Source organism: Gastrolobium bilobum, unplaced genomic scaffold (genome assembly GCF_033153095.1).
Source record: "Gastrolobium bilobum isolate Gb01-03AN ecotype WA unplaced genomic scaffold, APGP_CSIRO_Gbil_v1 utg24366, whole genome shotgun sequence".
Classification (NCBI taxonomy): Eukaryota; Viridiplantae; Streptophyta; class Magnoliopsida; order Fabales; family Fabaceae; genus Gastrolobium; species Gastrolobium bilobum.
The window spans coordinates 45245-117333 of record NW_026897488.1 but is presented as its reverse complement, the minus strand read 5'-3'; the positions used below and the strand labels follow the sequence as shown (position 1 = coordinate 117333).

Below are 72089 nucleotides of genomic sequence, written 5' to 3'. Positions count from 1 at the left end.
ATAAGCTGTTCTGGCGCAAAATGCACTATATTACTAAAGAAAATGAAAGTCGGCGCAAAAAACGTATATATATATATATATATTCAATAGTTGTTCTGGCGCAGAATGCGCCATATTACGAAAAAAAAGAAAGTTGGCAGCGCTATATTACTAAAAAAATGAAAGTTGGCGCAAAAAGCACATATAATTGCCATATTACTAAAACAAATGAAGGTTGACGCTTAAAGCGCGCGCAAAATGCGCCATATTACGAAAAAAATGAAAGTTGGCGGCGCTATATTACTAAGAAAATGAAAGTTGGCGCAAAAAGCACATATAATTGCCATATTACTACAAAAAATGAAGGTTGGCGCTTAAAGAGCATATATGTGTGTGTGTGGGGGGGGGGTAGGATCCTTTGACACTAGTGTCAAATTTAAAGTTTGACATCTCATTTGAGAGCCGTTAGATCAAAAAAGATCATTGGCGTCACATGCTCACAAATCATAGTCGTTGATTTTTTTTTATCTAATGGCTCTCAGAAGAGGTGTCAAACTTTAAATTTGATACTGGTGTCAAAGGATCCTTCCCCTATATATATATATATATATATATATATATATATATATATATATATATATATATATTTGGTGCTTAAAGCACCATATCTTATAAAAGTTGACGCTGCGCCATAATTTAAAATAAAAATGATAAAAATATATAAAAATAAAATAAAAAATAAATATTAAATATGAAAATAACATAATAATAATTAAAATTAAAATTAAAATAAAAAAATATATAAGTATAGCAAGAGAAGACCAAGTGGAGCCTCCATGCCAAAGACAGGGACTTTGATTCTATTAGATTCATTTGGATAAGTTTAGCTAGATATTTTATGTAATCAGCATATGGCATATATATATACCTAGTAAATCAAATGGTGGTAGTTCAGTTGGTAGCAAGGGAGCTGAGTAAGTAGAAATGAAAGAGCCTCGGTTTGATCCCAAAAACTTTTGGGAGGGGTTTAAATATCTTCATCCCGACCCACCTTGCACTCCACTCCAGATTAGTCTCATAGCTAGCTAAAAGAGTCAAAACTTGTGCGATATCAAAAGGAGCCAATCGCCTCAAAGAAGTAATTAGAGTTTGATTAATTGCAATATATATATATATATATACACACACACCCTGTTGGTTGGCTACGTAACACGAAAAAAAGGAAAACATAAAAAAAGAGAAAACGCATAAGCAGAGAAAAGAAATGAAAGGAAGGAAACAGAGAGGAAGGAAAGGAAAGCAGTAAGAGAGAAAAGAAAAGAAAGATAGAAAGAAATAGAGAGAGAAAACGTGTAACAGTGAGAAAATCGAGAGAAAAGAAAAGAAAAGAGAAAGAGAAAGAGAAAGAGAAAGAGAAAAATAAAGTGGGGTAAATAAAATAGAAAGGTAATATTGGCAGAAAACTTTATTCTCCTATTTTTATTCTTCTTTATCTATTTTGTATTTAAAGTTGGTATTTTGAAGTTATTTCTTTAAAAGTTGAGAGGTGTCATTACTTTGACAAACTGTTTTCTTTTGAATTTATTCTACTCTTTTGATTTATCTTTTATCTTGAGTTTGTGGATTTGATGAATTTATTAGTCATGAGAATGATGTTAAATCAAGACTATAGAACTAAGGGATTCTTTTGGTACCAAATGGATATTAACATAATATGTAATTTTTAACTGAATGATTCTGATGTGAACTGACCTACAAATGTTTGAGATAAAATGTTTATAGGGTAAAAGGACACTTTATCTGCCTTGAGCTTTGCCAATCAAAACATTTCACATACAGAACCCACAAAGGTTTGGGCACTCACAAAGGTTTGAGCTTTAGTCATTTCAGTTAAAGTTTACACGTTCTTTTCTATGTTTGTATATAGAACCCACAAAGGTCTAGGCTTGAGAACTTTCAGTTAAATGTTACATATTATTTTTTGATGTTTATTATTTTAGTTATTATTTTCTTATTATAAACATATTTTGAGAGAATGATATTTTGCGCTAAAGCGACTGGATTGGTTATAGTTCAAAATTCTCAATATTAGTGAGATTTTTCTCACGTGTGTTTATGTTTATGCTAACCTTTTCAGAAAGTAAGCATGCCAATATGAGTAGTATTAGAGTAGGATAAAGCACTATGGTTAAAGACTTTGAAGACAATATAGAGTTCACTGGAGCAATTGATAGAATAAAAAATATTTTTTTTTCAGTTTAGATTATGATGTATTTCAGATGTAATAGTGAACTTGACTTCTGTATAATTGAATTTTAAGAATATTTTATCATATGCCTTATTTTATATCCATTGCGTTAGAATCTCATTATAATTTTAGTTCTCTTATTTAAAATAATATTTAAAAATTAATGTGATATCCTCTATACTAGCCAGTTATAGAGGATGTGATAACTAAAGCGCTATTCATCTAGCGAAGAACTCAACGTATCATTCTCTCACTAAACATATTGATGTGAGGTATCACTAGATTCGAGATGTGGTGGAGAATGGACATCTTGAACTCGTTAAAGTGCACACCAACCTTAATTGGTCCGACATGATGACCAAGCCGATATTAGCAAGAAAATTCTAAGACTGTTGTGAGGGCGACACATTAAAAGTGAAAGAGGGATATTTGTTGGGGTGGTTCCTCCATTAATGTTGACATGCACCACATTTATTAATACATGGCTCAATGTCTGTCCAACCACCATATTGATTAAAGAAGATTCTGGAAGAAGTTGGAGGGCTCTCCTCACCTTATAAATACACATGAAGACCATTGTAATTTAGGTTAGAGATTTTGAAGCTTGGAGTTTAGAAATTGAGAGTACTTCTAGAAAGAGGTTTGAGTTGACCTACTTAGAGACGTTTGAGATTACCACCGTTCTTGGTGAAGCTTGATTGTAACTTTAGTATAACTAGGGAAGCATGACTCTTGTAATTATATGATTGTAGCATTGATGAGTGTTATGATTATAGAATTGACGATGGTTATGATTGTAACACTCATTAATGCTACGATTGTAACCATCATCAATAATACACTTTGTATACACTCTCAATGTTTCGCATCCAATTGTATTTTTCTGTGATGGTGTTCACCCTGGCACTTTTTTTTCACCATCCTCTCCTATATATATATATAAGGAGAAAATAAATACAATATTATTAAAAATAAATTTTTTTATCCTCTTTTCATTTTTTTCTTCAAAAGTTTTTGTTCCAAATATATCCTAAGACAAAATATGTCTTTGAAAACATCTAACATATATGATGTTCTTCAAATGCTTTTTCAATCATTAAAATTTGACATTTTTGAGCAAGTAATTTACACTATCATAAAGACTAATTTAAGTAGGAGTGTTTGCGATTTAGATTGGATCTGTTTTGAAACAAAAATCATTCGATTTGGATTTTTTTTTTAAATTTGATCCAATGCAATTCAAGTCTTCAAATTAAAACAAGTCTTAAAACTCATGAACAATTAAAATAAATTAATAGACAATAAAAAATTAAAACAAGATAGTTTGCTATCAATAATATTCAAGATTTCAAGTCTACAAAATAATAAGATTACAAGTCACCATCTTTCGAAAATACTAAATACATTATAAATTGGATCGATTTGGATTGGATCAATTTTCATCAATCAAACCGAAAATCAATCCAATACAATTAAATTATGCGGTTTTTTTTTTCATTTTCGGTTAATTAGGTTATCAATATTTCGATTTGGTTATCGCGGTTTGAATCAGTTGACGAACACGACTTTGAAGATATTATAAACTAATTTATTTATCCAAAAAAATTTAAAATCTAATTTAGTATAATTAAAAAAGTGTTTGTCATTTTAAATGACACAACTTTGTATTATTTTAAATGAAATGACATTGTTTTAGTACATAATTAGTACTTTTTATATTCTCTCTCTTTCACTTTCTCTCTTCCTTATTTTACGGAACAGGGAGAATATAAAAAGTCATCACACATATACCAAAATAAAATTATTTTATCTAAAATAACACAAAGTTATATAATTTAAAATAACAAATATTTTTTTCTTAATAATTTCACCAATATGTAAAACACACTGCCAAAGATCTCAGCCACACGTTTTCTTCCTTCACGCGAAAATCATGTCCGTTCAAATCTGCCTCGTTATTTTCAAACCTCCATAAAGCTTTTATTATGTCGTGTCGTCAGATTCAGTTTCGAAAAACAGGCCAATGCTGCATATGGTGACTAAATTACCATATTATCCTCTTATCCCCTCGCTTTACTCGAGGGAACCGGGAAAGCGGGTGAGGGTACAGTGGGAAATAAAGTAATTATGAAAAACCAGTGAGCCCAGTTCATCTTTTCTCCGTCTCGAAGGTCTCTGTCAAAAGAAAAATAACATAAAAAAGGAAAATAGCTCTCAAAGCTATAGCGTAAGTAACTCGCGTTGGGAGAGCGTGGGAGCACTTCTGTTCAAGGGTAAAACTGTAAAAGTCTAATTTTTGGGTTGTGATTTTTTTTTTGGTAAAAGAACGGGTTGTGATTTAATTCTACGAGTTTTATAAGAGTTATGTTGTAGGAAAAGTGATTGTGTAATGTTATAAAGATTCATTTTGCATGCCGTAGCCCGTAATTTTCTTTTTTTCTTTTTTCTTCAAAAAGTGTGGGTTCCACAAAATGTTGTGTATGTAAGAAAATTTGTTGTGTCATGTTAAATGACAAATGCAAATCCCTAATTCTATACATTGTTAATTGAGAAGGGTTATATTTACAAATTTTTTGTTTACAAATTATACTATGTACTTTCAGAAGTACATTAATTATATTATATATTTTCAGAAGTACATAATATAATTTATAAAAATTTATAAAAAAAATTTGTAAACGGATCCTTCCCTTTATTAGTTTGTTACAAAATTTAACTTTATTAAAATTAGTGAGAATTGTTATCAAAAAAAAAAAAATTAGTGAGAATTGGTTCAATTAATAAGATTAAAAATTAAGTTACTTAAAATCAAAAAATTTAATTCTTTATTAACACATTCACTTCCTTATTTATCATATAAAAAACTGGTTACACTAATCAAAATTTGCTAACGAGGATTGAATTAATTGGTCTAATAGTTTTAGATAAAATAACACTTATCCAGTAAACGAACTTGAAAATGCTCTTCGTCAATAGTAGTCTTCCCTACCAGTTATATTAGAGTAAGTTATACCAACTATTATCACTAAAAAATAATTATTTGGTTAACAAAATAAATGGAAACATTTAATATTTTCTGGGGTGTTTGTCAGTTGGGTTGGGTGGGTTTTACATTTTTTAAATTTCGACCCAATCTACTCATTAAAGTAGTGAGTAGTTATATCCATGTTAAAATATGTCTTGATACTCAGGAAGCTATTCTTGAGAACTCATTTTATTAGAGAAAAATGAATGTTATACACTTATACTTACACTATATCAGCGTGAAGTAGTTCAAAAGTAATCTTATTAAAATCGGCCCGGTCATTGACTCGGTCGAGGTACTGGGTTATTGGGTCACTGATTTAACCAGTGGGTCACTGATTCAACCACATGACCCGGTAATTATATGTAATTTTATAATTTATATTAAAAAATTATAAACATACTCAAATATCGAAAAAAATGATAAAAAATTCAAATATTTTAATATAAAAAATAATAAATCACATATTATTATCCAATAAAGGATTAAACAAAAATATAATGATCGTGATACGGGGCTTTAGGTTCAGAAAACGATATCTCTAACTATAAATCAAATCAAAATTTTCTGAATAGTGCATAATTGAGATAATATTAGTGTTTTAGGTACATAACTTATGTAAATCAATAAGCAAAAAAATATTCAAATATGTCCATTATGATTTTTTTTGAAAAAATAAATAATTTGAATTTTTTTTTGGGACCGGACTAGGTCACCGATTAATCGACCGGGTTACCGGTTTTAATGAAAACCGGTCGGGTCGGACCGGGTCATACTAGTTCTGATGCATGGCCGATCTGTTGCTTCAACCGGACCAATTATATGACCGATTTACTATTCCCAAATCGATCCGGCCGGGTCGGTCCGATTTTAATAAAAGGCTCTTGTGCTTTGGTGTTGCTAGAGGGAAACAAAAGTTTTCGCTGCTTTTCCATGTGTGACACACGTACCGACATGTACAAAAGGTATGAATGGGAACTGCACAAACATATACTGTAAACAATCTTCGGTACCATGACAAACATACATCATAAGATACAATATTTATTCTTGAAAATATTACAAATGAAAGAGGAAGCATTATGTATTAAGTGTCAGGCGGGTCCAGGGGAAGCCCGGCGGGGGACCACCACCAATGAGCTAAGGCTACACCAACCGTAGCAAGTGGATCCGACACCATGTCTCAAATTTGAGGGTGTTTCCACCTCCTCTATATATACTTATTAGTTGAGGGTGGAGGCTAGGTCAGATTTTGAGAGAACAAATTTGAGAGAAAAATTATTTGATTGTTTGAGTAAAGCTTTATGCTTTGCATTTGAGAGATCTCTAGAGAGAGTTTGAGTGAAACATCTCTAGGGTAGTTTGATTATCACCATTGTTGGAGAAGTTGAGTTAACCACCACATTGGTGTATTTGATTCTTTGTAACCATTATTTTCATAGTGGATTTTTGATCTGGACTAGGTCCCGTGGGTTTTTACTTCTTTATTAAAGAAGGTTTTCCCACGTTAAATCTGGTTGTGTTCTTCTTCTCTCTCTCCTGTTTTTGTTTTGATTTTCCGCTGCGCTGCCAGACTTGGTGAAATTCAGGCCGAGGTATTGCCGAGATCCGAGATCAGGATCTTGCTGACTGACTTCCGCAAAAGGCTGCTTAGCCGATCTGAGGGAACCGAGTTCCCAACAGTGGTATCAGAGCCGGGTTGGGCTCGAGCTAGCCTGGTGATTGGCTAGGAGGTGGGTCGAGTACTTTGAGCTTGGGGTACTCGGTTGAGGGGGAGCATACTAATGGTGGGTTTCACACTTGAAGGGGAGATTGTTGGGATATTCAAGTGTGATGAGTCCCACATTGGTTGGTAATGGGCTAAGTGAAGAGTATATAAGTGGAAGGGACCCATGAACCCAATGCCTTAAGGTTTTGGGTTGAGACATGGTGTCAGATCCACTTGTTACGGTTGGTGTAGCCTTAGCTCATTGGTGGTGGTGCCCCGCCACGGGCTTCCCTTGGACCCGCCTGACATTGGTATCAGAGCTAATGGTGAATTGGCATGTGGTGATCCGAGTATATCTTGATATGGGAAGCCAAGGTCTTGATGGATAGCCAAGCCTTGATGAGGAACCCCATGAATACTCGAAGAAAGAATGTGGGCCTTGGATTCACACTTGAGGGGAGATGTTGAGGAATCCAAGTGTGAATGATGAGTGGAAAAAGTCCCACATTGGTTAAGAATGGACTAAGTGAGCACCATATAAGTGGAAGGACCCATGCACCTAATGCCTTAAGGTTTTGGGTTTGATTGTGGTGTTCCGAGCCCACTTAATGTTGCTGCTCACTTGGTCCATGGTTGGCGGTCTTTCCCCGCCATGAGCTCCTCGTGCACGGCCTGACATTAAGGTAGTGGTAGGCTTCGCTGGTTCATCTTCGAAAGTCAAAACTTCTTTAAAAAAAGAGTAAATATCATTTTTTATCCTCAGCAAATTTCACGATGCCCGCTTTAGTCCCTAGTAAATTAAAAGGTTATTTGTGGTCCTTAAGAAATTCAAAATGAACCCATTTAATTAAAATTGTAGTCCTTCACAAATTCAAAAAAGACCCATATTATTCCTTCAAAAGGACTAAAATAAATTCACTTTGAATTTCTTAGGGACCACGAATAGCCTTTTTATTTGCTAGGGACTAAAGCGGGAATCGTAAAATTTGCTGAGGACCGAAAAATGTATTTACTCTTAAAAAAATATGCATTGATTAGTTTTAATTTTGAAATTATTTTAGTGAAAATTAATTCAATTAAATTTAAATTTTTTGGATCATCACACTATCACAACTAAAATGACCAAGATAAAACAACATGATTAACAAGTTGTGGGACAATGATTGTACTACCATGTTTTTTACAAAAAAATTTGCCTGAATGCCACACAACATAAATTTTTTTCCTGAAAATGTCATATTTACTGCTCTAAGCATTAACGGGTTATGTATGCCACATGCTAGCACGCTAGGAGTGCGAAGGAGTTATCACTGACAAAAAGGGGACCATGTCACATTATTGGTCCAAGCGGGTCTTGGACTTGCTACACCTGCTAGTAGGGGTGCTAAACGAACCAGGATTGTTATGTCCTAAAGACAAAGATGTCTAGCCCAATAGGCTAGTAAGTTTCTTTTGCATTTAGGCGCTCTTTCTAAGGTATCTATGAATTATATACCCTTGAGTTTAGCAGATCACTGTGCAAAAAGAAATAAAAGACAGCTTTCGTCAAAGGGGTGGTGTGTGTGTATGCACAGTGACAACATAACAGTAATCGAGAGAGAACAATCGTACATGTAGGCTTTACCTCTTGTTCATAGAGTTTACATATGGGTATTGGATTATGGACCTTTTGTGCCTCTTCTAGCGTCTCAAGCCTATGCTTAATGTTGTCGTATTATGATTGATATTTTTTATGGATATCCTCCTTTAATTATATCATATTTATATTTAGATTACCCGTTGTTGGGCCTGGTAGTAAATGAGCCTCATATATGAGTCTATAACAGTTGCTCCTCAGCCAGGCAGTCTAGGTGTCCGGGCTGCCGGGGTGTATATAAGTTTGAAAAATTACTCGTGTTTTTATAGATCTCTATACATATCCGGGTTGGATTTCCCATCAAGAAGCATCCGAGTTTACATTGGTAATTACCCGAATTTCCATTTGGGGATATATAGCATTTTCATATTAGTTCTAAGGGGTAATGTATCTATCCCCTATCTCGACAAATTGAATCTTCGACTTGTCGAGATATAGTTTATATTGTTTTAATCCAAGTTGTAATCAACCTTGGATTGCCTTCACTTCTTGATGATGAGTTTCCCCCAGGTATATCCTTTATCTACCGGTTTAACTGCTCAATATAAAGCTTCTCATCACTTTTTTACGTAAGAAGTATTTCTTTTGAAACCCGACTCTTAGTCTCTGTATAATTTCTTATATCACGACTCTATATGAACCGGGATGATCTCTATCTGTCTGCAAAAAGTATGCGTTCGAGATAAGGGCATCATTCTACGAAAGCAATGATGAAACCCTTACACATGGTAAACATCGATATTATTAGCGTGTTGTAAGCAGCATACACTGTCTTCGTATTTCATGCACATTAAAAGCATTAATTGATTCACCCATCTAATAATTACTTTTTGGGTGAATTGAAGCTTACATCCCTAACCTTTGCTATTCGAACCGTTGCAGTTACGCTTCGTACTTCATATTCCCCGCTTTTCTATCCTTCATTTCACATTTGCAATTTGTGAGAAATTTACTCTGTGTTCTTCCCCTCTGATCTTCTTCCAAACAAAAGTTCATCTCCAAGCAAAACTCTTCTCATTTCGACTCAGGTACCATCATTTATCCTTTGAATTCCACTTCTTTTTTCGGTCATTTTGAATATCTGAAACGATTCATATTTTTGAATCTCCATTTCTCAGTTACTCAGGCACCATCATATTTCTCTGACTTTTTGAGTCTCTTAAAGCTCTTGCTTGCATCTTTGAATCCTTGGCATTTTACTTCGTATGGTACTGTGTCATGTGAAGTTATTGGTGATCATTGCCCTAACGCTTTTGGTATTTCTAAGTAAGTATATATTTCTTACTTGAAGATTCTGAGTAAGTTACCCATATTTCTTTTGTCCCCCTTTGACTTGGAGTAGTAAGGTTATTATCATTTTCCTCCCCTTTTTCAATGAGAGGGAAGAAAAATCCCATACTTATTGTCCGTGATGAGGATAAGGAAGAAGATGAGGCAGAGTTTCTCAAGAAGATTCCTCTTGGACTCCGGTATTGGTTATGGGGAATGCCCAGGACCGAAGAGGAGAAACATGAAGCAATGCTTTGTGAATATCATGGTGGAAGTAGCAAAAAGAGATCCGGGTTATCAAATCCCCGTATTCGTGGGAATTCTGCAGAGAGGGAACGAGGCATTACAGGTCGGGGTAGAGGCCATCCTTGTTCAAACACTCGTATCCCATAATATTTTCCCTGAACCCGGTTAAACCCTTCTCAGATAGTTTCCCATCCAAATTCGGATATATCAACTTCTTATCACGTTCCTCCAAGATCTTTAAATTCTAAACCAGTTGATCCCTGTTATTCTTATGTCTTCTTAAGTTATAAACTTGTAGATAGAGGTTGTGACTCTTTAGCCGAGTCCACTTTGTCGAGTTGTCGCCATGGAAATATTTCGAGATCTAACTCGGCTTCTGGTGATGCAAGTGATCCCATCTCAATTTTGGATAAATCTATAAGTTTATCAACTAGTGATTCTTCAACTAGTAGCTATTTTGATTTAGGTATGCCCATCCATTTCTTCAGATTATATTTCTTCTTGTTTTAGGTATTTATGGCATCTCCGTTAGAGATTGTAGGGTAATCTCGCTCTGTTGTGTCCGATTTCGAGTATCCTCCTGTTGCCTTGATATCCCAGTATCCCTAGGTAACTTATGAAGTGTTAAGTACTGTATCCGAGATGAGTATGGAGGATGTAACCAGGCTCAATGTCGGCAACTTAGAGAATTATGACATCGTTCCTCCCCACGAAAATGAGTCGGTTTGCTCAGGGAGGAACCCAGATGAACCTTTTTTTTTTTTCTTTTACCAAGATCTTGTCACAAAGCTTGGTATTAGGTTTCCTTTAACCAAATTTTAAATTTGTGTTTTAAACCATCTCCATATTGCTCTCACTCAACTCCACCTCAATGGTTGGGGTTTCATCAAAGTGTTCGAACATTTCTGTGCGTATTTGACTTTGCCCTGCACAGTTTCCCTTTTCTTTTTCTTTTTCCAAGCCATTACCTCCCGCATTGGTTGTGAGCCTTCGAAAAGAAAGGGTTATGTTAATATCTGGGGTCACCCCTTAAGGAAATTTTTTTATGTTTATTTCGAGTCTTTCAAGACTTTAAAGATAAGTTCTTTAAAGTTACTGCTCAAGTTAGGAAAGAACCCTGGTTCATTTTCTCTTCAGAGGCAGAGGATGCAAAGGGGAGATTTCCCTTATATTGGTCTCCTGACCATCATAATTTTGCTGCTTCCAGTTATTGTTTCAAGGAGACTGAGTTGTCCGACATTGAGATTAATGTGGTTGTCTCCATGCTTGCATATGTGAAGCAGCATGGCTATGTTAGCGTGACTTCATTCATTTTCAAATCTCAAGACGAGTTAGATTTGGAAATGAGTATGATTCCTCTACTATCTATTTGTTTGTTATTTATAATGCCGAGATCCCATTTTAACATCGTTCTATTGCTTTTATTTGCAGTTCCAGATATAGACGGACATCAAAATGAGCAATCGAGTTTCTTAGTTGCACTGGGCCGTGGTAAGAAGATCGTGGTTGTTGATCTTACATCCTGAAAACGGAAGACCCCTGATTCAAGGGCTAAGAAGAATACAGTTGGGATAAGTCCAAAGGGACCTCGGCGGATAAATCGAATGACATCCCTACTTTTTCTCATGCCCTGATAACTACCACTTAGACCCCTCCTCCTCCAACTTCATTCGGTTTCTCCCAAAGTGCCATTTGGGATACTGGAGTTAATAACGATCTCCGCAATGTCCTTCGTCCTCCTACTCATTTCTTTAATGCCAACCCTTTTTCTGATGCCGAGATTAAAGACTTAAAAGTGATTGAGTCGAATGCTATGAAGATGGCTTCTCTATTGAGGCCTTTGGTCTCATTGAAAAATAAACATGCCAAGGCTCACGCCAAGATGAATGCTTCCAGGGAGGAGAAGGCCAAGACTTATGAAGAGCTCCTCAAGGGAAGGAGGATTTAAAAACTGCTAAGTCTGAATATCTTTCTCTTGAGCTTTTGCACGCCAATAACGTGCAATCAATGAAAGACTTTAAGATAATACTAGAGCGCACTGAAAATAAGTTGAAAGAGGCTGAAATCGGTGTTCTATATTACCGTGGCGAGCTTGAGAAGTCGGTATTGGGATCTTTCAACAATGCTTTAAAGCAGATTAAGATCCTCAACCTTGGCATCGAAGACTTGCATCACATGGCTTACGTCAGTAACGGACAATCAATCTCTCCCCCTCAATCTCCTGCAGGTGACTCTGTAATTCAGCTAGAGGGAGACCGAAGCGAAGGAGAAGAGGAGATTGCTACTGGGGAAGTTGATGATTAAGGTACTGAACAGCCAGGTCAAGTGAAGAAGCCCGCAGAATGAAGAGGTGGGATGCCGATCTTATATTGTACTTTCTTTTTTGGGGCCTTTGAGCACTTTTTAAATTTGTAATGAATATTGTCGGGTTCTTACCCGGTCTTTTTCTTTTAATATTTTATGGCACTTATATGCATTTATTGATTTCGTGCCTTTGTCAGAGCTTTATCCTAATAACAAGGTTTTATACGCCTAGACCTTTAGGCCTATCCAATAACTCAAATATACTTTCAAACATTTTAAACCATAACAGGGTTATTCCATAACAGGACTATTGATATGCTTCTAGCATATATATGATTTTTAGCCAAAATGAGAAAGAAATCTTGATTAATCTTGGAGAAAAAGGGCTAGAATTACTATTAATTTGATAAATCTCAATCAAAGATTGTGCAACTGATTTCCTTCTGATTTTGTAGGAAAAGCAGACAAAATTGGAGCCAATTGGAGATTTGCCAAAATGAAGATCCACGCTCATAGCGTGGATGTCACGCTGATGGCGTGAATAATCATAGACCTTCACGCTCATAGCGTGGCACTCACGCTGATGGCGTGAAACCATTCTTTCTCCCACGCTGATAGCGTGGAATCCACGCTAGTGGCGTCAGCATTTAGAGGCAGCCACACTCTTAGCGTGAAATTGACGCTAAGAGCGCCATATTGCGAAATCACGGCTCGTGCTTCATAAAGGGAAATTTTGGAAGATGAAAAGAAAGGTTATAAAAAGGAGACTCAGCACAGAATTAGGTATTCTGGACCTAAGGAGACCGTCGTGCGTCAGAAGAAGAGCTCCGGAGAGAAATTCTTGATCTTCTTTATTCTTTCATCTACATTCTCAAGTAACATTGAATATTGAATTTATCAGCCATGATAATGGTTGGCTAAGTTTTCTTTATTGTAGTTAGGGTCACAAACCTTATGTGAACCCTTGTTACGACGGATTGGTTTATTTCTACTCGTTTATATAAATTTCTTTATCTTTACCTTGTGCGAAATTTCTATTTTCTTTGTTAGACTTGATTAATCTAATAGTTGATGATAGTTTGAGGGTTAGAACCCTAGATAGGAATATTGGGGTTTTGATCTTGAAAGGGGGTAAGATAACAATTATTATGCATGCTAGGAATAGATGTATATTTAATTGCAGATGCTTTAATTATCGTGTTCATTGCTTAATTTTCATGAGGGGTTACTAAGGGATTAGGATTCCAATTGAGGTTAAAGGGTTAAATTACCAAGGGATTGGAATTTAACTAATTAATTCTAGATGATAATTATCTGAGTATTTATATAAATAAGTATTCTTAAATCAATCCAAAGTAAGAAGTGGGGATCATATGGTGAGTGCACTCTAACTACAATGCTTTTCTCATATTTTCACAAATCAATTCTCATTTTTATTGTTCTATTTCTTATAACAAAAAGCCAAAAACAAGTCTTTATTTTCAGTTCTCACTTTTACACAAATCGACAATATTTGTCACAAACTATTTGAACTCCTCCATTCTTGAAAGGACGATTATTTGATATACGATCACAATCCCTGTGGAGACGAACTTTTCTTATCATTATATTACTTGTGCGATCGGTATACTTGCCGGGAAGCATCAGCTATCTCATTATATCTATTAACTCGGATATGATTCTCGAGTGCTATTGTTGTCCTGGCCATGGTCAAACTATATTATACGGATTTCGCACTTTTCTTTGTCAGGTATTAATTTCCATGACGTTTTTATTTTAACTTAGTATTTTGTGAAGTTTCTATTTGCGAAGGTAAATATTGGTTCGTTCTATCTGCAATCCGGGTTTTACTACCAAGATTTTATCCAAAGTAAAGGCAATATTGTCACATATCCGAGTTTGGTTTACTAACCATAATTTGGAACATTTTGACTTGATCAAAGTCATTATGACAAATTGCATCTTTATCTCACATCTGTATATTGATGCATCATAATTATAAGGATAAATTTCAATGAAAAAGTTCTCATTTATTCATATTAAAAATATCAATTACATGAATTTGTCGATATAGTCGACTTTAAACAATCCCTATAAAAGCAGAAATAATTCGCCTAGAAATTGAAAAAATATTCAAATCAGCCTTTCCATGGAACCCGAATGTTAACTATAATACATCTTCAGTTAATCAGCATTCCATGTTCTCTTGATAGGCTTTTCCTCTAATGTTTTCAGGATGTAAGATCTTTTACCAAGTTTCTCTTTAACATGGTAAGGGTCTTCCTAGTTTACAACTAGCTTCCCATCTTTAGCATTCTTGCTGCCAATATTTGCTCTTCTAAGTACCAAGTCATCTTCTTCAAATGATATTGGTCTTACTTTTCTGTTGTATCTGGCTGCTACCAATTGCTTGGTTGCCACATCTCGGCAATATGTCGTGACTCTGATTTCATCTATTAGGTCTAACTCTACTGTGAGAGCTTTATTATTCTCTTCTTCTTTTTCTTTAAGAGTCTTCATTCTCCTCCAAGATGGCTCTATTATCTTAACCGGGATCATAACCTCACATCCATAAGTAAGTCTGAATGGTGTTTCTCCGATTGTTGTTTGGATACTTGTTATGTATCCCCATAAAACAAAATATGATTGTTCAACCCAGCTGTCCTTAGCATTCTCCATCCATTTTCGAAGTCCATCCACAATCACCTTATTAGCAGCTTCAGCTTGCCCATTTGATTAGGGATGTTCCATAGATGCAAAATGGTGCTGAATCTTGAAATCTGCCATTAATTCTTGGAACCTCTTGTTAGGAAACTAAGTTCCATTATATGTCACTATCTCGGCTCGTATTCCAAACCTGGAAATAATATTTCTTTCAAAGACTCTTTAAACTTCAGTCGAGGTAATGGTAGTGATGGGTTCAACTTTTATCCATTTTGTGAAATAATCGACAGCTACAATCAGCCATCATAACTGTCCTTCAGCAACTTTGAAAGGCCTCAACAAATCCGTTCCCCATTTATAGAAGGGCCATGGAGCTGAGATGTATGTTAACTCTTATGGAAGAGAAAGTATCATCCTAGCATGTTTATGACAACTACTACATTTCTTCACATGTTCTTTCGCATCAATTTCCATGGTGGGCCAATAATACCCTTCCCAAAGAGCTTTCAATTTGCATCCCGGGTAAATTTTTTTGACTCCAATGAATCCTCTAGCAATATTCCTTTTCCCAAGTAGGCAACAATTGACTGCCTCCAATCTTCTAATGATGCAATTATCATTACGCAACTCGGCTCCACTATGCTTTGCTGAACCACGGTTCTATGATTACCCGGATTCTTTGTGCTTGCCAATTTGGATAGGATATCGGCTCTACTGTTTTCTCCTTGAGGAATATGAGTGATCACAACTTCATCAAACTCAGATATGATTTCTTTCACTCTATTTAAATATTTCATCAGTAGATGACCCTTGGCTTGATATTTCTCATCAACTTGTGAAGTAACAAGTAGGAATCACTAAAAACTTTTAACTATTTTAGGCCTATGTTCTTTTACCTGCACCAGACCAACTATCAGGGCTTCATATTATGCTTGATTATTTGAAGTTGGAAAGTTCCAATGTAGGGAGTGCTCTATTGAAACTCCTTCTGGGCTTTCAACTATAACTCCAACTCCACTCCCTTTACCATTTGATGAACCATCGACATAAACCTTCCATATGTCATCCTTCTCAGCGCTTCCTCCATCAGATGGAGTGAGTTCCATTATGAAGTCGGCCAGTACTTGAGACTTAATAGCATAACGAGTTTCATAAGTTATATCATACTCAGAGAGCTCTATTGCCCAGTTAGTCATCCTTCCAGCCAAGTCCGACTTGTGCTACACCTGCCATATTAGTTGGTTAGTTCTGACTACTATTTGATGTCCCTGGAAGTATGGTTGTAGTCTTTTTGCTGTGGTGAGTAAGGAAAATGCTACTTTTTCTAACTTTTGGTATCTCAGTTCAGGGACTTGAAGAGCCCTGCTAACAAAGTATATTGGCTCTTGACCTTTATCTGTTTCTCTCACCAACACAGCACTTATTGCTTCTTCCCCAACAATCAAATATAAGATTAGTATTTCTCCTGGTTCCAGTCTTGACAGAACAGGTGGTGCTGCTAGACATTTCTTGATTTTTTCAAACGCGGTCTCACAATCCAGGTTCCAATCGTGTTCAGCTTCTTTCTTTAGAAATTTGAAGAATGAGAGGGCGTTCTCAACCGACTTTGGCAAGAATCTAGTCAAGTTGGCCAATCTATCGATCAATTGCTGAACTTTCTTTTTGCTTCTAAGGGCCTTCATGTCTAGCACAACTTTGCACTTATCTGGGTTCGCTTCAATCCCCTTGTGGGTTAACATAAAACCCAGGAACTTTCCAGCCAGGACTCCAAATGCGCATTTAACCGGTTTAGCCGGATGCGATGAGCTCTGAACTTCTGAAATATTTGATCCAAATCTCGAACATGAATAGCAAGTTATGTTGATTTAACAATCATGTCATCTATATAGACTTCCATATTTTTGCCGAGTTGATCTTCAAATACTTTGTTTATCATTTTCTGATACGTAGCTCCTTAATTTTTCAACCCAAAAGGCATTACATTATAACAGTAATTGGCCTTTTCAGCAATAAAGGTCGTCTTCTCTTGGTCTTCTGGATACATAGGTATTTGGTTATGGCCGGAATAAGTATCCATGAAGGATAACAACTGGAACCTGGCTGAATTATCCACCAATTGTTCTATGTTGGGCATTGAATATGAGTCTTTAGAACACACTTTGTTAAGATCAATGTAATCTGTGCAGACCCTTCATTTCCCACTAGGTTTCTTAACCATTAGCACATTAGCAAGCCATGTAGTATATTAAATCTCCTTTATGAACCCAACATCAAGGAGTTCTTTCACATGTTCCTCCAAAACATGTCTTCTTTCAGGTCCCAGTTTCCTTTTCTTTTGTGCAACTGGGGTTGATCCGGGATATATTGCCAGCTTGTGACAACTGAATTTGGGATCAATCCCAGGGATTTCGGATGACTTTCACGCGAAAACATACTTGTTCTTCTTCAAAAATTCTATCACCGTGCCATTCTTCTCATCTTTCTATAGAGTTCGGCAATCCGATTTCTTGTGATCGAGCTTCCTGCAATAGAAGCATTTCAACTTGTATTTCGGCCTAGATCGGCCTCTAGACTTATCACGTCCATCACGACCCGACTCCTGCTACGACCCCGAGCGTTGGACTTTACTCAATTCTCGTTCACGTTTTCCTTAGATATGCTAGTTACACCTCACTCCCTTTTCCTGGATTCCTCATTCAGGATGTTGTCAGTCACGACATCCATATTTAATTTTTTATATGGAGTTGAGTTACTCAATGTCACTACCAGAGTATCTCAATTTTCTGGTAGCGAGCTTAACAACAACAATGCTTGCATCTCTTCATCTATCTTCGTGAACTCGATCACGTGCTCAAAGAGGCTTTTATCGATATACTTCTTGTCGTGGCTACCGCCTTTCGACTCAGGATCTCCCATTCTTTCTCAGTTTTTCCTTCAGGCCTCTATTCAAGGATGATAGGCTCATACAAGTCTTTGCAGTAAAGATGGTCTTTCATCATAGGTCTCCAATATGTGAAGTTGTCCGCAGTCAGCTTGAACATGTCACCGTCATGTGAAATTCCATTGGTCTCCTTCAGAATTCGTCGAACTCGGGCTGTGATATCATTGTTGGGAAAAACTCGATCCCTTAATCTCGGCTAAGAAGCTTTTGCGAAAGTCAAACGTCGAGCTCGAAGCTCAGCACATTCAAAGAGGTCGGCTTAATCTCACCAGGTCGGCCTACGCGCAGCAAAAACAGAAAATTGCAAAGGCGTGAGAGAGAGAAAAAGATAAACATGTTAAATCTCCAAAAAAAAAAGTTAATTTTGTGCTTTTTAATGCTAAACTGCTACAATATTTGGCATAAAATTATCTTAAAGCATGATTAATTGAGCTTAATATGCATAAATATGATGTTAATTGTTTTGAGATGATTATATGTTAAATTGAAGGTTTTTGGTATGATTTTGATGCTGGAACAAACAACTGGCTTTGTGTTTTATTTTGCAGGATGATACCGCAACAATGCTATAACAATGGATCGATTAATGAAACACTGAGTTTTGGATTCTAACAAACTAGATAAGCTAATAATTGAAAGATTTGAATTTCTTTACTTTAGTAATCATTCACAACTTGAATTTCTATTTATAAAACCATCAACAAAAATTATTCCTTTTTTGATTTCTTTACTTGAGTAATCATTGCTTTATAAATCATCTCCGTGAGAACGATGCTTGGACTCGCACATTCCTTTATTACGTGTGACACTTACACTTGCGTATTTGTGTGATTATTAATTGATATCAAATTGCACAACAGAACACAACAAATTTCAACGTGGAAAAACTTTCCTCAATGTGAAGAAGTAAAAATCCACGGAACACTAGTCCATAATCAAACTTCCACTATGAAGAACAATGAGTTACAAAAGATCAAACTTCACCAACAAATGGTGGTACTCTCAAGCCTCACCTACAATGGTGGTATTCTCTCAAAGTTCCCTAAGAAGGTCTAACACTCAAGCTTATCCCTAGAGATGCTCTCATAAAATCAAAGTTTTAAGCTTTTCTCACAAAATCCTAAATAATGTCACTCAAGCCAACCATACCTCCATCCCACAACTAATACTTATATATGGGAGAAAGAAGGTTTAGGGTTTCAAGTTTTTCAAACCCCTCAATGGATCTTGGGCATTGAAAGAGGAATAGGCCCAACAGATACATGAGGCGCGAACAACCTGGATCGATTTTCTCATGGACATGAAGTGTTGAAACCAATTCTTGGGATGGTGAAGACATGATGAAGAATGGTGTTAAAAAATGAAAGCACTGATGTTACGATCTTACATAAGATGTGTAATTGGAAGAGAAAAAAGAAACTAAAAGAAGAAAGGTTACGAAATTTGAAGGTTCTATTATTTTCTCAATGCCAAATTTGGTACACTTCACTTATTTATAGTACAATAATCTTACCCAACGTAGTGTATAACTCATCTATTATCTAAAAGGATGACCTAACAAACCATCTCCTTAGCCACATAACAGAAAAGAAGCGAAAAAAACATAAACAAATGAAGCACAAGAGCCCGACCTTTTGACCAATACAATGCAAAAACATAAATATTTCACTGATTTAATTCTTTTGACAAATTATTTACTCATTTAATGCGAGTGAAACACGCATACGAAATGTGCGTGTTTAAGTTAAGCATTACCTCCATGTGCGATTTGTGCAAAAGTTAACGCAATGCAAGACGCGTATTCGGACAATACGCGTTTATGTCTGAACGCCCCTCATGCACTTCTTGCAAAGCGTAACATATGACAAACACATTTTGACTTTGAACAAATCGTATATGCGATGATGTGTGACTTAAATATACACATTCTTTATATGTGGTTCATTCACATTAAATTGATAAATAATTTACCAAAAAATTAAACGGACAATATGTTTGTAATTCTACATTACATAGGTGAAAAAGTCTCATTATTGTTTTCACATAGCCAAACTCAATGGCCTCATGGACAGACCTGCCGTTGTTGCCTTTGTAGTTTGTAGTCCCCTCACTCATTGAAAGCAGATTCTCAGGGAGGGAGGGAGGGAGGGAGAGAGAGAGCCGTCCAAGCATCTTAAGATATATGGAAGGCCACGTAATATAAGTCTCATGTTTTATTTTTTGTTTTGCAAGTTCTGCAAATTTGCCCTACCTTGAAAAGTATAATGATAAACACCTTTCTATTAAGGAATTCAAGTAAGCACCTTTTGTCTGGAAGAAGCCACCTCCTAGGAGTGTGGGATTCAGTTATTATTAAGAGCAAAGATATGCCATAAAGACTCAGACATTTGGCAGCTTTTCCTCGTCTTCAAAGTTGTAGCATTTTGTCAGCCAAAGATTTTTAAAATTGATTTTTTTTTTTAAATAAAAAACGGAGAAAGCTCCGTTTGCCAGCTATTTTCAGCCCATTAATAACCACACTCACACTACCTTCCAGATTAGTGTGTGACAAAAAGCAAAGAAAAAGCATATGCCTCCAAACAAGAGTGTGTTTGAATCCTCTTATTTTTAAGTTAGAAGATACTTATAAACTAAAGTTAAAAAAAAGAAGTTAAAAACTATTTTGAAATTACATAAAAATTGTAGCTTAAAAATTACTTAAAAACATATATTTCAAGAAAATTATCTCTCTCTATCTTTATCACTCTTCATTTTAAAAAAAAAAACACACAATTCAAAAAAAACAGATAAGAGCTTAAAAAAAAAGATCCTCATGAGAGTTTTTAGTTTTAGCTTTTTTCTTTATTATAAAAAAAAGTTTTTTATTATAAGAGATTTTTCCAAAACCTATTTGGCCTAACTTATGCTTATAAATAACTTTTATCTTAAAAAAGAGAGGATTCAAACAGCAACAAAATTGCATACTTCAAGACTTTATTAATTGTGAGTCTCATATATGTCCTTTTCGGCTGAGTTATTATGGGTTAAGTTGCTTTCAAATTCTTCACCAAAAAAAAATTGCTTTCAAATTATGGAAAAAATAAATACAATTACCCAATTTTTCAGGCATCACAATTAATATATATATGACAGGTCATAGGGATGGCAAAAACGAGTCAACCCGTCGGGTTGGCTCGCAACCCGTTCTAAATGAGTCGGGTTGGGTTGCATAAATGAGCTGCCAACCCGACTCAACCCGACCCGATACAACTCATACCCAAACGAGCCAGCACACAGGTCAAACGAGACAGTTCGTGGGTTGGGTATTTTTTTTATTATTAAAAAAAATGATTGTATTAATATATATATATATATATATATATATATATAATATGAAAACTCCAAAACTCGCTCACATCGTCGTCCTTGGATAGCAAAAGCAGAAACGTCTTTCTTTGCTTGATACAGATGGTAAAAGTTTTCATTTTTCTTGCAATATATTCGATTTCGATGTAGAACTTGTAACTTTGTGGTAATAGTTCGTTTTATATTTATCTGAACTCATTTTTTTATGGGAATTTTTCAATTGCTGGGTACGCTGTGACTTTTGGACCCACGGATCTGGTTTGCTATAGAACATTGCAGGGTCATACAGGAAAGTGACAAACGCAACCCGCGAGCTTTTTTCCAAGTCAACCCGCGAGCTGATTGTCGAGCCAACCCACGAGCCAACTCTAACCCGGCTCGGGTCGGGCTGGGTTGGATTTTCTGGCTCGTTTAATTTTTCGAGTCAACCCTAACCCGACCCATTTTTTACTGGTTGAATGCGGGTTGAGCCGGGTTAGTCCGTTTTGCCAACCCTAACAGATCATTTATACTAGTGTAAATTATATTTTTAATTTCAATGGTTGATTTTATTTATATTTAATTATTTTAATTTATTAGATATTGGAGATGTTATATGCAAACAAATTAATAGCTAGAATTAAGCATAAAATATTTTATTCTTATATTGGTATAATTGTCAAGCATGTGGATCAACTCACAGAGTTATTTTAGATTAGTCAATGATATCAAGTTTGAGTCTTATAGTTACATAGTTGTATTAAAATTTTGGTAAGAAGAACTTTTTTAGATTCAGAGTGCATAAATTAAAAAAAAAATCATGTTCCTTTGATATAATAAGAATTATCAACACAACCTAAAATCTGTATTTTCATGTTTAATTTAAAGGATTTTATGTTTTCGAAAAATGAATTAAAGAAAGTAACGTAATTTGTTCAGCTTTAAGTACTAGAAACACTACCTTGAAGTGAATCTACTACTGAAGATGGCATACCATCAGTTACCATGAGTATAGAATCAAAAGCTTGAAGTCTAATTGTATAAGCTTGAAGAGATTATGTGCTATGTTGAGAAGGGTCTGTATATGCCTTTGATTAGTTATACGAATGTGTGTGTCTATCTCTAGAGACAGAGCTGTTAAATATATCGTTAATGGCTGCATGCAAAGGAACAACTAAGCATAGCTGCAGTTATATTTTTCTTCATTTTCTGTAGTGATTAGAACTTTTGAATTATCTAAGAGTTATTAGTCCAACAAAACCCCAGAATTTGACTCGTTCAAAGGGTAATGAATTCAATTTCTGAGAATTGTAATTTTTGAGAAAGACAAATAGGTTGAAACTTGAAACTAGATTAGTTGGGCCATTAGAATTTCAAAGTTTCTAATTTAAATAAAAAAATTGGAATTAAGAAAACATATGCTCCAAACACTATGCAAATACAACTAAAGGCTAAGGGGGCGTTTGGTTGAGGAATTTTTTTTGGAATAATAGGGAAATGTAATAGATAGAGAAATGATTGGAAAGATAGATAAAGTGACATAGGTAGAAAAATGTAAAAAAAAGTTGTTTGGTGGGGAAAAACTTTACTGGGAAAATTAGGTAACTTTATGAAATCAACAGTGCATTAAAAGCCAGATAATCGGTTTGTCGAAAAATCCCACCTTCAAATTAGGTTTCTAAACAGTGCGGATATCTATGTTTCTCATAAATCCATACAAATTAGATAGATGGATTTTTGGTGAAAATACGTTGAAACAAACATAGTGTTTCTAAAAGCCATACTTAAGAAACATAGATATACGCTGAAAAGCTGCCAACCAAACACCACCTAAGAGCGCATGTGAGAATCCAAGGCAAATTGAATAGGATTGCAAAAGTAATGAAAAGAAAACCAAAAGTTTGTGTGAGGTGGAAAATGGTGGGGGAGATATGAGATACATGGGTTTGCGTGTTAAAAAGTTGCGTTTTTGTCATCAGACAATCTTTACCTCTCTATCTTTCTTTCCCAGCTTTTGTAGATGCTTGCCCACCATATCTCCTCCAATTCTTTTTCCAAGTTTTCTTTCAATATTTGTTTCCAGTCTTTCTCTGCCTCTCTTTTTCTTTTTTCTTTTTTTCCGAGTCAGCTTAGAAACAACGCATTCTTTGCATCCCACACATTCTATTTTATCCCAAAACACCAAAAAGTAAGCACTCATATGATTGTCAAAGGTCACATATTGTAGGACCTCCAATAACAAAAACGCTTTGGAATTGGTCTCTACTTCATGTCATGTACAAGTCTCTCTCTAGTCTCTAAGATGCATACATATTGGGTGGAGCTTTGGCTCCACATAGCTAGCCTCCAATTTAAGAATTCGCTTCTTTTTTGTCCAATGATCTTCTTCTATATTATCACATCCTTTTTTTCATTTTTTTTTTCTTGTGTATTGTCGGAAATCAAATCTAGGTCAACCCACCATCTATTTCCATTGTCTCTTTCATTCATCATTTTCTCAATGTATTTCCTCTTCAATATTCATCAAGTGTGGGTTGCTTTTTATTGTTTGAAACCAGTTTACTTCATTGGTCAATGACCTCATAATTAATGAAATATTGTCTGCCTCCAATCTTTTTTGTAGAAGCATGTAAATGTTTTCTAAGAAATGATGGAGTTATGACATGTTTTTTTAAAATAAATTAACAAAAAGACATGAAGGATATAATAGTAATTATCATGAATTTGTTTCAAAAGCTACCGTTAGCAATTTAGCACAGAACCGGGGGTGTCTCGTGTTGTATAATTTTCTTAAATTATCTTCGTGATGAGAAAAAATGTGTGTCATTTCAAAATACATAATTTGTGTTCTTTTAATGTATTTACACTATGTTTTATTGATAAGACATAGAGATAATACAAAAAGTTACTTTTTTTCTCTCTTTACAGTCACATTAGCTGATGTGTAAAGTGAAAAAAATAAATAACTTTTCGTATTAATACACTAAAAGAACATAAATTGTGTCCTTTACAAGTACAATATTATTAAACTCAGAGACTTGGCTAGCCACCGAATCAATGAATTATTGATTCAATGTGTGTCATTTCAAAATACATAATTTGTGTTCTTTTAATGTATTTACACTATGTTTTATTGATAAGACATAGAGATAATACAAAAAGTTACTTTTTTTTTCTCTTTACAGTCACATTAGCTGATGTGTAAAGTGAAAAAAATAAATAACTTTTCGTATTAATACACTAAAAGAACATAAATTGTGTCCTTTACAAGTACAATATTATTAAACTCAGAGACTTGGCTAGCCACCGAATCAATGAATTATTGATTCAACCGGATTAATGTAGAACTATGTAATAAATATAATAATACGTGTCTTTTTATATTAAAGTTGTTGTGGCATAGTGGTAAGTGTTGCTCGCACACTTCAACTGGGCCGGCCGTCTGACTGGTTCAACCAGAAATCAAACCATAGACCGTTCTGGTTCATGTAACCCACCAATTATGCAATTGGCTTGGTATGAAACCGGTGAACTAGTTGTAATATTTTATTGTTATGATATGTTTTAAGCTATAACTTTATTGTAATAGTTATAAATTTTTAACAATTACAAATATCAAATTCGAGTTGTTTATATATATATATATATATATATATATATATAGGGCATATCGTTTCTCAAGCTGTTTGAGATAATTTTATCTCTGGCTACTAAATCATAACCGTACAAAGATGGATCAATGATGATAAAGGAAGAGAGAGAAAAATAGAATCATAACCATTCAAAGGTGAATCAATTAATATAAGAAAATAAATAAATAAAATGACGTAGTTTTGGGGTGGCCGGAGATAAACTTATCTCAAGCTGCTTGAGAAATATTTTTCTCATATATATATATATATATATATATATATATATATATATATATATATATATATGGGGAAGGATCCGTTTACAAATTTTTTGTACAAATTCTTACAAATTACAGTATCTTCTCCTGGGAGAAGATAGTGTAACTAGTGTTCTCCCCGGGAGTAGACAGTGTAGTTTGTAAGAGTTTGTAAACAAAAAAGTTTGTAAATATGACCTGCCCCTATATATATATATATATATATATATATATATATATATATAAGAAAAGATATCTAATGTTACTATAAACAATTTTGTCTGATGTTCTCCTATGTCGTTTTGAGTTGAAAAATTAAAAAATTAGAATGATAAAGACTATTATAATCCTGAACTAAATTAATATTACAAATACACCATGATTTTCGCCCCAAAACGACGTTGTTTCGGTAAATATTAGACAAAATTATCTAAAGTAACTTAAAAAAAATGAACCCATATATATATTGGTAAACAAATTGTTTATATTTTTATTAAAAGATTATGATGTTTTATTACAACATAAAAATTGCAAAATAATTTAAATAGCCAATTCATACGAATCTGTTAAAAAATGGAACTAATAGGTCAAAGAAAGAAATATTTTGCAATTGTTACTGCAATCCCACGTTCAGCCAAAGTATGTGTATGTTTCGAGGCAATTATTGAACACAACTTGTGCGCACTGGTTTCAGTTCTTACGGTTATATCATAGGAGATGACTTTCTTGTTTAGATTATAGTTCACACAGCCCAACTTGACAATTCCCATGAGACTGTCCCAAATATAACTTCTTTTGGGGATATTTTAAGGGCCTTGTCCTAGTGAACCTTTCTGTGTGTCTGAGAAATAGGGTTGACATGCTTGAATCAAAATCATTGTGAGGGTATGATGTGATTAAATAAATAAATTCTAGGTCAAATATGATGTGATTAAATAAACATAGAATTGCAATGAATTTAGGTTAGGACGCGCGGAAAAATAATAGTTCAAACTTTATAAAAAGGTTTAATTATTAGTTGATTTTTAGTATTGTGATGGACCAAAGTGTCGTTGAAATTGAAGAGTCATTATCATAACCACCAAATTATGAAGGGGAAGGTAGGGTCAATTTTAACAATTAGGATTCAGTCAAAGTGTATTGATTGAATCGCTATCCAAAAGATAGCATAGATTTTCCCAGCTGGCGATCGTTAAATATGATACATCTCGCAAAGATAAATACTAATATTAGGGATACGTTGATGCAACAAGGAAAAATAGCATAGGAAAAGTAGTTAAGTCATAGTATAATTTATTGTTATGTCTGTTGTTTGATAATCGATCAACAGCATAAGTAATTCTATAAAAATTATAATAATAAAATTTGTATGAGTAAGTTTCATTTGATAAAAATTCTTATAACTTATATTTTTTAAGATTTTTTTTGTAGTGACGTAATATTTTTTTTTACTTTTACTGTGATGCCAAATTTAATTAGTAAATATGTTATGAATTATAATTTTCTCAAAAAGATTATGGGATCCTTTTGAAAACATCAATATAATATGAATTAAGAGATTCCTTAGGGGCGTTTGGTTGAGGAGAAATTTTTTGAATACTAGAGAAATGTAATTACTAGAGAAATGGTTGGAAAGTGAGTTTAGTAAGAAAATATAAAAAAAGTTGTTTTAGTTGACCGAAATATTACCAGGAAAATTTATTTAAATTTGCAAAATCTATGTTTGGGAGAAACTTCGCACCTGTTTTTTCACTTCCCCAGTCATCTCAAAATACCACACTCAAGTGGTATTATGTAACAGTGAATTTCATCCAAAAAATCAACACAAAAGTCATTTCCCCATCTATCCTACTTGCCTAGTATTTTTTTCAAAAACCTAAACCAAACGTGGTATTTTCCAATATCTACTTACACTTTCCCATCAATCTCAAAATAAATCTTCTACCAAACACTACATTAAGGAGGTAATTTGAGAGATTTTGCATTGCCGAGTTTCTTAAGTCAAGGAATTTGGTTTCTTAAGAGAATTGTTAGAAATATATTGTAATTAGGGTTTCCTTATTTCTTATGTAATTAGGGTTTTCTTATTTCTTTTGTATTAGGTTTGGGCTTAGCCCATTAGAGTGTATATATATTATACATTCTTCATCATATCAATACACACATACAAATTATTTCAAATGTTCCTCTCTTCTCTCTCGTTATTTAACATGGCATCAAGAGCCTAAGGAACTTTGAAAAAAAAAAATTTCTGGTGAACCCATTGTTCATCGTCTTTTAAATTTTTTTCCAGAACTGTCGCGCTGTCAGTTTTCGGTACGTTTTCTTCCGCGTTTAAAGCTTCTGTCTACATCAACCACCACCGTCCGGTGGATTTTTCCGGCGAACCGTATACCGACGTGCTCATCTTGGAAGCACGAACTCAACGGCACTGGCCACACCCTCAACGGACCTCTCACGCGCCCTCATGCGCGCGTGCAAGATCCGGTCTTCTCCTCCACCAAGGCGGCGCGTGAGACCTCTTCTCCGGCCGCGGCTGGTTGCGTTCTCTTCGTCTCCCTGTGACGGTTCTGGATCTGGTCCTAGTTTTGTGTTTGGACTTCGTTTTGTGTTGACGTTAGATCCCTCTTCTACCGGTTAGTTGTGTGATCTGTCCTTTTTTGTTATTATATTTTTTTCTTAATTATGGACCCTCCTGTCTCCAATGACTCTGGTACTCCGGCTGAGAAAAAGTCGGACTCTGCTATTTTTTCAAATTATATCCTTGCTCCGTTGAGTGTGGATAAATTGGATGGTTCCAACTATGATACTTGGTCTTCCGATCTGCGATTTTGGTTGGATGGGCAAAATTATACATCCCATCTCACCACTAAGGCTGAATCTGTGGCGGAAAAGGAGCTCACATGGTGGAAAATGATTGATGCTCAGCTGTGTAGCCTCATTACAGCTACTCTTCATCCGTCTATCAAGCAGATTTTTTGACCTGCTGTTACTTGTGAAGCTATTTAGAGTCAGGCAAAAGCTTTTGTTACTTGGTGGTCTGAGAAGCAAACATCAGGTCCTACTGCATCCATTGCTCCCACTGGTAATTCTGGTAATTCTTTTGCTGGCATATCTCAGTTGCATTCTATTGGTCCTTGGACTCTAGATTCTGGGGCTTCTGATCACATTTCTGGTAATAAGTCCTTATTCACTTTCCTTTGTACTAATTGTTCTTTTCCCACTATTACTATGGCCAATGGGTCTCTGATCCAATCAAGGGGGATTGGCACGGTTCTTCTTTTACCTAATTTATCTCTGGATCATGTTCTATATGTTCCCGATTCTCCTTTTAAATTACTTTCTGTTAGTCGGTTGACTAAATCCATTGACTGTGTTGTTTCTTTTACTAAAACCTCTGTCATCTTTCAGGATCGGAGTTCGGGGAAAGATATTACCAAAGGATGTGAGTCTCAGGGCCTCTATCAACTAGTTCCCCCTTCTTCAGCTTGCTCCACTGTGGATTCTCCTCTTACTATCCATGCTCGTCTGGGCCATCCTAGTCTTGCAAAGCTTCAGAAGATGGTTCCCCATTTATCGTCTCTTTCTACTTTAAATTGTGAGTCTTGTCAGTTTGGGAAACATACTCGTAGTACATTTCCGAGTCGTCTTAGTCGTCAAGTTGTTTCTCCTTTTTCTGTGGTCCACTCTGATGTTTGGGGACCAAGTCGTCATTCTTCTACTTTGGGTTTTAAGTACTTTGTTACTTTTATTGATGATTATTCCAGATGTACCTGGTTATTTTTAATGAAAAAGAGGTCTAAGTTGTTTTCTATTTTTCAGTTATTTTATAATGAAATAAAAACTCAATTTGGTATTCCTATTCGTACTTTTCATAGTGATAATGCATGTGAGTACTTATCTCATCAATTTCAACAATTCTTTTCATCTCATGGCATTCTTCATCAAACATCTTGCTCTTATACACCTCAACAAAATGGTGTAGCCGAGCGCGAGAATCGCCATCTGGTTGAAACCACTCGTGCCTTGTTAATTGATGGTAATGTTCCATACACATTCCGGGGTGATGCTATACTTACTGCATGCTATCTCATTAATCGCATGCCATCATCTGTTCTCAATCATAAGGTACCTCACTCTATTTTATTTCCCCCATCAAGCTTTATATCCTTTAACTCCACATGTGTTTGATTCTATGTGTTTTGTTCATCATCTTGGTCCAGGTTTGGATAAATTAGCTCCCAAGTCTCATAAATGTATTTTTCTGGGTTATCCTCGGTCTCATAAGGGTTACCGTTGCTACTCTCCCACTTTACGTTGATACTTTATCTCGGCAGATGTCTCCTTTTTTGAATCAGTTCCCTTTTTTGGAACCTCTACTACTCTTGTGGATACTGATTCTGTACAGTCGTCCTTCCCAAGTGACCTTCTTTACCTTCCGTCTTTACCCGTCCATGTTTCTGACTCTCCTTCTATCACCTCTTCTGCTGATGAGATCGAGCATAGTTCGTCAGATGTATCTGTGGACTCACATTCCACTGCATTTCCTCCCACGGCTTCGGTCCCACCTTCGGATAGTGACCTTCCCATTGCTCTTCGTAAGGGTACTCATGATACTCGCCCTCCGGCCAGGTATACAGTCAATATTAGTTATCATCGTCTTTCTCCATCATATTTTGCTTGCCTTTCCTCTATGTCCTCTGTATCTGTTCCTAAGACCACAGGTGATGCACTTTCACATTCGGGATTGAGACAAGTTATGATTGATGAAATGAGTGTTCTTCATCATAATGGCACATGGGACCTGGTGCCTCTTTCTTCTGGAAAATTTGTGGTTGGTTGCAGATGGATTTATGCTGTTAAGGTTGGACCTGATGGTCAAGTGGATCGTCTTAAAGCTCGCTTGGTGGTGAAGGGTTTCACTCAGGTCTTTGGCTTGGATTTTATTGATACTTTTTCTCCTGTGGCGAAAATGTCTACTGTTCGCCTTTTTATTGCCATGGCTGCTATTAGCCATTGACCTATCTACCAACTGGATATTAAGAATGCTTTTCTTCATGGTGATCTTGAGGAAGAAATTTATATAGAGCAACCTCCTGGATTTGTTGCTCAGGGGGAGTCAGGTCTTGTTTGTCGTCTTCGTAAGTCTCTCTATGGCCTCAAACAATCTCCAAGAGCTTGGTTTGGTAAATTTAGCAGTGTTGTTCAACAATTTGGCATGACTCGGAGTGCAGCTGATCATTCTCTCTTTTATCGTCATTCTGCTTCTAGATTTATTTATCTGGTGGTATATGTGGATGATATTGTCATCACAGGCAATGATCAGCATGGGATCACTCGATTGAAACAACACTTATGTCATCATTTTCAGACTAAGGATCTTGGGAAACTTCGATACTTCTTAGGAATCGAGGTGGCCCAATCTAAAGATGGTGTTGTGATATCTCAGAGGAAATATGCTCTGGATATTCTTGAAGAAACTGCTCTGTTAAATTCAAAGTCTGTTGATACTCTTATGGATCCAAGTATCAAGCTTCTACCAAATCAGGGGGAGCCCTTTTCAGATTATGAGTAGTATAGAAGATTGGTTGGAAAATTGAACTACCTCACAGTCACTCGGCCTGATATTTCCTTTGCAGTTAGTGTTGTCAGTCAATTTCTTAATTCTCCATGTCAAGAACATTGGAATGCAGTCATTCGTATTCTTAAGTATATCAAGGCATCTCCAGGGAAAGGCCTTGAATATGAAGATAAAGGTAATGATAAAGTGGTTGGGTACTGTGATGCTGATTGGGCTGGTTGTCCAACTGATAGGAGATCTACTTCTGGGTATTGTGTCTTTGTTGGAGGAAACTTGATTTCCTGGAAAAGTAAGAAATAAAGCGTAGTTGTCAGATCAAGTGCTGAAGCAGAATACCGCTCCATGGCGACTACTACTTACGAGCTCATCTGGCTTAAACAGCTTCTCAGAGAACTTAAGTTTGGAGACACTGGACAGGCAACTCTCATTTGTGATAATCAAGCAGCTCTACACATTTCATCAAATCTAGTGTTTCATGAAAGAACCAAGCATATAGAAATAGATTGTCACTTTGTTCGAGAAAAGATTCTTGCTGGTGAAATTAAAACTAGTTTTGTACCCTCTAATGAGCAATTAGCAGATGTACTTACAAAATCTTTGAGGGGTCCTCGAATAGAGTTTATATGAAACAAGCTTGGTGCATATGACCTATACGCTCCAACTTGAGGGGGAGTGTTAGAAATATATTGTAATTAGGGTTTCCTTATTTCTTATGTAATTAAGGTTTCCTTATTTCTTTTGTATTAGGTTTGGGCTTAGCCCATTAGAGTGTCTATATATTGTACATTCTTCATCATATCAATACACACATACAGTTTATTTCAAATGTTCCTCTCTTCTCTCTCGTTATTTAACAAGAATTATGAGGTATGGAAATAGACAAGATGAGGTAGGGCGACACTATTATAAAGTACAAAGCCCTGATACTAAGAAAAGTATATGCTTAAAATATCTTGGCAGAAAATTTCATACAATTGTGATGCTAGACTATTTTATGGTATTAAGATATTAACATTATTCAATTAAAATCATGGAGGATATTTCATACGAAATTATGACTAAAAACACTATACTTTTGTGAAAACTCGTTTCAATTGTTATCTTCGTTAGGATAAATATATCGTTCCGTGTGTGTTTTCACATAGGGAGAGTGTTGCAGATCTAGCAAGTGTACTAGTCGTACAAGTAATAAAATGATGAGTAAAGATCGTTCCCACGAGGATTTGTGTCAAGCACTGACTAACCATATGTACTTGAGTTGAATCAAACAAAAGTTCATAGATTGCATAGATTTCTTGTCACCAGAAACTACACTGAATTGAATTAAAACTTGATAAATAAATAAACTGTAAATTATAATGTAAACAAGTAGTCAGATGTCATTTTCCCTCAAACATGAATTTATAGATGAACTAATTTCCATTATGAATTATCTACTATGTGATGTTGATCAACCTTTTTCTTATCATCTCAAGATGTAATCCCTTACTACCGTGATAGACACATTAATCAGAAACCTCAATCCCTTGGTGATTCCTTTCTTAATACATGCATTAATTACTAAGGTCTTAAGATCACATCAGAATCCTAGCATCAATCCCTTGACTACTAGAACACTGATGATGAAGTTGTCAAAAATAGAGAAATAATGTAAACATGTCTGTTCTACACTATTCCTCAACATGAAGAATTAATCAAGACAACTTCATACAATCACATAATAGATAAACAAAACATCTAATTAACCATTCATAAATTCAAACTTGAGTTCTATTGAATCAAACTACAAAGGACTCTACTCAGACATAATTGAAATAAAAACAAGAGAAGAAAGATAGACCAAATCCATTGTCATGATAGTTGAGTCTTCAATCTCCAAGTACAATTACATAGGAAATACTAACTATTACAAGAACTAATTCTAAAGAATTTGGAAATTCAGAGAAAATGAGGAGTCAACTCAGATCTATGAAAGATCTGATCTGATCTCCCTTCTCCTAGTGTGATGGGAAAAGTCAGAATGAGATATGATAGGATTGGATATCTGAGTATGAAGACCCCTTGTCCTTTTATAGTTTACAAATTACAACTGAAAACTGACTTGGGCGCTAAAACGTTCACTTCTGGGCGTTTTAGCGTCCAACTTTGACGGATGCCCAACTGCTTTCAACTGTCTTGTGCGCTAAAATGTTCGATTTGGGCGTTTTAGCTCTCACGACCAGAACCTTCTTGCACATCACAGCGCTAAAACGCTTGACTTGGTCGTTTTAGCGCTCAGCACAACACTTTTTGGCTTCATTTTGCAGCAGGGCGCTAAAACTCTTGACTTTGGGCGTTTTAGCGCCCAACACTTAGAATTTTCCCATTATTCAGAATCTTCTTCCTTCTCTCTTTTGCTTCTTGAGCTTCATTTCCCTACAAAAACAATGTAAATTTTCAACATAAGCTTCAGAACTTGTATTTGAGAGATTTCCAGGACATTAACCTCTTTTCCATCCATTTAATCACACAAATTAATATTAATTCATGCTTAAAAACCTGATGAACCAAGGGTTTATCAGAGAGCAAACCCCAAAGTAAATATTGTATGTTTCCAAGGAAGAAGTATTATACAACAAAGTCTATGTAATCAATTATGAAGTTTTGTACTAGAACATAATTATGTTTTGGTTATGGTAGTTATATTTTGTAAGGGTAACTTAATACACTACCTTGGTTTATTAATTTGTACTTTAACATTTCAAAATAATGTCATTGTTTGCAAGACTTAAATTTGAAGTGTTTTTATGATATATGTGTAGAAGTAAAATTCAAAGTACATAAGTAATATTTCTTAGTTAATAATTGAGGAATGTTATAAACCTTTAGAGATAAGTTGTATAAAGGGTATTGCAGAGCATTGTAGAAATTGGGGAGGGAGAAATTGTAAAGGAATAAAAATTTATATAGGGGTAGGGACAAATAGCCACGATTTTGCCACGTGGTGCAGGATGACGAGTCCTGTTATCAAACATAGCAGGTCCTGCATCCATTGAGTCCAACGAGACTTTATTTTGTTGTGTCTTACAATGTGATTGAATGTTACGCCATGTGACAAAATGTGTCATGTTGAGCCAGTAGCCAAACTTTATCCATGGCAAATTGGGAAAAAGTTTTACAACTGTGGCATTTAGGTAAAAAATTTGTCGAAATGTATCATTTTGGTCGTTATCCTTAAAAATCTCTAACCATCTTGTATTGGGAATAACTTATTAGTTACTAACTTGTTAGTTAATTCTGTTATTATAGTTAGCCTTGCAGTTAGTTGATATAGATTAGAAGTTAGTTAATTCTGTTGACAGTAACTGATATAAATATATCAGTACTCATTGTAAACAATTCATTCAGTTCAGGATTCATTCTAATAAAGTTTTCTTCCTTCTTGAGTTGTGTTGTTAGGCAACTGATATGGTATCAGAGCTCTTCTTGAGTTCTGGTATTTCATAGCTGTTTTTCTTTTCTTTTCATTATTTTCTTGTTCGATTCTATTCACCCAGTTCCAAGATTTCAATCATGGATACAACAAACCAGAACTCACGTCAATTACCAGAATATTTGACAAATCCTTCTCATACACATTACCTACATCCCAATGAAAATCCATCCCTGGTTCTTGTATCACCAATATTCGATGGAAAAAACTATCATTCTTGGAGCAGAGCCATGAAAATGGCATTGAAATCGAAAAAGAAATTGGGTTTTATCGAAGAATCAATTGTCATTCCTCAAGAAACATAATTAACTAACAAGTTAGTAACTAGTTAGAAAAGTGATACAAAGAAGGAATGGGTTAGGCGCTTTATGCGCGCGATATTTTTGCTCTCTGCTAGGGTTCGCTTGATTTCTGGGAATTCTTCGTGTTCGTTCTTGGAAATTTCTTCGTGTTCGTTCTTGGTTCTAGTATGGACGTTGAGAAGAGTCTACTTCGAGAGGTGGTGGAGACTGATGGTGGGAAGGGAGGAAGGGAAAGACTGACGGAGGAGGAGGAGCTGAGCCTCAGATTTGGTACGAAATCGAAAGGGGGTATGGTGGAAGATCTCAGCATGGACGATCAGATGCTGGAGACTAGGGAGGAGGGGATTGCTGCATCTCCCGAGCAAATAGTACATACAGAGAAGAGAAGTGAGATTCCTGCCAGTAACGCACGATGCAAGTTTGTGTCGTATAAAGATAAGTTACTGAAATTGAATGGTGGGGATGGTTATGATAGCGAGGAGGAGGAAAATTGGCTGCTGTTACAGAAGAAGGAGGAGGAAGAGGACGATCTCATGGATGAGGGAACCCAGGTCATCTCGGGTGACCCACTCTGTCCTACCTACTTCATCTTTAAGGCTCAACATAAGGAGGATTGTAAGCCATGGCGCAAAGAACTTATCATTAAGTTGCTGGGTAAGAGGATGGCTACAAGGTTCCTGATGGCTAGGATCCAACGTCAGTGGAATCTGGTTAGCTCGTATGAGCTAATTGACTTGGAAAATGGCTATCTATTACTGAGATTCCAAGATGATAATGATTATCAGCATGTTCTGGAGGAGGGTCCATGGATAGTGAATGATCACTATGTAATTGTGCAGAGATGGAGGCCGTTTTTTGATCCATTTGATGATACTGTGAAGAGGATGGCAGTATGGATCTGAATTCCTGGACTTCCTATTGAGCTGTATACAGCGCACCATCTTTGGAAGATTGGGAGTATCTTTGGCAGGACAATTAAAGTGGATATGAACTCTCTTCGTAAGAGTGACTCGGGTCTTGAAGTCATTACTGAAAGGGTAAGGTTTGTTAGGATTTGCGTAGAGGTAGATCTGAGGAAGAGTTTTCTCTCCAAATTCAATATAGGAGAGAAAATTTACCATGTAGGCTATGAAGGTCTCCATTTGATTTGCTTTAAATGTGGAGTGTATGGTCATAGAAAAGACCAATGTGCTACTAGCAGCCATCATGAGGTCCGAAAAGAGATGGGAGGAGAATAGCCTACTACTCAGAGTAATAGTGTTAAGGAACAAGTCAAAGTTGAGAAGAATCAGAGTGAGGCGTTTGGTGATTGGATGGTTGTCCAAAGGCAAAATAGAGGGAGAAGATTGAAAGTTGTTCCCGCTAAGGATATAAGTGGTGGTAAGGTGAAGTTAATCCAGAAGGAAACAAGGTGTATATGCCGAAAGAAGTTGTAAGCAAGGAAGTAGATAAGGCTGCTGACTCTCATATGGAGACTGATCAGAACCTGATTCCTGACAAGATACAAGATACAGAGGAGGTTGCTGGTCAAGCTAATAAAGAGGAGAAATCTCAGCATTCTTTTGGAGATGTGGCAGGTTCTAGCAACCCTGGTAACCAAAGTAGTGTGAGAGGGTTAGTTAATAAAGGCCAGAAATTTCCATCTAAAGATGGGAAGGATAACAGTAAGGGTCCTTCTAGTCCCTCCAAAAAAAAATCTGGGACTGAGAATAGATCCCCCAATACTGTGTTGGTAGGCCCTTACAAGTCAGCTAGTAGATTGAAGGGTAGTGGGAATGATGTTTCTGGAGAGAAAGAAAAGGCTGCTGGATTGGTTCATCAAGAAGGCAAGAAGGGGAAGGGCTCCAGGATTAGTGATATCCCTGCATCTCCTAACCCGAATTATGCTGAGAAAGCTGCTGAGATATCTTCTCCCTGTTTGAGAGCTTCTGTTTCCTAACTTCTAGTTCAGGTTCCTAGGATTTTTTATCCTTGTTTGTCGTATTTTTTACTTTATGTCTGTTTGCATCTGGAACTGTAGGGGGATTGGAAAAAAGGGTTTTTCCACCCTCATTAGAGATTTAAAATTCCGTTTTAGGATTGATGTTTTTGTTCTGCTAGAAACCAGAATTAGTGGTTTGAAGGGTGATGGGATTATCAAACAGTTTGGCTTTCCTAACTTCTTTAAACAGGAGGCTATTGGGTTCTCTGGAGGCATCTGGATCCTTTGGGATGATAAGGTGGTGAAGGTTGAGATTATCTTAGCTCATCATCAATTCATTCATACTCAGGTTCAGCATCTGGCATCTGGGAAATCTGAGATCATTACCTTTGTGTATGGAAGTCCTAGGAGGCTGGAGAGAAAGGATCTTTGGAATGAACTGGAAGCTTTTAGTTCTTCCATCCATGAGGCTTGGCTTTTGATTGGGGATTTTAATTCCATTCTGCATGCTTCAAAGAAGACAGGGGGTAGTGATTTATGTTGGATAGTATTAGTGATATGCAACAGAGCTTGATTAATTGCAAAATCAGTGACATTGGTTACAAGGGGCCTGAGTTTACCTGGAAAAGAGGGAAGCTTCATGAGAGATTGGATAGAGGGTGCTCTACTGAGGATTGGAATGTGCTTTGGCCCAATCGATTTATATCTCACTTGCCTTTCTTTAATTCTGATCATAGACCTCTCCTCCTGGCTCAAAGTGGTCCTCCTAGGCCTAGAGTGCATTCCAAACCTTTTAAATTCATGGCTGCTTGGTTGGCTGATCAGGATTTTGGCAGATTAGTTATGAAGAGTTGGGGCAGTAATGAAGAGTGGGTTTCAGCCAGGAACAATTTTGAGAAGGATGCCACTGTTTGGCACCAGAATGTGTTCAAAAGGAATATCCAGCAGAAAAATAAATTCTATGCTAGATTAAGAGGTCTAGACAGCTATATGAATGGCAGATTTGATCACAGTTTGGAAATTTTGCAGAAGAACCTTTGGAAAGAACTTCAAGCTATTCTGATTAAAGAAGAATTGACCTGGTTCCAGAGGTCTAGAAGTCAGTGGTTGAAATATGGTGACAGGAATACAAGATTCTTCCACTCTTCTACTGTGGCTAGGAGGAGACACAATAGGATTCTCACTCTCAAAGATGAGAATGGTACCTGGATAGCTGATCCTGATTCCTTGGTCAATATGGCAGTGTCCTATTACAAAGAGTTATTTACAGCCGAGACTCCTGATGATGGTTTTTTCCCCATTCAGGGGATGTTCCCTAATCTGTCTGAGGGGGAGAAGCTAAAACTGGCACTTTGTCCTAACAAGGAGGAGATTAGGAGAACTGTGTTCAAAATGAGAAAGTTCAAAGCTCCTGGTCCGGATGGGCTTCATGCCATTTTTTTCCAGAGTCAATGGGCAACTATAGGTGAATCAGTGTGTAAGGTGGTTCAAGATTGCTTCCAGTATCTTGAGAAAGTGAAGGAGATTAATAAAACTCTTATCTGTTTGATTCCGAAGACAGATAGCCCTGAGAGTATGAAAGATTTTAGACCCATTAGTCTTTGTAATGTAATTTATAAAATCATTACAAAGACTGTGGCTGAGAGGTTGAGAGATTTGATGCCAAAACTGATTTCTCCTAATCAAAGTAGTTTTATAAAGGGTAGACAAAGTGCTGACAATATAATTGTTGCCCAAGAAGTAATCCACTCTATGAGAAAGAGAAGAGGCAGTAAAGGATGAATGATGATAAAGGTGGACCTTGAGAAAGCCTATGATAGGATGAGTTGGAGCTTTGTGGTGGAGACACTTAGAGATCTTGGATTCCCTGAATCTCTATGTAATTTGATCTCTAGTTGCATTTCTTCTAATTCCTTCAGCCTTCTTTGGAATGGGGTGGCTACTGGTCAAATTATCCCAGGGAGAGGAATCAGACAAGGGGATCCCCTATCCCCTTATTTGTTTGTTCTATGTATGGAGAGGTTAGCTCACCTCATCAAGGTGGCTGTGGAAGCTAAAGCATGGAAACCAGTGCTGAATAATAAGAAGGCTCCCCTTATTTCGCATCTTTTCTTTGCGGATGATATCATTTTATGTGATGAGGCAGGCTTGGATCAGGCCCAGGTGATTAATCAAGTTTTTAAAGTCTTTGCTGAAGCATCAGGGCATAAAGTGATTAAGGAAAAGACTAAGATTTTCTTTTCAAGGAATGTATGTTTCAATAAAGCCAGAGAAATCAGTAGCTGCTTGGGTTTCAATATCACTTCTGATTTGGGAAAGTACTTGGGAGTTCCTTTGCATCATAGTAGAATTTCCAAGAATTCCTTTTAGCATGTTCTAGATAGAGTGCACAAAAGATTGTCCTCTTGGAACCAGAACTCCCTTTCGATGGCTGGAAGAGCAACTCTTGCTAAGGCAGTTTTGGAAGCTCTCCCTGCTTACACCATGCAGACTGCTGCTATGCCTGTTACTGTTTGTAGGGAAGTGGAGAAGCTCACAAGGAGTTTTTTGTGGGGATCCAATCAGAATGCTAGGAAAACTCATCTGGTCAATTGGAATACTATTTGTCAGCCGAAGGTGCAAGGGGGCTTGGGACTCAGAGATCAAGTCAAAGTTAATAAAGCTTACTCTATGAAGCTTGGGTTTGGACTCATTAGCAATACAGAAGACCTATGGGTTAGAATTCTAAAAGCCAAATACAAGGTGGAAGAGGCCTTGATTCCTAAGCTCACTATCTCCAGGGATGTCTCTAATACCTGGAAAGGTATACAACAAGTTTGGGATCAGGTGCAATCTGGTGCCAAGATACTTCTGGGTGATGGGAGAAATATAGATTTTTGGAGGGATAATTGGGTCCCTAATGTGGGCAGATTACTGGATGCTATTCAATTTGAAGTGCTAGAATATAGTTCTAACTGGAAAGTGGTTGATTGTGTTCTGGCAAAGGGGGGTTGGAACAGAACTCTGTTGAATCAGCTGCTGCCAGAGCATATTGTTTCTGCTATAGCTGCTATCTATCCTCCTCGGGCTCATAATGACAGGGATAGGGTTATTTGGAGGCATTCATCTTCAGGTATTTTTACCATTAGCTCAGCTTATTCTACTCTATGTAATACTTCTATAGCTTCTGAGCCTGGAGACTGGAAACTGGTTTGGAGCTGGAAAGGCCCACAGAGGATTAAAATCTTCCTATGGCTGTTATATGGTAATAGAATCCTCACTAATGCTGAAAGGGTGAGAAGGCATATGGTAGATAATTCTAGATGTCCTAGATGCCAAGGGATACTGGAAGACAGAGAGCATATATTTAGGAGCTGCAACTGGGCTAAGGAGGTCTGGAATCATTGGGTGGATGTTACAGGTACTAGCCAGTTTCAAACAATGGCCTTTGATAAACTGGTTGGAATTTAATCTCAAGCCTCAGAGCAGGAACTCGAATTGGCAGTTGAGTTTTGGTATGATCTGCTGGTATATGTGGAAAGAGAGGAATAAACTTATTTTCCAAGGAAGTAGTTTGGCTCCTCATGAGTTCTTCAAACAGGTATCTTTGAATATCCTAAATGCTGTTGAGGCTAATGAGATGCTTAGGGATGCAGGTTTGGACCTTGATCGCTTGAAGGAAATTTGGATTAACTGGAGGGCTCCTCCCCATGGCTGGATAAAAGTGAATGTCGATGGCTCTTGTAGGGATAATGGAGCTGATCTAGCATGTGGTGGTGTTGTTAGAGATGATACTGGGGTTTGGTTGCAGGGTTTTACCAGGAGACTTAACCATGGAACGGCTTTAATGGCTGAATTATGGGGATTCTTTATTGTGTTGGAATGGATATGGCAGAACAATGTTCATAATGCTATTTTGGAAGGAGATTCGCTGGTTGCTGTTCATTTGATTAAGGAAGGGTGTGTGAGATCTCATCCTTGTTTTTTCCTTGTTGATAGAATTAATACACTGATGGATACTTACTGGCATGTGAATATCATACATACTTATAGAGAAGGTAATCAAGCTGCTGATTGGATGGCGAAGCTCAGAATTGATGATAGCTGGGGAACTCATTGGTTCAATGCTCCTCCGATTGGATGTAGGGAACTTGTGTTAGAGGATTGTAAGGGCCTTGATTTGGCCTCTTTTGACTTTTTGTAGTTATGTTTTTGCTTTCCTTTGTATTCCAAAATAAACTAACAAGTTAGTAACTAATAAGTTATTCCCAATATCTTGTTGGAGGTCAACCACTTAAATAATAAAAAATAAAAATCTTAAAATAAAATGATACGATACAAATTAAAATGCTTAACAATTTATGTCCAACCAAGAAGTTGTCAATCTCTCAACAGTATGAAAAAAATCGAGTATCATTTTTATAATCTAAAATAATCACACTTGCATGATCCAATCACACTGGTAGGAAACATGAGATTGCGAGAAGGATAAACAGAAGGAGTGCAACAATTGGATTTTGGTTGAGATGGAGAGAGATTAATGCACAACAACATAGGTCTCAAGTGTAGATTAAGGTTTAGGCTCAAGAAAAGGAGAAAACATTCGGTACAACTACTATACCTATATCCATATTAAAAAGGGAAAGTTTTTGAAACTTAGAGCAAAATATAAAGAAAAGAATGGGTTAAAATGAATTTTTTTTTCCTATTTAACAGAAGGGAGTAAGAGTTCAGTACTCCCGTTACATTGAATAAATTTCCCCAAAAATGTCACACATCATAATCTACGATTTATTTTATTTTATTTTATTTTTAAGAAAAAAATTCAACTTGAGGAGTCAACCTACACCCCACCGATTTTAAAATTAAATTGAAAGAAAAATAATTATTAAAGACTATAAATTTGACAATTAAAAGGAGATATGTTAATTAATTTCAGTAAATTATAAACAATATAAAAATTATAAATTAGAAGATAACAACTATTCAAACATATACAGAAAGGGTAAAGGATTTCTGCAGTCAATGGAGATAAATTATCTCCAGTGAGCCCAAAACGACATTGTTTTGGGACAAAAATCAAGGTATTTTTGTAATTCTAATATATTGCAGGGTTATATTAGTCTTTATCATTATAATTTTTTAATTATAAACCCCAAAACAACGTCGTTTTGAGCTCATTAGAGATAACTTTATCTCAAGTGACTGGAAAAATACTTTTCTCATACAAAAATATAATTAATTCAATAGAACTTAAATTTAAAATTCAAAAATAAAAACTTTTTTAGAGACATGGGTCACTTTTTTTAACAAAACATGGATTAAGAAATTTAACTTCCCAAAGAAATGGACTGGGAATAATTTATATATAAGGGGAAAATGTTTGTCCTTTTAAAGGATATAACTTTATGTTATTTAGATCTTAACCGTTGATTTTCGTCAATCAACGGTTATAATTTATAAGGTCGAATTTATTAATTAACTAGTAATTCACAATAAATTATAACCGTTGATTGACGAAAATCAACGGTTATATTTTAAAATTATACAAAGTTATATCCTTTAAAAAGATAAATGTTTTTCCCTATATATAATATGATGATCTTATTATATGTGCAAAACTTATTAAATCATATTATTAATTATTTAATAAAAAAATCTAAAAATAATTTATTTCAGTGATAAGGAATTTGTTTCCCTTATCAAAGGTTTCGAGTACATGTCCACTAATGTTGTAATGGAGAAAATAAATAGTGTTAGGAAAGCTGCCCCTAATATGGATTTTAAGTGATCGGATAAGGTTGAATTCGATTATATTCAACACCACCCATTAACAAGATACAAAAAAATCGCGTTTAGGTCAACCTATTATGAAATTTGTTTTGTGTTCGTGTTTAACATGAAAAATATGTATCGTGTTGCATATCAACCAGCAAACAATATTGATATTCTTGTAAGATATTCGTGTCGTGTCGTATAAACCCGCATAATAAGCAACACATTTTGAGGTTGCAGGTTATTCATGTAATGTCAATACAAATTGTCACCCCTATTATATATATATATATAGTTCACATTACTAAAAAATTAGAGCCCTTAGATATAAGTGGGATCAACAGACAAGATTGAGAGTGTAACTTACACTGGTGTAAAATGATCCTGATCCATATATATATATATATATATATATATATATATATATATATATATATATATATATATATGATGTAGGATCTTTTGACACCGGTGTCAAATTTGTAATTTTTAACCTCATATGAGAGCCATTAGATCAAAAAAGATCAACGACTCTGATTTGTGAGCATGTGACACCATTGAACTTTTTTGATCTAACGACTCTCAAATAAGGTGTCAAACTTCAAATTTGACACTGGTGTCAAAGGATCCTACCTATATATATATATATATATATATATATATATATATATATGCTTTAATGTTTTTACCGTGAATGTAGATAAGTTATCTACATTCAGTCAAAAAATGACATCATTTTGGGTTCAAAGATTAAAAAATTATAATGAAAAAGACTATTATAACCGTAAAATAAATTATAATTACAAAAATACCTTGATTTCCACTCTAAAACGACGTCGTTTGAGACTCAATGTAACTTATCTACATTGTCTGCAAAAAAAACAAACCAATATATAAAAGATTAGTAATTTTCAACACAAGCCGCTAATACAACTCTGACACGATACACAAAAAATTCATAATCAGGTTAACTCATTTTTAAATTTGTATTGTGTTCGTGTTGACAAAAATTGACACAAAAAAATTTGCATCGTGTTGAGTGTCAACCGGCAAATACAAAATTAACCTCCATTAATCTTCTTACAAGGTTATTCATATTGAGTCGTATTAAACTGAATTATCATCCTAATCCACTATCTGTGTAGACATAAAAAATATATTTGAAAGCATATCTATATATGGGTAAAGAATTTCTCCAGTCAATGGAGATAAGTTATCTTTGGTGAGCCAAAAACGACGTTGTTTTGGGACGAAAATCAAGGTATTTTTGTAATTCTAATATATTGCAGGGTTATATCAGTCTTTGTCATTATAATTTTTTAATCTTATAACCCAAAACGATATCACTTTGAGCTCACTGGAGATGACTTTATCTCAGTGACTGGAGAAATACTTTTCCATATATATATATATATATATATATATATATATATATATATAGGTCAGGATCATTTTACACCAGTATAAGTTACACTCTTAATCTTGTCCGTTTATCCCATTTATATCTAAGGGCTCTAATTTTTTAGTAATGTGAGCCATTAGATACAAGCGGATCAATGGTCAAGATTGAGTGTAAGACTTCTAACTCTTACATCGGTGTAAGAATATCCTGCCTATATATATATATATATATATATATATATATATATATATATATATATATATATATATATATATATATATAACTATGTTAAAATCTCAAATAACATGTTTATGGTTTTTTTCCATAATATGTCAATTTTCGAAAAGAGTAAATTTTATATTTTCAAAATATTCTTTATCCCTTTTCAATCGGTAACAAAAATTTGAGTTCAAACATTGAGGACCGTTATTCTTACAATCTAAAAGTTTTATAATTATAACTTATTTTTTTACCTTTGATTTTCGTCAATCCAGCGATTATAATTTATTGGAATTAATAATTAATTAATAAATATGACCTAATAAATCATAATTGTTGGGTTTGATGGAAATCAACGAGAAAAAATAGGTTGTAAGAGATTGTAAGCGAAAAAGAGGTTGTAAGAATAAGAATAACGCTCCTCTCAAACCTTTCAAGGGTTTTTCAAACAATGATCGTATAAATAAAGAGGTAGGATTTTCATACTACTATTTTTTCACTACCAATTCACTACCACTCTAATTTTCGTTGGATCACACTTTTTAGCAACTTTTTTCTCATTTTTAGCGAATTTTTTGTTGAAAAATTTGATCCAACGATAATTAGAGTGGTAGTGAATTGATAGTAAAAAAAAATGGTAGTATGAAATATCCAATCTCATAAACAAAATTTGTTCAGAACAGGTATAATATTGTTTCTCCTTTATAATTGGACCGCAAAGTGACATTATTTTTAGGTTGAGATTTTTTTTTGTTATATGACAAAAGTTAATATAACATTAAAATTATTTAAAATACCCAAATATCAAAATAACATTGTTTTATAAAATTGTTTATTACTTCTCCTAACACAAAATGATGTCATAATATTATTTATTGATTGACCATTAGTTTCAACAATGTATTTAAAATTTGTTACGGATTATTTTTCGGATCTAATTTGTTATTATGTATAATTAATATTTAATAAATATTTTACAATAACCAAGATACTAACACCAAAAAAGAATATATTCCAATGGAGCAAGATTAAGAGGATTATATATTCAAGTTAATCCTAAAAGGTCATACGTATATAATACGATAAGAAGTAGGGTTGGCAAAACGGGCCAACCCGGCTCGACCCGGCCCAACCCGCATTTGGCCCGAAAAAATCGAGCCGGGTTAGGGTTGACTCGAAAAAAAGAACGAGACAGAAAACCCAACCCAACCCGACCCGAGCCGGGTTAGGGTTGGCTCGCGGGTTGGCTCGAAAAAAACTCGCGAGCTGGCTCAAAAGATTGGATCGCGGGTTAGCTCGAAAAAATGCTTGCGGGTTGGCTCATTTTTGGCTCGCGAGTTGGCTCGTGGGTTGGCTCGCAGGGTAGCTCAAAAAATGGGTTTTTGTGGAGCTAGTCACATCTGTTCTTCAACACTGCACAATATCATAAAACAAACAGCTCAAATCAGGTACTACCCACATCTTAGTAATATTATAAAACAAAAGTGATTAATACCCCAGTATTCTAACAACTTATTAATCGGGTTTTCCCTGGACAATAAGTAACCTCAGCAATAGCTATAAGTTCCAACAAAGCCAACATCCAGTCATAAAATTGTAATTCAGATTGTAGGAGCAAAGTCAGCAAACATGTCTATTACTTACTTATCCCCAACAATGCACCCTATGGTAAAACAATGCACAAGTATGCCACAAACCAATCATTCTATGGATCTATCAGTTAGCAAATGTAGGAGAAATCTAAATGGATTTGTTAGTTAACATCTAACAGTTTTAGATTGAAGGGAAACCAACCAAGTTCGCCTCTAACCCAAAAACCATTCATATAAAGTCCATACATCGAATTGTAAGGCGTCAGACCAAAAGATTAAAACCAAAAAAAATTATTAGTGACAAATATCCTGGAGTTCAACACCAATTGAACAAGAAAACAAAATCCCATTTTTGCAAAACTAAAAAACAAACACAAAACTACAGTCAATTGCGACAACAATCATCACAATTCACAAATCAAACTATGTGATGACAGAACCTAGTCAAATATATGTAACCTAAGAAGGGAGGAAAATATTGCTAACACACAGGAAGAAATCGAGATCTTTCATTTTAAGAACAGTCAAAGGGAAGATGGTAAAGAAAAGCCACAACTAGGAATCTAGGATGCATTGGGGAAAAACAAAATGTTGAGAAAGATGAAGGCACACACCTGAAACAACTAGGAAGATGGTAAAGAAAAGCCACAACTAGGAGGGAGACAAGGCAAAATAGAGCAGCGGGTAAAGTTGGTGGTGGTCGGAATCCTAGGAGGGAGGAGCACGGTGGCTGCTGAATCACACACCTGAAACCAAACTGGCGTATGTTGCCAAGATCTGAAAAAGGGAAAAAAAATTAACAAAATCAGTAAAACAAGAAGAAAGGAAAAAAAAAACCCTTCAAATCTGACCCTGTGTGTGTTGCCAAGAATCGGTGTGTGTTACAGAGGAGGAACGAAACCGGTGGAAGAGAGAACCCGCGATGTCGTCGCTGCGCCGGTGGTGAGGGTGGAGTGGGGGACCTGGGGTGACTGGTCACTGGTGAGTTTGTGACTGTTGTGAGTGAGTGTGAATGTGTGATCTCAGGCGTGCGTGAGCGTGACTTTTTTGTTGTATTTTATTTTTTATTTTATTTTTTAAAAAAAGAGTGACCCGCGAGCTGGCTCGTTTGAGCTCGAGTTGGCTCGGGTCGGGCTGGTTCGGGTTGGCAGCTCATTTTTTCCAACCCAACCCGGCTCGTTTTTTGCGGGTTACGAGCCAACCCGACGGGTTGGCTCATTTTTGCCATCCCTAATAAGAAGTAGATATATTTGATAAAAAAATATAAATTTTACCGATGACTCAAAAGATGAGAGGATATAAATTGAAATAATTTGAACATATTAGTCAAAGATAAATGATTCCGTTAGAACAAAAATTTATTACAAAAATATCATATAAAAAGAGAAAGAGATTAAATTAGCATACAATCTGCCTTTTGATGAAGTAGAGAAAAACTATAGCATTGTGGATGAATAAATCCATTAGTTCCTATATTTCATATGATCAGGGACATTTGGTAGATGAATTTTTTTTTTTTGTTCTTGGAAATTAGAATTTCTAGAAATATGCTGAGAAAGTGAATTTTTCAGGAATGTTACCAACAAATTATTCGGTAAGCTACAATATTTTCAGAAATGTCGGCTCAAATTTCCTAATTCTATATTTGGTTAATTATCGATGGTTCCTGAAAATGTGGACTGATTTTATAAAACTAACCTTTGATGAATTTTTTTTTAAAATATAATATGCCACAAAAGGGTCAAAATGCGGCGTTGGGGGTCACTGGAGCAAAATTGTGTGAAGTAGAGAGGAACTCAGTAAAAAAGCATTGTGAAAGGGAAGAGAGGAACCCACGATTTTGTGAAGTAAAGTAAACAAGGGCTTTAACAAGAGAGAGTATTTTAGTCATAGAAAGATTAAAGTAGGTTTTACTAATGTCTTATAAATTATGTAAAAAATTTCCACAATGTGAGAATCTAAGAATATCACCTACCTGATGATATTATTTCATGGAATTCTTATTGACAATTTTAATTTCCAGGAATCTTGTTTTTCCACGAAAATTTTAAGAATCTTTGTACTGAACATAGATAACTAGGATTCCAAATGTGAGTTTTATGAAAATATAAAATTTATTGCTCTGCCAAACGAACCCTTATAGTCATTTTAATATTTATTTATGTATTTTTGTTCATTTATTTTTTTCTTTTCTATCAATCTTTTCTCTCTCTTTTTCTGTGAATGAATCTTTTCTCACTTTATTTGGATTCATCATCGCCTATTCTAACTAATTTAGGATAAAAGTATTATTAGATGTTTATGTTGATTAACCATTATTGCATTGAATATTTTATAATATAAATAGAAATAAATTAATATGTTTTCTTGCAACCGTAAGTAAAAAAATTAATAATATGATAATACTTTTAATTTTTTAATAATTTATTTCAAAAATATATAATAAAATATTCATAAAATTTTTATATACAATACAACTTCATTATTCATAGGGAAAAGTTTATAAAATATATAATAAAATATTCATGAAATTTTTATATACAATATAACTTCATTATTCATAGGGAAAAGTTTATAAATCACATTGTGATTTATTCTTTTATCACTTATATTCCTATATTTTTTTTTCTTATCAATTATTCCTTGTATTTTTGTTTTGTTTTGTAAACAACACTGTTTCTTGTGTTTTTATTCCATTCAAATCCATCTTTAACATCATTAGTAATTAAACTAATTTGTCCATTTTATCCCTATTTTATTTGTTCACTGACCTGATATAAAAATATTGGGCACCAGTAATAAATAAGCGAAGTTTAGGTTTACTATAAAGACATGAAGAACAATAATGTGTCTTGTCCCTTTCAAAGTTTTTACAAAATAAGCATAACATTCCTACAAAAAAAAAATCACAGAAAAAGTTAACATTCAAAATTTTGAATGTAATCACTTTTAAACAAATGAATTTTTCTTTTATTATTCTCGGACCAATCCCCCGTTGTTAAACAAGCAGCTACTGTTTTATTTTTTTTTAATGTTATCATAACAATTTTATTTATGCACCACTTATATAATTTTCTTATAATTTTATACTACATTTTTAGAATATATATATATATATATATATATATATATATATATATATATATATATATATGAGTTTGCATTTGTCATTTAACATGACACAACAAAGTTTCTTACACACACATTTTGTGAGGCCTACACTTTTTGAAGAAAAAGAAAAGAAAACTATGACACGCAAAACGAATCTCTATAACATTACACAATCACTTTTCCTACAACATAACTCTTATAAAATCCATATATATAAATATATATATATATATATATATATATATATATATATTTCAACATTTTTTTTTTGAATATTAAAAAGTATAAGAAATGACATAAAAAATATGGGGTATAGGAATCGCTTCTCATAATATAATATTAATATTAAATTATATAGATAAGAGGAAAAAGATAAAAGAGGCCTTAATTTGCATATTGATTTTGGAGCCAATGCTCTTTGATTTTTATTTTTTTTGTAGTTAATGTGATTTTCTTGTTTTGTCACATCTAACTATAAATTGCCCCATCCGAAATTTTTTCGAGTCCCCCTTTCTAACAATTATTGTTCTCCCATTTGTTACATGTTTTTTCTAGTCATAATCAAGTAGATTTTGCCACCTTTTTTATTTTTAGAGTCAGATTTTACTTTTGATAAATAAAACTCAAAACATAAAATAAAAGTCAAATAAACAAATTAATTTTAATTACTAATGATTTTAAATATGGATTTAGATGAAAAAAATTATAATTTGATAAAAAATATATATATGAATATAAATAATAAAAAAGTAAACCACATAAAATTTATGAATTTTTCCCTTATTCATAATCACAAAAATATCAAGTGCTTTATAGCGCTTTGCATGGCTCATCTAGCCGAATTGAAGCGGAGGACCAAGCTGAATGAGGAAAGAAAAAAGTTCTGCTATCATTTCATAATGACGTGAATTTTTTATTTTTTATATTTTTAAATTTAGATTTTATTTAAATATAAAATAAATTTCATCCTAATCTAATTATTTGTCTAGACGTAAATGGAATTCACCACTTCAAAGTACCATATGTCATTTGGATTAGTTAAAAGTTCTCTTGACCACATGGTTACATAGTAGTCAAAATTAAAAAAAAAATAACAATTTTTATTTTTTAAATCCTTAATAAATAAAGGGAAAAATGTGTGTCATTTTAAATGACACATCTTATATTCTTTCACTCTCACAAAGAAATGAGACCCATACCTTTAAAACTTGTATCACCTATTTTCTTTCCTATGATTTATCTCTTTTTCTCACTTAAAATGACACAAATTTATATCCTTCAAAATGATATATACTTTTTCCATAAATAAATAGACACCCCTGCTATCCTGTTGACATCAGAATCAGAAGAAAAATATCCACATTTTCATGAAAAATAAATAAATATATCATCTATATAATTTTCTTGACAAACTTAATGGCGCATCATCTTTATAGTGCATATTTCGTACAGACCCCTAAGCGTGTCTTGCTGAATGCAATACATGATATAGTTCAACAATTTGTTTAAGGGTTTTATATTTATCATTTAACATAATATAACTTTACCTTCCTACCCACACATTAAAGAGGTGGGGTCTACATATTTTTCTTTCTCTTTTATCATTCCACTTTCTCTCTCCCTTTTAATGTGAAAGTTAGAAACAACACTTACATTATGTTACATTAAACTAATAAAACCCTTTGTTTAAATGACTTGAACCAATATATCTCTTTTGTTATTTATTTATTTTCATTACAAGGTCGAAAGGCTGGAAATATCATAATGTCGGGAACCCCACGCGCTCCGTCTGAGAATGGGGAAACGCAATGAGGTGAAAGCAACCTTACCAACCAGAGGTAAAACTACCATGCAGACAAGCTGCACAATATAATATATTTTTTAAAAGTAGAAACAGTGAGAGGGAGAGAGAGAGAGAGAGAAAAAGCACACCATCCCAGAAAACACAAGTAACAAAGAGTGTTACACACAGAAAACACAAGCAACAAAGAATCACATTCATGGCTTTCTTCTTTTACTTCAACTATTTGGAGCTTAATAAGCCACAGATCCAGAAAAAAAAGAACAAGCTTTAAAAACCCACCAAAGATTCATTCATATTCATGGCTCTCTTCCTTTACTGCAACTATTTGGGGCATAACAACCCACAGATCCAGAAACAAAAAGACATGCTTTATAGGAGTTCAAGTATGTTCTTAGTGTTCATCAACAATTTTGAATATCCCATCAAAATTCAGAGCTTTCTTCCAATCCAAAACCTCATCTTTTTTCGTTTTAGCATCTGAATTTACTTAATTTCCAAGCCTTGTTTCTGGATTTGTAAACCCAACAAAAAAAAAAAAAAAAACCATTTTGTCTTGATTCCTGCTTTCAAATCGGTTCTGGGTTAAGTGTGGGAGGAACAAAAGGTGCTAACTTTTGAAAAACTGGAGTCTTTTTTGGGTGGTTGGGTTTGTGGGCAGTCTCTTATTGTTCTTCTTCTTGTTAACTTTCTTAGATGAAGGCCATGCCCTTTCCTTTTGAGGAATTTCAAGGGAAGGGAGTGTTGGATTTTTCTTCTGCATCAGATTCAATATCACTGCTTTTGCATCAACAACAAAAGTGGACAAGAGACAAAGAGTATTGCTATGTGGGCACTGAGCCCACCTCTGTTCTTGACTCTAGAAGAAGCCCAAACCCTTCTACTTCATCCTCCACCATGTCCTCTTCTCTTGGCAGCAATAGCACCGGCAAGGGTGGTGGTGGTGGTGGTTCAGCCAATAACACCACTTGTGCAGCCCCAACTGTTTCTGAGAACCCACCTCATGAAGCCTTGGAAACCCCCACAGATAAATGTGGTATGAGAATGGAGGAATGGGAGGGTCAAGATCAATCTATTCTGAGATTAATCATGGGTGATGTTGAAGACCCATCTGCAGGATTGAGCAAACTCTTCCAGAGCAGTGGCTGCGGTTCTCAAAATATTGATTTCAATGGAGGTTTTGGTGGTTTGGATCAAGGGTTGAATCTGGTAAGTATTATTGACCCTTCTGTGCCTGGGAATTACCCTGGTTTCCCTTTCATTGCTGAAAATATAGATAGCCACAATGCAAAGACTGGTTCTATCTCGGTTTCAGAATCATTTTTTCCTGCTTCTGGTAACAATAACAATCCTTTGTTGATGTCAACATCCCCGGGTGTGTTTAATTCTCATCATCATCATCATCATCATCATCAGCAGCAGCAGCAGCAGCAAGTGATTGGTGAAGTAGATGAGAAACCTCAAGTTATCAATCCTCAGTTTATGTTAAACCAGAATCAAGTTCAATTCTCAGAGAACCCTTCTTTCTTTGTGCCATTGAATTACCCTCAAATGCAAGAACAGCAAGCTTTCTCTCAGCAACAAGCAAAACGCCCTCCTTGTGACACAATTGGGCACAATTATCAGGTTCCAAGGTTACCCCTTTTGGATTCAGGGCAAGAGCTATTTGGTAGGAGGCAGCAAACACAGCTTCCATTGTTTCCTCATCATCTGCAACAACAGCAATCATTGGTTTTGCCATCATCAAAACAGCAGAAGGTGAGTTCCACCGGAGATGATGCAAACCACCAGCTTCAGCAGAATATCTTTGATCAGCTATACAAAACTGCTGAGCTGATAGAAGCTGGTAATCCGGTTCAAGCGCAAGGGATATTGGCGCGGCTCAATCACCAGCTCTCCCCTACTGGTAAGCCTTTTCAGAGGGCTGCTTTTTACATGAAGGAGGCCTTGCAGTTATTGCTTCATTCAAACATTCACAATTTCAAAGCTTTCTCACCACTTAGTTTCATATTCAAAATTGGAGCTTATAAATCATTTTCTGAGATATCACCTGTTCTTCAGTTTGCCAATTTTACTTGTAATCAAGCCATCATTGAAGCTGTGGAAAGGTTTGATCGAATTCACATTATTGATTTTGATATCGGGTTTGGAGTGCAATGGTCTTCTTTTATGCAAGAGCTCGCCTTGAGAAATAGTGGTGCACCTTCACTTAAAGTTACTGCTGTTGTATCACCCTCCACTTTTGATGAGGTTGAGCTCAATGTTACACAAGAAAATTTGAATCAATACGCGAAAGAGATCAACATGTCGTTTGAGCTCAATGTTTTGAGCATTGAATCATTGAACTCTCCTTCTTGTGGTCAGTTCTTTGATAATGAGGCAATTGCAGTGAATATGCCAGTTTCTTGTTTCACAAATTATCCATCACTGTTTCCTTCAGTCCTTCGCTTTATAAAGCAGCTTAGGCCAAAAGTGGTGGTCACTTTGGATAGAAATTGTGATCGAATTGATGTACCATTCTCCACCAATGTTGTCCATGCTCTTCAATGTTACTCAGCCTTACTTGAATCATTGGATGCTGTGAATGTGAACCTAGATGTCCTCCAAAAGATTGAGAGGCATGTTGTTCAGCCAGCCATTAAGAAAATTATATTGGGTCACCACCATTCACAGGAAAAATTACCTCCTTGGAGGAACATGTTTCTTCAATATGGGTTCTCTCCATCCACATTTAGTAACTTCACAGAAGCTCAAGCTGAGTGTTTAGTGCAGAGGGCACCTGTGCGGGGATTTCAATTGGAGAGAAAGCACTCCTCTCTTGTTCTATGCTGGCAGAGGAAAGAACTCATCTCAGTTTCAACTTGGAGATGCTGAGAAGCAGCTAATTAACCTATATTTTTAAAGGTGCTTCATAACTTACTATTGTAGTTTATGTAATTTAGACTTTTTTTGTTGAGATCAACCCCACCTAAATGTTTTCTTGACTAGATGGGTTGATTTCTACAATTCCTACGTTTCTATTGCTAGTATGTCACTTTGAATATGGGTATTAATTATGCCTTTCACCATTTCCATTATCTAAGATTGGTGATTTCTCTTTGTTATCTTGAATTCCAAAGCAAATTGCTTTGGATGAAACGAACAATGTAGCCAAGAATGCTGTCTCTATATTTATCTCCATGCTTTAATTTGGCGCATATGATTTTAATATGTGGTATGAATATCTTTTGCCAATTCAGTTATTTTATAGGTGCATGCATTTTTGTGAGATGAAATTGCATTTAATCTTTGTCAACTTGAGGTGATTTCAACTTAAAATGGTGCAACAGTAGTGCTGCGTAGTGTGCACATTCTACAATGACAATGGGTGTACTTTACATGAAGAATGAGATACATCGTTTATTTATTTTTTTCATGCATATTTTGCCTACTTCTTTTCAATAGGCATATATCACATTCTCAATGACCTTTATCTTTTTTTTATCTTGTTCGACTTTTGGTTGAGATTGTGATTTAATGGTACTAGAGAAAAGTAGATAAAAAGATCTTATTCCTTTATTTAATAAATAATTATGGTGACATTGCAGTGTAGGTGCACGGGTAAAGTTTTTTCATGTATTAATGAACTTGAGTAATGAACATGACTCCCAAGTTTTAAATAACTGACGATTGTTGACAATGGTTAATTTATGGGGCTTACCTCCTTTCAAAAGGGAATATGATAGTATCTTTTGTAATTTTTAACTTATATTTTTAAATTATTTTGTAATTGTTTGAGTCCGCGACTTGTACAGAGGTACAGGTGAGGAAAAAAAATGTGGAAGAGTGATAAATGGGATGTAGGGATAAAAATGATAGACAGAGAGAATGGACTCATAAGAGAAGTAACAAAATCGTTTAAAAAGTTCCATACTCGGGATGGAAGATACAAATTTTTATTAAAAGTTAAACCCCCAATTTTGTCCGATTATTAAAATTAAATATAATTTGAGTATTTAAACAATTTTAAATGTGCTTAATTTATCCAAAAAAAAATTTCCTGTAATTTGTTTGTTTATTTTGCATTTATTACTATCTTCTATTTTGTACTCGAATTTTTTTGTCAATAAAAATAAGGGGAAAAAGTTTATGATTTTAAAGGATATAATTTTGTGTTATTTTAAATGAAACAATTGTGTTTTAGTACATACTTATTGATTTTTTATATTCTTTCCATCTTAATACTTTTTTGATTTTCAAGTGAATATATAATTATGGTCGAGATCACGGATGCAAGTATACATGGTCACAAGTAATATAGAGATAGAGAAAGGGATATTGTTTATTCGGTTGCATTTCACAATGTTAGATAGATATAATATAAAAATCATTGATGAGTCTTTACTTAGTAGCTTAAGTTTTTGGATTGAATTTGATTCTTTACATGAATTCCACTAGAAGGTGGAGGGAGATGAGATTGAACTCGTGATCTTATGGTCGTGGACCATGTAAAACAACCATTTCACTTAAAAGCTCAAGGTAGAACAATTTTTTTTTGGCATGTGCGATATCCAAGCTTCAAGTCCAAAGTGCTCTTGTGTGTGAGGATGTGTTAGATATATATAATATAAAACCATTGATGGATCTTCACTTAATAACTTAACTTTTTGGCTTATTGGTTCTTTACACACAATGAGTTCATGAAATGATTTAAGTGATTTGTTACCTAAAACTTAACTTGAAAATACCAACTAAAATCGTAACAATAAACGTAATTCCACACTCAACTAACTCTTAGTCAGATTGTGACAAATTGTAGAAATTTAATAGAATTTAAGGAGGTTCAGATATGTCTTCCCTCCTTAATGTTATGTCTTCTTAGATTATGTAACATCTCGCACGCTAAAGATTGTATGGTTAGTGGAAAAGTTAATATGCAATCGAATGTATGGTTAGTTGAAGAGCTAACATACAATGTTCCAGCGGGAGGGGTATATAAATAAATCGAAACAACACCCGAACGAGAGGGATCCAGAGATTGTGCAAGTATGAGACTTATAATTGAGGATGACTTATAAGAATTAATAGGTGATACCTATACTAACAAGATGCATATACTTTTTGATAGCCCATAACGAAAGAACTTCATAGTTAAATGAGCTTGACTTGGAGCAATTCTGGTATGTGTGACTTTTTGGGAAGTTTCTCAGGAAGTGTGTCAGTGACGACAAAGCACACTGAAAACTCTTGTGTTAGTATGTGAGAACAATCGTTGATCCTGAAAGTTGTTGGGCGTTACAATTGGTATCAGAGCAGGGCCTCTTCCCAATTATGGTGTGGTTCGATGACAAATCAAGCAGAAGCTAGTGGGCATGTAACATCCCGAACGCTGACGATTGCATGGTTAATGGAAGAGCTAATGTGCAATCGAATGTATAATTAGTGGAAGAGCTAACGTACAATGTTCCAGCGGGAGGGGTAAATGAATAAATCGAATCAACACCCGAACGAGAAGGATCCTGAGACTGTATAGGTATGGGACTGTACAGTTGATGATGGCTTATATGAATTAATAGGTATTACATATACTAACAAGATGCATATACTTTTGGTAGCCCGTAACTGAATAACTCCATAGTTAAGCATGCCTGACTTGGAGCAATTCTGTGATAGATGACCTCTTAGAAAGTTTCTCAGGAAGTGTGTGAGTGAAAACAAAGTACATTGAAAAGTCTTGTGTTAATGTGTAGGAACAAACATTGGTCCTGAAAGTTGCCAAGCGTTACAAAGAGGAGTTGCTATAGAAAATTACTCGGTTAACCAAACCTACGACGACACATTAGCATTTCTCATCATAGTGCTTTGCTTGGATCTAAGATTGCAGATCCCTATGTTACCTTAGTTCATGCGTCCTTTCAAAACAGAGGTTTTTTTTGCTATGAGGTAGTATTTGGTTCAGGAGAAATTTTTTTTACTAGAGAAATGTAATTAATAGGGAAATGGTTGGAAAGTGAGTTTGGTAGAAAAATGTAAAAAAAGTTGTTTGGTTGACCGAAATATTACCAAGAAAATTTCTTTAAATATGCAAAATCTATGTTTGGTAGAAACTTTGTACCTGTTTTTTCACTTTCTCAGTTATCTCAAAATACCACATCTCAAGTGGTATTCTGTAATAGTGAATTTCATCCAAAAATCAACACAAAAGTCATTTTCTCATCTATTCTATTTGCCTAGTATTTTTTGAAAAAACCTGAACCAAACGTGGTATTTTTTGAATATCCACTTACACTTTTCCATCAATCCCAAAATAAACCTTCAACCAAACACTACTGAGGGTCACAACTATTCCTAATCGGGATTGTAATTACCCTTACGATTTAATGATTTTTCAGATTTAATAATATCCTAATTATTTAGTTAACATTGGCCAAATATCAACTAAAATAAATCTCTCTCTTTGCAATAAACAAATCAAGATCAGTTCTACAACAGTTCAGTAATTGTTCTTTGAACTCAAAACATTTCATCATATCATGATCGAAAGCTAAGTTTGGCTCATGTTGTGCTTAATAACCAAATTAACAAAGTATAAGAAGTATATAGTGACACTTACTAAAATACACAAACAATACCTTAAAGCTTCAATTATAGATATAGAATAACAGCAAAATACAGATGAGAAAAAGGAAAATTAAATGGAGACAAGGTTCATCCAAATGTGATCTTGCAATTTCCTAGCATGAATTCACCACTTTGTTGCTTCAAATCCAGTTTCACGCATGCAAATTCTCGTTATGTTCTCAGATCCAAATGAATAAAATTGAGGAGGAGAATGGTGAAGGAAGATGGAAAGTGTGTGAATTCTAAACTTTTGAAAGTGTGGGAAGTCTAACTCCCCTATTTCCTGTCTTATCCTCTTTTTATACCCTTTTCATGTTTTTCTTCCATCTTTAATCACAATCGTCCAATTCCCTTTAATCATATGGTTTCAATGCCTTTTATCAATGAGTGGAGGTAGTTAAGTTCTTTTTTGTCATGGGACCTGCATCATGTGCACCTTTTAAACACCTCTTCCAATTTTTTATTTTTATTTTGGTAAACAGAAGGCCTAAGCCAAAAGAACAACAAAGACAACTAAAACCAAAACTAAATCCTACACCTCACTTCCCTGGACCTACTGACACCAGTAAAGTCACCACGGAGAAGATGAAGAATGCCAGGAGGAGGATCCCTCCAAAACTGATAAGTAATGGAATTATCCGAATCCAGAATAAAATTCGCCAACCAATCAGCACAGACGTTTCCTTCTCTATAAGTATGCATCAAAGTAACTGACTAACTCCTATTGATCCATGTCCGTATATGAGCAATCAAATGACACTCACGGACTGCTACACCAGACTTGGTGAGCACAGTGATCACACTAGATGAATCACTCTCAATGATTATATTACGAAATCCTTCGTTCCAAGCTAGCTCCAAACCACGAAGAACACCCCAGAGCTCAGCCTTAAAAGAAGAGCAAACCCCCAATTTGTAAGCAAAACCCCCCAGCCATCTCCCTTGAGAATTACAAATCAAACCCCCACAAGCAGTTAGGCCAGGATTACCTTTAGCTGCACCACCTATGTTAATTTTTACTGACCCATATGTTGGATATTGCCAAGTAATGTCCATCTTCATTGAAAACTTTACTGGAAGCCTCTCCTGAGCACTAGCTAAAGCATTTTTAATGTCCCTCACAGAGCTGCAAATAATCCATTTCCTCACATTTAAGCAAGGAAAAGCCGAGCCATGCACCAAATCATTACGCCACTTCCAATTTTTCCAACAAATAACAAAAAACAAATTCCTCCAACCATTCGTAATCCCATGCTTATCCATGTCCATATTAACCGATAACCAATGATCAACATCACCAAAGAAGAAGTTTGCAAACTTGTCCGAAGGCACAAAATAAGACCAAACGGACTTAGCCTCATGACAATCCCGAATCGCATGTAACAAGGTTTCACTCTCCTCTCTACAAATAGGACACGATTCAGTGCCAGTCCCCCAAAGAGCAGTCCTACTTCGAGTGAGGAGCTTTTTGTGGCAAACCTTCCACATAAACAACTTGATTCTTTGAGGACCATTCCAATCCCACACCCACTGCTATCTACCATCAGCCAAACCCGAGATTAACTCTTGGCCAACAAGAGCCTTATAGATCGCCCTTACTGTTATGGTGTTCTCACCATCAAGATCCCAATACTTGTTGTCAGGACCATCATTTACACCTGGAGTTAATGTCCCGCGAAAAATATCAATGACATCTCTCGGGAACCAAAGGCCTAAAGAATCATAATTCCAAACTCCATTAGAGTTAACCATATCAGCAACACACATGACATCATTAACATCCAGATTCAGAGATGTGACTAGCTCACGAAGAGGCTGCGCCAAAGTGAGCCAATTATCATGCCAAAAGGAAACAGTCCTACCATCACCAACTTCCCATCTAAGCCTCCCCTCCATCATCCTCCAAATACGGCCAGTGGCGGACCCAGAAAATTATATGAAGAGGGGCAAAATTTTTAACAAATTCAACTTATAGAATTTTAAATAAAATATAATTTAACAAGTATAGTAAATTGACGAATTTAACATAGATTATTTCATTGCCATGTGCCATGTCAACAATGAAAAGTAGGAGAATCACAGTCTTAAACCAAAAAACATGTACAGCGATCTCAAGAGATGCACCCATTAAATAATTTTAATAACAAATATAATCACATAACTAAAATAAATCCAAAAAGAGGGGAGGCTCGTAGAACCCAAATTAGACAAACACCTAAAACTAACATCATAAAGTTCCATAATGCCCACAGCACTACAGACCCATCTACTTCAATTATCAAGCACCATAAAGCTAAACAAATAAATTTCAAAAATTATTGCAAACTATAATTATTTTATACCCATTTTTTTCTTTCACTTTCTGTTGGTTTTTGAGCATTCGAACAACATGAAACTACAAAAGATCACAACTTTACAAAGAGAAAGTGAAAATACTCACAACAAGAAAATGGGTATCAAGCTTCTTTCTCATGCTAACAGATTTTGGGTATCAAATGAAGCAAAAGAAAGAGACTCATAAAGTGAAATCAAAAGCTTTGAACAAAAACACTATACCGATCGTCAACAAGGTGAAATCAATTCAACTCATTTCAGATCCAAACGACACACAATGCTAATTTTGTTAAAGTAACCCACCAGTTATGAAAAATAAAATATACTATGTATTTTTTGGAGATGTAGATATTTTTTTTCAGATTTTAGAGGGGGGCGGCCGCCCATGCACGCCCCCCATGTAGGTCCGCCCTTGAATACGGCACATATTCCTCCACAAGGAAGAGTAGTCACCATTACAAGCCACAAAACCCGCAGCTCTCGAACTCCTTGATTCATATTTAGATTTCAGAACCTGAACCCAAAGTTGATCTGGTTTGTTTGAGAAGCTCCAAACTCTCTTAGCAAGCATGGCATCATTCATAAATTCCAGTCGTTTCAAGTCGAGACCCCCAACCTCCTTAGGACTCGTAATGGTACTCCAATTAATAAGCTGATTAGCTCTTCTTCCTTCCTTATCACCCCAAATAAAACTTCTTTGCAGCTTCTCAATCTCATTACAAACAGACAATGGAATCTTACAACTTTGCATTTGGAAATAAGGCATGGAAGCCATAACCGACTGAGACAATGTGATGCGGCCTGCCTGCGAAAGAGATTGTTGATTCCAAGCATTCATCTTATCTCTTACCTTCTCTATGATCCCTGCATACAACTCCTTAGACGCTCTCCCATGCTGCATCATGGATCCTAAGTATCTGCCCATGTTCCTCACGTGCTTTGAATTACAAGGTGAGACAAATAAAATGGAAGAGGTAAGAGATACTTAGGTTTGGGAAAATAGTCTTAGGTGGGTCTTACAAAACAAAAAAAAAAACAAGCCAAGGCTCAAAATGGTTTGGCAAAGGCTATTAAAGATGGTTAGCTATTTGACTCTGGTTTACAGAATGGAATGCCCATATTATTTCAGAAAAAATCAAGGCTACACACCTAAGATGGCAAAAAGCAAGACAAGTTCTGGTTATTTATTTAGTGAGGTTCACTCTTAAAGGAAATATTCTATTTGGCTCAAAAATCTCACAAGCTTTTTTCATCAATTACAAGCAAGTGTCCCCTATGACTAAGTTTATTACAATTCTTCCAGCAATCCAACATAAGAAATTTGTAGGTCTACCATAAAGCTCATCACTGAACTAAGATGATTAATTGTTTTGACACACAAATTCAACATTTCATCAAGTTAATTGCATACATTTCGTTGTTCTTAAACATGCAATCTCAGACTATGGATCAACACTCTCCTTATTTTTTAACACTCACATAGGAAATTTTGTACAATCTAAGTCACATACACTACAAGAAAAAGAATTGTTTAGTGACAGAATTTTGATATAGTTTTCGTCGTAAAATTTGCGGCTAATTCTATTTTTGTAGCAAATTTCGTCGCAAACAAGTTTTGCGACCACAAAATTTGCGACGAAAATTCAATCAAAATTTGTACATCCACAAAAACAAATCTCCACATTCGGTAGTGATAACTCATCATTTTTTCCACATTCGGTGACCGAAAATCTCCAAAATTTGTACATCCACAAAAACAATCTCATCAAGTTGAGTTCACGAGCATTTGAAAAAAAAAATTCAACTTCCACCATCAATTTACATTCTTAAAAAAAAACTAAACCAAAAATAACAATTTACTAACACTCCAAACAAATAGACAGTAATACTGATACGCCCTGCATACCAACTGACAACTACAAAGTACACCTCATTAGAGTAATACAAAACAAGGATGAGAAGTCATAAAAGTTTGGCAAAGTAAGAAAGTAAAACAGGAACATCTAACCTGGGGGCGAAAATTCTCTGGCCCTAATTTTGCAGCTGCACTGAATGGTGGTGGTTACACCATCCCAAACTTAATTCTTTGCCAATAAGAAAAATTAAAGTGTTAGTACTCATTGTAAAAGAAATGTAGACCTTCTTTTTTTTAAAAGAAAATATCTTTGGACCAACTCATGGAATTCTTTTTTATTTTTTTATTGGAAAAATAAAATATAATCATTAAAGATAGATTTCAAAATTTGTTGGTCATCCAAATAACGTTGGTACACTAGTTGTTGGTGGCTACACCATCCAAAACTTAGTTGCTTGCGATCTAAAAATATTCTTTAGGCTTAGCTCTAGAAATTATCATTAACGTTCATGTTGTTGGTCCAAAAACAGTAAAATGCACAATGTCAAACTATTGTTATTCATGTGGTTCTACACAAGATTAATAAGCTTGACATCAACCAAGCTTCTCAATCATTGAATATGTAAGCTTGAACCTCCAGTGAATCTCCTTTATTACTCTCAAGTGCATCCCTGCATTCAAAAAGATTTGTCATGTTCATTGCAAGCTAAATTTAGAGCTGCCTCCCAGTAACGCTGAATTTAGAGCCTTTAGCCATACTTTTTTCTACTATTTCACCCAGCAACCATCATGGAGATGAGAATATTCTCTTTGTCCACATGGCTTATCCAACCACGCTTTAACCTTTGGCTCTTCATCTCGATCTTCCTTTCTGCTTTCTCATTCATAGTTTTTATTGGAGTGAAAACTTGAAAAATCTTGAAAGGATTAGGCCATATTGATATGAGCATGTTTGGGAATAATTAGATTCCTTACTTGAACTATAGAACAAGTTGCCTTGTATCCATCCACTTGATATTTTTCTTTCTAACTATTTCTTTCATGATTGGATTGAATCTTTTTTGTTGTTGTATTAAGGAGTTTGGATCCAAGAGTCGATTTAAATGTTTAAGTAGTGACTTCAATTCTGATGTAGGTAGTGATTCAATAGAATGAATTGGATGCTTGGGTTCCCTCTCATGAAAATTTCAATGGTTCAAAATGCTTCTCTTTAATCAATCTTTTTGGTTATTCATCGATCCTAATCTCCAACCGACTTTTGTCCAATTCTTTGGCTTTAGCATCAAACTTGGTAGCTAAAATAGCTTCAAAAGATTCCTATTCATTAAATTGCCACAAATTGGTCAGCCACCTATTCATCCTCAAGAGTTATAGCCAAACAATCCTTCACATTCTCATCAATGTAGTTCCTTGCCTTGAGAACATTGAATATAACTTTATTTTCGTTGACCCTTATTGTAAGCTCTCTCTTTTTATATCTATTACACCACCAGTAGCAAAATAAATGTCTTCCCAAGATAATTGACACCTCTCTATCTACTTCATAATCAAGGACGATGAAATTAGCTGGAAAGATGAATTTATCAACTTTGACCAAGATATCTACAATTTTTCATTTCGGGGGACAAGAGATCAATCTGCTATTTAGAGTGTCACTGCTGTTGATCTAGCCTCTCAAACTCCAAGTCTCCTGAAAATAGACGTAGGCTTCAGATTAATACTAGTACCTAAGTCACATAAAGCTTTACCAGAATAATTAATGTGAAGTAATATTAAAATCATTTTTCATTAGTAAAGCTTAAGATTTAGGAACTAGATTACTGTCTTTTTATAATCAATTAATTAAATTAATGACACCTTTTTTAAAAGACAAATTATTGTCACTTTCTATAATTAAAATATTAAATAGATGTCGACTTTTTTGAAAGTAAGTTTAAGACACGTATTTAGGAGACTAAACTTGATATTTACTCTAATAACAGTTATATAAAAAAATTCAGTATTTCATAAATGTGCCAACACACAGTTTAATGATAGAATATGAAAAGTTATACAACTATATATGGTGAATGAAAATTAAGTTTTAAAAAGACATAGATGAAATTGCAGATGAACAGATTAATAATGCCCAATCAATGCAGTTTCATTAAAGGGAGACAAGGTACAGATAATGTCATCATTGCACAAGAGATCATCCACTCTATGAGGTCTAAACGTGGATCTAAAGGCTGGATGGCCATCAAAGTGGACCTGGAGAAGGCTTATGACAAAATTAATTGGGACTTTTTGCGGGATACTTTTCAGGATGTAGGTCTCCCCAATCATATTAGTAATCTCATCATGGAATGTGTGTCATCTAGCTCTATGAATGTCCTATGGAATGGAAAAACAACTCAGGAGTTCCAACCTTCCAGGGGTCTCAAATAAGGTGACCATCTTTCGCCATATCTCTTTGTTCTTCACATAGAGAGACTGGCGCAGTTGATCTCTGTTGCAGTGGAGCATAAACATTGGAAACCGGTGGTGATAAAAAAGGGAGCCCCCCATCTCTCACTTATTTTTTGCCGATGATCTGATCCTATTTGCTGAAGCCACTCAGGAGCAGGCCAATATCATTCATCAAGTCTTAAATACCTTCTGCACAAGCTCAGGGCAAAGGGTTAACTACAGAAAGACAATAGTTTTCTTTTCCCGTAATGTAAACCATGTTGTAATGGAAGACCTAAGTCAACGCATGGGATTCTCCTTCACTCATGACCTTGGCTGCTATCTAGGTATTCCCTTACATCACAAGCGTGTAGGTAGAGGTACCTTCAACTATATCTTGGATCGTCTTCATTCGAAAATCCAATTGTGGAACCATGCAAGCCTATTTCTAGCAGGTAGAATCACTCTATCCAAAGCAATTTTGGCTGCTACACCATTGTATCCTATGCAGGTTTGCACCATGCCTAAATGCACAACTGATGACATTGAGAAACAAATCAGAAGCTTTGTTTGGGGATATTTGAGCGCAAGTCGGTGGCCTTCTCTAGTTGCTTGGAATCAGGTATGTTTGCCTAAGGAACAAGGAGGCCTAGGTATGAGAAAAATGAAGGACATGAACATAGCATTCCTCATGAAAGTGGGTCATTATATCCTATCCAACCCTAATGCTTTGTGGGTAAGGGTTCTGAAGAGCAAATATAACGTGGAAGATGGTCTACTTCCTCACATTCATATGCCTAGGAGCTGCTCCAATCTCTAGAAAGGAATTGTTAAGTGTTGGGATCTGGTATTGGCTCATAGTCGTGTACTCGTGGGTGATGGTAGGCAGACTCGGTTCTGGTCTGATTCATGGCTCCCGAATCATGGTCCGCTTAGCATCTATGTCCCAAACACAACTCTTCCAGATTTGGTGAATTATTCAATACCAGACTACGTCATGAATACTGGGGGTTGGAATTGGGACTCTCTTCAACAATTCATTCCTGGCCATGTTTTGGCTCAAATTGCAAATGTTATTCCTCCTTTGATAATAGGTCTTCAAGACCGAGTTATATAGGTTGAATCCTCTGATGGTTTATTCTCGATTAAGTCGGCCTATAGAGTTATTACCAGTAATGTTGCTGCAGGGAATTCAAACCAACGGAATCATATCTGGAAGTGGGATGGACCAGAGCGTGTTCACACTTTTCTTTGGCTTCTTAGGAGTGAAAAACTAATGACAAATTCTAGGCGCTATCAACGTCATCTAACTACTTCAGAGGTATGTCCCAGGTGTAACTTTGCAAATGAGACAAACATACATGCAGTTAGAGACTGCCATTATGCTCTAGAAGTCTGGCGTATCTTAGTGAGACCGGATGGATGGGATGAGTTTGTTTGTATGCCTATTGATGTCTGGCTTCAGAAAAATTTATCAGATTATTGTTCTTGGAATGAGGAAATAAGATGGTCTTTATTTTTTAGTATCACAACTTGGTTTTTGTGGAGAACAAGAAATGAACAGGTGTTCCAAGGAGCGACTCGCACTAGTTATAGTATTCATAGGGCTGCGCTTGGGTATTGTGGAAGCGTCAGCCATGCAAATAAAATGTTAAGCATGTCAGGCTTACAAGTGTCAACTCGTTCGGAGAAGTTCATTATGTGGACTAGGCCTCCTGATAATTGGATGAAACTAAACGTTGATTGGGCAAGCTCCTCAAGTACTATGCAATCTGGTTGTGGAGGGGTTATAAGGGATTCAACAGGAAATTGGATTGTGGATTTCTGCAAGAATCTAGGGTGTGGAAACATTCTTAATGTTGAACTATGGACTTGTTTAGTTGGCCTAAATCTCAGTTGGAACAAAGGATTCAAATTTATTTGGTTGGAAGGGGACTCATTGGTGGCTCAACATCTCATTAGAAATGGTTGTAGTGAAACACACCCATCTTTTCCTTTGGTAAGAAGCATCCGAGAATTGGTGACTAGAAACTGGAGGGTGCACATCTCTCATATTCATCGTGAAGGAAATAGTGTGGCTGATTGGCTTGCCTCCTATTCTTTTGAGTTTAATTGGCAGACTCAAGTATTTGTTGATCCTCCACAAGAGTGTCTTGGCAGACTATTCTGTGACTCTATAGGAGTAGGGTGGCCCAGAGTTTGTAGCTAGTTTTTGTTTTTTGTTTTTATCTTCATGTTAATTTCAAAAAAAAAAAAAAGACATAGATGAATAACTATCTTATTATTGCATCTGATTGATCGAGTGTTGAAATCCATAATTTTTTCAGATTTCCATTCTTGATCCGTTTGCTGTCTGAACAATTAGCAATAGATTTATCTTGGTAGATCTTCAAGGCTTGGATCTTTGACACACCAGCATCCATAGATTTTAACCGATCTTCAAAATTTATAATACAACTAATTAGCTCAATCACTTTAAGAAGTCTACTAGATTTATTAATTACCATTGTCATTATACATGTATGGCTGAATATTTGTAGATTTTATTTGGCCACTATATATTATAATAAGATTATGATATTTGCACATCAAACAAGTTATTGTTTTACATTTTTTTGTTTGAGGCAAAAGAAAAAAGAAGAAACAAATATATTAAGATTTATTTATTTATTTATTTATTTATTTTTGTTACAAAATACAAAAATATAATAAAAATGATGTTCAATTAAAATTAATCATAATATATTTAACTCTAAGTAGTTTGGAAAATTATATTTTTAAAATGTATACTCTGGTGAAATTACAATGTCTAGGATGAGTGGACCCACTTGAGACTAACTCTTTGGCCTTGGGATCTTTTCATGCATTTAACTGCGCTTTCATCAAATACAATCATAATTTTTAATGATTGAGGCCATGTTGCATGAGAGGGATGTTTGGCGTCTCATATTGTAATTGTTGTTCTTTTCTTATATAAATTCAAAAAGAAAGAATGCCAAACACGTAACCTCCATGCATGGACAATTGAGTACTCTACTAGCACAGCAAATTAAGTATTTACAAAATATATTTTATTGATTTTTTTTTGGATAATACAAAATATATTTTATTGATATCATAGTTTTAACACATGATCTACCAATAGCTAGTTCTAAAACTTATTGAGAGGAGAGGAACAAAATGAAATTTACATTAATATAAGCATAATAATATTATAGTGGATCTATACGTAACTAAATTTTAAAAACTCTAAGTTTTCTTTATACATAAAAAATAATCTGACGAAAACTCAAAGACTGAACTTCATGCTTGAATGAATTTATGCTAAATTATATTTTTTTTAAAGTTTGACTACAGTAAGACAAAAATTTACACGAACTTGAGGGAATGATCGCCCCTCCTAATCTCTTCGTGGTTCCACCATTGTGATGTAACATAGGATAGTATTTATTTTTTGTCCATTGCTTGCTTTCGAGATTATGTTTCAAATAATTAAATTAAGGGTAAGAAATAAAACTGCGGATTCTTATAATATTGATAGCAAAACATGCGGGTGGTCCTGTGGGGCAGGACTGTCCCAAAAGCAAAGCAGAAAATGGAGAGGACCACCCCTCAACCAGAGGGCAAGTTAATAATAACTAAAAAGAGGGAACGGAGGTGGGTTTCTTTATCCTTATTTCTTCTATTTTTATTTTTAAGTAAAAAAATATTTGCTGGATAATTAAAAGGCCAGTACATATATGAATATAAAATATTTTAAGCATTGGCACATAAATGAATAGTATGCCTACGTACCTAGGTTATGCCTTCTTAACGTCTAATAGACTTTAGGAAATAAAGTAAGCAAAGTTATACAAGCATACATGGTTAAAATGTCTTTGGAAATTGGAATATTATTAGGTGTAAGTCAGGTATTGTATTATAGTCTAGTGTCTGATTTATTATTCTTCCTATCTGTACCTAAAATGGTAGTTTTGAGACACTTTAATCATGTTAGAGAGTTTTTATGGTAGTCGAAAAAATTTAAGTTTTTTTACGGTAGTAAAAAATGATAGTTCTCATTTACCAAGATATTTTTTTTTTTTATTCCTCGATCAGAGATGGAATGAGAATATCTATTAACATATGTCACACTCAAGTTAGCGTCCGAACAAGAAAGATGAGCAAGAGTGTAGGCAAGAAATAGAATATACCTAAGATTACTCTTAGGGGATGTTTGGTAGAGGAGAAATTTTTTTTTATTCGAAAATCTCGATTTTCAAAAATATAATTTTTACATTCAGTTTACGATAATATCCGAAAATTAAAAATTTATAAAAATTCAGTTTTCCGGAAATTTTCTAGAATTCCTTGTACCAAATACCCCTTTAGTATCTGTTTAAATTAGAAGCCTCAAGAATAAGTCTCAATAATGGGGTTAGAAAATTTTGTGAAGGGGGACAAAATTGTCTGTAGTATTTTTTGTAATATGTTCATAACTAAAAACTTCTTAAAATTTGAAGGGGAGTAATCACTTTTTATATGACTAAAAATAGTACAAATATCACGTATAACTATAGGTTTAATTATATAAACTAAATTAAAGGGAGCCGGCCTTCCTCCCTCCACAACTATTAATAATCTGGTGAGTTATAATTTTATCTAAGCATATTAGGGTAATACTCTTGTCACATATGACAATCTATGATGCACAGACACGGACACGGGACACGACACACAACACGACACGCCGACACGTTAATTCTAAAAAATATCATATTTCGACACGTTGAGACACCTTTTGATATTAATTTTTTTAATATATATAATATAGTTTTTATTTAATACATATAAGAGTCCATAATAAGTCATATAACCAATCAAATATTTAAATTTCATAACATAAATATAAATATAAATAATTTTTCGTATTTTGTTAATTTTTCACGTTAAATTTCATAACAGAAAAAAATTAATTTATAAATTATTTCTTTTATATTTAGTTAACAAAATAAAATTAAGATTTTAAAAAAAAAAAACATGTCCGAGCGTTGACCGCGTGTCGAAAAAAGTTGACTTCGTGTCGGAAAAATGTGTCGAAACGTGTCGAAGAGTTGACCGCGTAAAATCAAATGTTGACCGTGTGTCCGAGCGTGTCCATGTCAGACACGTTCCATCCTTTCCAGATGACAATAATTCTGTTTTGGGGAATTATTTTTGGAAAAAATTATTTTTTGTTGTTGTAAAACATAAATTTTACATATGGATGACTATTAAAATTTCAAAGATTTATGTAACATTTTGTTTTTTTGACTTGATATGAAATGTAACCATCATGCATAATGATGCATTGATGTATGATCATCCTCTGTATTTATTTTTTTGAGTCATATATAAGACATGTATTTTATCATCAGCGAATTAGAATTTAGTGATATTCTCCTACTTTCTCAAGAGTTCATATATTTTCTCTTTTCACTTTCCTTTTTCTATTTCTCCTCCTTTTATTTTATACAAAAAAATTATTTTATATTTAGAAAAAAAAATTTGATATATTTCTATTATTAAATAAATCTTATTATTAGATAAAATCTATATTGATTTGTTAATAAAAAAGAGTTTATGTATAAGAATTTATGTAACGATATATAAATAAAAATTAAAAAATGTAAAAAATAAGCTAATAATATTTGTCTAACTAAAATTAAGATAAGGTGATGAATAACATGCTTATGATTAGACTTTTGGGTCTTATACGTCGCAGGTTAGGAATTAAAGTTTATGTTCCAAACATATAATAATTCCAAAATATTATACATAAAAATGTACTTTTTCATTATCTCATTTCCTGAATAATTCCAAGATAGATACATGGGCGTGTCAACTGTCAAGTAATCCAACCGTTTTTTGAGGTATGGTGAGTAAGGAAAAAAAAATTGTGATGCAGAGAGAAAAAATTGTGACATAATTTTACTTTACTCTAATAAAATTTAGAAATATTTTATCAAAAGGTAAAAATTATAAACAAAAAGATAATACTATACTCTCTTTTAGAAGGATTAATAAAGTCTAACCTTTATTTTTCTCTTATGTGAAAATGGTTTCTAGTTTTTTCGACATTAATATTTATACAGTTTAAATTTCTTAAAATTAAAATTTTTAAAATAAATTATATGATAATTTTTGTTAACGAAAAATAATTTTCTTATGTTTGTAGGAAAATGATTATATCATGTTATAGAAACAAAATTAAAAGTGGAATCCACAAGTAAGAAGAGAGAGATAAAAAAAGGTGAGACCCAACTTTTTTTGTATATGTAGAAAATTTGTTTATCTTATGCAAAATGAGATAAATATAACTCTTTATTAATACATATAAATAAGATATAAATTAAGTAAAAAGATACTAAAATAAATGGGACATGATATTCTACCTATTTTTTTTATGTTTAACTTACCTACTCATCTCTAGACTTCAATACTATTGTATCAGAATCTCAACTAACTTTCATTCTTTATCTCCCTTCTTAAAATTTTGATCCAATAATATTAGAGATGAGTAAGTAGAGTATGCATGAAAATAAATAGATATAATATCCTATCCCAAACTAAATAAGACATTTTCAGAGTCAATAAACTAACAACTAATTAATTAAACCTCCATCCCCTTTTAGAGATATGCATTGATGATAGTATAATCAATTCTTAAATTGCTCAAGCCTAGTCGAACCAGAGTATTCCTAGGGTCCTAATTATTTGGGGAAATTTTTATTGGGATTTAATACTATTATCCAGTTGCATGATTATTGTCAATTGAGTGGGCTTATTATAAAGGGAAATACTTCTCTTATGTTGTATAAGAGAAGTATTATGTCATGCTCAAACAATAGTTAAGAGAAAGAAAAAAATTGAAGGTGAGAAAAAAAAATCTTATGGGATCTATTTGAAAAATATGAGTGTAGGAGATAATAATTTTTTTATGTAACATAAGAAAAGTAATTCTCTATTATAAAATGATTATCATTGTATGAAACTATACAGAATTTACTTTTTAATAAAGGGTACAAAACCCCATGTGAAGGGTACCTAATTATGAAGCCTCCCTTTACTGGGAATATTTCTTTGTTTCTGGTGCTAAGTTTAATTTTTATGTGCATAAAAAAAAGAGAAATTAGATATGAAATTATTACATATATTAATCTTCTTTAATTTCGTCCCAAGAAAATTATTATTATTTTTTGAAAATTATTAATTATATTGATGAAGTTTCATGTTGATTAATAATAAATAAAGTGAATTTCATTTAAATGAGAGGATATATGAAATCAATATCTTAAAATTTGGAGTTAAGATATGGTATTGCACCCATTTATTATAGTTGAGCTAGTTTAATCTATTGATGATGATCTTTTGTCAAGGACTCACTTAACCCACCCGACATGGAATCGAAGTCTGTTAGACTCGGGCTAGTCAGATATTTGGTTAGAGACAAATTGAATACATAAGTATGAGGTATTCAAAGAGACTTTCGTTGAGAAAAAATATATCAATGTGAGGTTTTATACTTCAAGAAAAAATAATTTATATTTTCAAATGTGATAAAATTTCTCGTTGATTGTCAATGTAGCTTAACTTATTAGTAGGTGGTATGCTGCCATAAACTTTTCTTCGTTCGCTAACAAATTAAGCATTAAATTATATTTCTATCTTCAATTACCATTATCTAATTTTAAATTTAATATAAAAATCCGACAAAAGTTTGACTTTGGTCGTGGCAGTTCTGACTAGGACATTTGCATGTGTCATTTAAACGGGGAACTATCTATTCAGTAAGGATAAAAGAAAAGGAAAATATTAGAAAATAATATAAATTCTTAAAAAAATTATCATTTATCTCGAGTTAGATTAATTTTTTACATAATATTATAACTTGAGTTATTACGAGGTTACGAATTCAATTTTTATTATCTTTTATATAAAATGATGGGTCCTACCTATTATACGACTATCCCTAGATAATTACTCTCCTATTGGACGACAGTAATATAGCCAAAAATAAATATTAAAATTTTGGTTCCCAAAACTTACAAGTTTCAACTTCAAAGTGAGAAGGGTGATGTTATAGTGGTGCACGCACGCGCAAACGAGAAAACGAGTCCAAACAAACGAGTGAGGCGCATGCGACACAAAAGGGCGTCACCATAAGAACAAGAACAAAGATGGGTCCAATGAGAAAAGGAGTGAGTTAATTAGTGGCACAGTTTATATCAGAGACCCCCAACTCATAGCGAGTGTGACATATTGTCTCATATGATGCCATTTGTTGTGGACAGTGGGAATAGACAATGACCCATGATTTACCCTCCACAACCCACAAGGCCAACTTGGCTAGGACCCATTCCCTAATGAATGGTCTCAATCCAAGGCTGCAACACGTGTACGGAGATTGTACACCATGACCATGACAACGCAGGTACTACACTACTTCACTAGATCATATAACATG

General features: G+C 34.7%; 1 protein-coding gene across 1 annotated transcript; it reads left to right on the top strand.

The window, feature by feature from the left end:
• Positions 1 to 50495: 50495 nt before the first annotated feature.
• LOC133307349 (scarecrow-like protein 6) lies at positions 50496 to 53563 on the top strand. The gene has a single exon (XM_061507850.1). The coding sequence runs from the start codon at positions 51085 to 51087 to the stop codon at positions 53260 to 53262; it is 2178 nt and encodes a 725-aa protein (XP_061363834.1). The 5' UTR covers positions 50496 to 51084; the 3' UTR covers positions 53263 to 53563.
• Positions 53564 to 72089: the final 18526 nt, after the last annotated feature.

Bases quoted from the DNA above. Each gene is read 5' to 3' on its own strand.
- LOC133307349 (XM_061507850.1), top strand. From the start codon at position 51,085: ATGAAGGCCATGCCCTTTCCTTTTGAGGAATTTCAAGGGAAGGGAGTG.